The following is a 72,089-nucleotide window of genomic DNA, read 5'->3' on the forward strand; positions in this document are numbered from 1 at the left end:
AAAAGTATTCTATTACTCTCTTAAGTTACCTTCATGGAAGAGCACTATTAGCACGTTAGAAGTATTAATAGACATTACACTAAAATATCTGAAACAAAATAGTTTTTGGACCCATATTAATAAAACTTCAGCAACAACTACTTGGAAGTAAGAGATTCAGTGGCAAGTGGGTTGTGTTATACAGTTGGGGATGGCAGATCTATTAATATATGGGAGTACCCATGGGTAGCTACATTGCGAGGTTTTAAACCTTGTAAATCTGAGAACCCATGCAACACAACAAATATTAGTATGGTATGTGAATTGATAGATGGTGAACGTAGGTGGAGGAAGAATTTAATTCGATCATTATTTGATGATATTTCAGCACGGGATATACTCAAAATTCTAGTAGGAAGATCTCACTTGCAGGATAAAATTATATGGATCCATTCAGAGAAAGGGAAATTTACATCGAAATCACTATACCAGTGTTTAGCAAACAATCGTCCATCAGAATCGGATACAAATGAAGATCTTGAATTTGTCAAGTGGACCAGATTTTGGAAGAAATTGCATTTAGTGCCGAGAGTTCACTATTTTATTTGGCAATTGTTCCAAAATGCACTCCCGACGAAGGTCCAGGCACTCCGATTTATCCATGGTGTCTCAAAGTTATGTCCACTATGTGAAGTTGAGGAAGAAGACACTGAACATCTATTCAGAAAGTGCCAATTTATAAAACAGGTATGGTTCAAATTCCCTCTTGGTATGCGTCTTGATAATGATATTCCAATCAAGAAAATTTTAGCAGACTGGGTACAAAATCACATCGATGCTGAAGGTACAAAACTAGGAATATATATTATGTGGTTTATCTGGAAAGCAAGGAATAAGAAGGTTTTCGAAAACAATGCTCCGAGTATTGATCGGAATATTCTTGAAGCGAGATCAATGTATGACGCTTTTGAGGAACAAGAAACTATCCGAGACGATGCAAACAAACATTTCAAACCTCCTGGAAACCTCTGAATGGTGAGACAATGAAAATAAATGTTGATGGGTCATATGAAAATGGATCGGGATCCGTTGCTGCAGTTCAAAGAAATTACATGGGAGTATATCAGGTTGCGGACACAAAAACTATTGATTCAAATGGACCTCTTGAAGTTGAGGCAGAAGCAATCCTTTTTGGGATTCGATTGGCACTCACGACTCGTACAGACAGATTGATTATTGAGAGTGATTCACTCACAGTGATTAAAGCTTGTACATCAGATTTAGACCAAGTACCGTGGACGATCAAAAATTTGATATCACATGTACAAGAAGAAGCAATGAATACTCCGAATGTCAATTTCCAACACTGTCCAAGACAAGCCAATCAAGTGGCTCATAATCTTGTAGATTTTGCTTTCAATATTAGATTAAATAAGAGGTGGATATGAAATTTCCCTTATCCTAGTATTGTAACTGATTTTGAGTTAGTTAAACTCAATCTTGTAACCTCTGAAATTAATTAATAAATTTAGGCAAAAGCCCATTCATCAAAAAAACAGTTGCCTTCTAGAAGCCCGAATTGGGCTGGAATTGTACCCGTTATGGACACTTCAATTTTGTTACAGAAATGCAAATGAGGCGGCCCACTCGTTGGCCCACTCCATTCAACCTAGTTAATTCTACTGTTTTTGTTCTTGTGTTAGCCTTAGTGTTTTGCTTTGTTTACTTGTAACTTCGTGGTTGTTCTCAATCTTTATCAATGAAGTTTTCAGTTCCAAACAAAAAAGAAAAAAAAAACAGTTGCCTTCATGGTTGGTCTTCAAAAATTTTGGTCTCTACCGAACCGATCAAGATATTAGATAAGTAGAGTTTTCCAATTAATTTATATAGGCCAGCGCTTTGGGGAAAGCTAAATAGTTTCCGGGGTGTGAAATTTTAAAGGGAATATGTAGAATTTTAGAAATTTTCCGGGGAAATAAAAAAAAAACACTCCACCTCACCTCACTCTATCTCCACCTCACCTCACTCTCTCTCCACCTCACCTCTTTGTCTTCTCCGATCATAATAATTGTGCCATTAAAATTAACAACATCGAAGAAAAGCTTAAATTTTACCTGAACGATCTCCTCGGTCATCGATACACAGCTAGGAGTGTGGTCTGTTGGAAGAATCCTAATTTGAGTCTGGGTCTCAATCCTCATTTGCTCAATAATCTTCCCACCTTTCCCTAATAAACTACCCACATTTGCTTTAGACACAACAAGTCTAGCAGCAACTCTTCCTGCCACTCCAGTTCCATCAACATCATCCCCTGCATCATAATGAAACCCTATACCAGGTTCACTCTCTATTATCCTATCATGTATTAAAAGTAAAGCCTCTTGTGCCGGAGAGAGATCCGGCATCCGCCCATCAGGATCACGTCGTCTAGCATCAGATATCACAATGATCCGTTCCACATCATCAGCAACCAGTGGATGAACATTAATCCAAGCTCCAGTTTCTTGCCTGATTGCTTTGATTATTGTCCCTGATTTACCAATAACTCCACCTGCTTTAAGCATCATGGCAGAGAATTCTGTAGCTAGTTGTAGCAGTAGAAGTATCCTGATGTTTTGGTAATCTTCCTCCATTCCACCACGACGATTATTATTGTTAAAATGGTGATTATTGTTGTGGTGATGAAAACGTTTATTTCTAGGTTGATGTTGAGAACCATAATCTTGATCATAATAGTAAACCCTCTTCGACCTAGATCTATCCATTCTCTTTCCCTCACAGTATATCACTATTTTCTCAGTTTCTTTCTCTCTCTCTAAGTTGTTGAGGTCTCTATTTTAGAGAGAGAAAATCAAACCTTCAGTCCCGATTAACAAAACTTTAGGGTTTCTCTGAAATTGTACTGTCTACGGTATTAGTCCAAATCTCTTTCTTCGAAGGCAGCTAGAAATTTAGGGTTTGTTCAATGTTCTAATCCGTCATTCATAAACGATTTTGATTAGAATCGATTAGGTAAAGTGAGCTACTAGAAAGGTAAAACATCAATTTCGTGGAAACTTTTTAATGGCGAAACTTTTTGCTCGTCAAGCTTTTGAGGAAGAAATTTAGGGCTTCATTTCTCTATCCTCCACATTTCAGATTATTTCCCCTTTTTCGTTTCTCTCTTCAACAGACTGGAACTCCGGCGAAGGGAAACCCTTTCGCCGGAGTTTCTAGAGAGAGAGAGTGAAAATTTTTTTTTTAATGGTCGCCGGCCGGAAAATTTTCCGGCTGACGACCTAATCGGAGAAGATAGAGGTGAGGTGGAGAGAGAGTGAGGTGAGGTGGAGAGAGAGAGAGCTGAGGTGGAGAAGTATTTTGCTTTCCCCCTAAATGAAATTGTCAAACAAAATTGACCAATTTTTGACCAAGTCTTCACACCCCGGAAACTATTTAGCTTTCCCCAAAGGGTTGGCCTTTATATATTAGTCCAACCATTTTAAATGCATTTTGAACTATATGTTAGATATGATGGTGGGGAAATATTAATTGAGTTAGAAGTCTAGGTATAGTATCACACGGACACAATCATCCTCTGGAAGTATGTGAGTACCAATTTTAGTTAATTATGATCAACTATTTCTTTTTACCAATTATACATTGTTTTCGGCATTAAGAAATTATATATTGATTGAACATATGTCGGCAGTGTTACTTCAGAAAACCGAAAAATGCATTGAGACTCGATGAGTTCGATATTCTAAGGCCTGATCCATTATATGTATTTGAGTTATATTGTAAAATGGGCAAAGATAAGTAACAAGTGGTGAGTTTGGGTGATGTAGAGGAATTGACCGAGAAATACATGGATGAGATCGAAGCGGCCAAATATAAGGGTGACAGACTAAAACAAAATCGAAGCTACGGGTGTCGGAATTGGACGAAATTTTGAGGGATGGTGCGAAATTTTGAGGGATGGTGAGTTTGGGTGATATAGAGGAACAGACCTGGTCTGTTCATCACGACAGACCTCCGGTGAAGGGAAACCCCCTTCGCCGGAGTTTAGAGAGAGAGGTGAGAGGAAAAAAAAATTTTGAAGGTCGCCGGCCGGACTTATGCCGGAGAAGATGATGATGTGGCGTGATAGGTGACTTGGCAGATCTGTCTGTTCGTGTCTGTTCATCACGACAGACCTCCGGCGAAGGGAAACCCCCTTCGCCGGAGTTTAGAGAGAGAGAGGTGAGAGGACAAAAAAAATGAAGGTCGCCGGCCGGAAATTTGGCCGGCCGGCGACTTATGTCGGAAAAGATGATGATGTGGCGTGATAGATGACTTGGCAGAGAGAGAAAATGAGATGGAGGAGAGAGAGTAACGGAAAGTTAAAGATAACGAAAAAAGGGGGCCATACATGAATTATTGCTAAAGTAGGGGGCTAGGCAGGAAGCTAGTCACAAAGTTGGGGGCCATTTGAGAAATAACCCTAAAGTATATTACTACTACCAAGCAAGATATATTATCTTAAGAAAGAAGCAAGACATATAAATGATTAATATCCAAGTGGTTCCAAGATGTTGACGTAAACTCCAGAAACTCCTGGAGGGTTCAGGTTCGAATCCAAGAGAAGGTGGAATCTTTGGTTATTTCAATTGGGATTATTAGGGTATAAATAATGTAGTGTAATTGGGCTTTAGGCCATTATCTAGTTGGGTTATAGGCCAGGTTATGTTAGAGTTTGAGTGTGCTATAGGCCAGGTCATGTTAGAGTTTGAGTGGGCGGGTAGCAAGCTTATCACATCTTTGATGTATTGCCAATTGTAACGACAATGTAATCGGTTCTCAAAAAAAATGTTTATCAAGGAGAAAAGGGTGTGGGTCAAATTATGGCCTAAATAATAGGACTAATTTTTATTTGGGTTTTATAAAATGGTATTGAAGTGTATCTTGAAATAATTACATGTGACCACCACAGGAGATGCAAGTTTTTGCAAGGGCTACGATAATTAAACATTAGGGAAATGATAGAGTGCCCAGCTCGGACCAGTAAAATGCCCATATTTCCTCATTTAGAAACAAAAACAGTCCCCACCGTAGTCAAAACTTTGAAAAAAATTTGTCTTTTAGTGAATTTCACGTCATTAGAGCATTTTACTGGTTACCGAGCTGGGCACTCTAGCATTTCCCTAAACATTAACTAGTTAATTATTTCAAATTTTAATATAGATGATGTCTCCACCATGTATCTGTAACATTTTAATATTTTATTTCTTATATCCGTGTGCGATTAGTTAAAATAAAAAATGTATTACGATTAAGGTTAGAACTTGATGTAACGTAAGTAAAAATCTGTTTTTTTTTATATTTGTTTTTGTTTCGTACAAATACACAAATGTATTATTGATGTGTTGGTTGTTCAGTGAATGTGTATATACGTGTAAGAATAGTTTTGTTTTGTACGCAACACAAACCAAATTGTGTGAAGTTCAACAATAAAATGAATAGAGTTATATACGTTTTGTCTGATGCAATAAGATAACGATGTCATACAAAAATAATTTACTTGGTGAATCTCAAAAATTGGTACTACGAAAATGATTTTTTTGGTGAACTTCAAACTCTGTGTTTTTTTTTTTTTTTTACTTTTGCCATATTTTATGGTAATAGTGGATTTATTGTGTTAGTAAGTCCATATTTTAGAACTTCCACTGAAATATTGTTTTGTTAATCTCTTGACATGTTATGACTTTGTTTGAGACACCTTCTACCCTCCCGAAAAAGAAATTAGTAGTTGTTAAAAAAAAAAAATTGGTCAATTTTATCAAGCATACTTTCATTACAGGTGAATTCGATCCATCTCTCAACCAGACGACCATCGCCTTAATCCCCAAAATCAGGAACCCGAGTAAGGCCTCGGACTTCAGGCCTATCTCCCTATGCAACTCAGTTTATAAATTCATCACAAAAATTATTGCTAATAGACTGAGACCATATCTCGAGGATAATATAACTTGGACCCAAAACGCGTTCGTTCCTGGGCGTCAAATCATGGACAATATTATCATTACCCAGGAACTCCTTCACTCTATGAACTTGTCAAAATCGAAAAATGGGGCCTTCTCGCTGAAGATGGACATGGCCAAGGCCTATGATAGGGTCAATTGGGACTTTTTAGACAAAGTCCTTGTTGCCACCGGACTGCAGGGGACTATTCTCAATTTAATCAAGTGTTGCATCTCCTCCACTCGCTTCAAGGTAAAGGTAAATGGGAATTTAGTGGGCAACTTTTCGGCCTCAAGAGGCCTGAGACAAGGGTGCCCATTATCACCCTATCTCTTTATTCTCACCTCTCAATCACTCTCCCTCTTAATTTCTCATTACGAACATCAGAAAAAATTTACAGGATATAAGATCAATCAAGCCTGTCCGAGTATTACACATTTATTATTTGCGGACGACTTGATTGTCTTTGGTAATGCCAACACCACTAATCTAGATTACATTTTACAGTTCATGGCTCATTATGAAGCGTTCTCGGGGCAAAAGGTGAACTTCGAAAAGTCGTCTCTTTTCTTCAGCCAAGGAGTACCAGGAACAGTTCAACACCAGTACATCAACAAGCTCAAGGCTCCAATCATGACAGACCAGGCTAAATACTTGGGATCTCTCCTTCTTAAACCAGGTAACCGAATTAAAAGCCATGAGTGGTTAATTGAGAAATTCCAAAAATCTTTATCAGGCTGGAAACAAAAAATGATCTCTCAAGCGGGCAGAACTGTTCTAATAAAATCTGTTTTGGGGCCATATTGTACCTACCCTTTTAGCTACCAACTCATTCCTAGAGGGGTTATTAACAAATTAGAGCAAGCTGAACGAAACTTTTGGTGGGGTCATGCGGAAAATGATAAGAAAATCCATTTTATTCGTTGGGACATCATTAGTAGTCCGAAACATAAGGGGGGTCTAGGCATTAGGACGTTAACTCAGGTCAACGAGGCTCTTATAGCCAAAATGACCTGGAGACTTGTGACCAACCCAACGGCAGTTTGGGTTAAGCTATTAAAGGGCAAATATGTCATTTTCGATGATTTTTGGTCATCTCCCACCCCCCCAGCTCCTTCCCCTTTTTGGAGATCTATCCTCCATACTAGAGAGATCATGGAAAAAAATGTTTTATGGATCATCGGAGATGGTTCGTCGGTCAAAATTATTTTGGATCCTTGGATCCCATCTACTCATAACCATAGGCCCATTATGAAAAGAGATCTTCCATCTAACATCTTCTGGGTTGCAGATTTAATTGATCCACAAACTAACGATTGGAATATGCAGAGGATAAAGTATTACTTCGATGATTCTACTGTTCAGGATATCATAGCGATGAAAATCGCATCTAGATCAAATCAGGATAGGCTAATTTGGTGCCCGACAGAAAGTGGAAAATTCACACCGAAATCATATTATACAGAGATCAAGGAACCACCTAACCTAAGTGAAAAAGCTCTAAGCTTTCCATGGAAGCAGTTCTGGAAGATGAAGGAAATGAAACCAAACACACAAATATTCATATGGAAGCTCATTCACGACGGAATAGCTAATCTCAGTAACATAGGTAAAAGGGTGGAGTCGATACCTCAAGATTGTCGGTTGTGTGAGCTACAAGAACCTGAATCCTTAGACCATTTGTTTGGTTCCTGTCCAAAGTTCCAACAACTCTTAATTTTAGCAGGAGAAGATAATCATTCTCAAACACATATTAATCCGATAGATCGACTCAAGAGCATTCTAGAATCACAGAATCAAAGAGAAAACAGATGGTATAAAATCACAACTTTATTTTGGAATTGGTGGAAAACAAGAAACGAACTTATCTTTAGTAATAAGCTTCCGGATCTTCAAAGATGTTGGTGGCAGACATGCGAAGAGTTAAGGTACGCTTCTCTCACAGTGAACTCCTTTTCCTCTAATGATTCTTTGATTACAGATAGATGGTGTCCTCCACCGAGGGGAGTCATCAAAATCAATTTTGATGGCTCTTATAAGGAGAATAGAGCTGCATGCTCAGCAGTCGCAAGAGACGAGGAAGGAAACCAGATCGAAGTTCGAACAGACCAATTCCGACCGATCTCGCCATTGCACAGCGAATTGATAGGGTTTCGGACGGCGGTGGAAATAGCTGAGGAAAGGAGAGATTTAACTTATATAATCGAAGGAGACTCTAGGGTTTTGCTCGATTTGATCTCGGCCGTAGATCCTTCGATCCCCTGGCGATTAATGGATGAGATCAACGACTTAAGAATTCGCACGCGTCAGCTGAAGATTTCATTGGCCTACTGTCCACGTGAACTCAACTCATTGGCACATGTTCTAGCGACTGGCACTCAACCCCCCTGCATTGGCGTTCTTGCTAGTTAGTCCTTATGTTAACAGTTTTATTTTTCACCCTCATAGTGTTTGTGATGAGGGAGTACTATTTGTGACACATTTGGTTTATTTAAGTGTTTTTCCTCAAAAAAAAAAAAAAAAAAAAAAAAGCGCGGGTTAGAAAGCAGTTGGGACCGCGAGGAAGTGAGTTCGAGTCCATTTAAAAGCAATTTGAGTGTCTATTTATATATGTGTCTATACCTATATGTAGCGTCAGGTTCTCAGTTTGAGTCCCACTATGAGCAATTTGAAGCATTTTACTCTATATTTCAACTATCCTAAATTCCTATATAATTCAATTCAACTATCATAAATCCTATAAAATTCAACTCATCTACCATAAGCACGAGATGTTTTTATAAATGAGCAAATGATTATTGTGATTCGTTATGTGAATATCGAAGGGCGTATTAGCCAGAGATTTTTAGGGGTTGAGCATGTGACCGATACTTGTGCTATAAGTTTGAAAATGGCATTAGATTCATTTTTGTGCAGATATGATTTGTGTATTTCTCGCTTGCGAGGTCAAGTATACGACGGAGCTAGTAACAAGCAAGGAGAGTATAATGGTCTAAAACCTTTTATTTTAGAGCAAAATCCATGTGTTTATTGTGTCCACTGCTTTGCTAGAATTTTCATGTTCGGCTCTGTGATAGATGTCCTTGAAGTTATTGTTACACATTATGTTAAAGCGGATCAAAAGAGGGAAGCAATAGATTTCTTATCCAAGATGCAAACTTTTGAGTTTGTATTTTGTTTACATTTGATGAAACGTTTGTAAGGAATAACAAATGAATTGTCGCAAGTACTACAAAGAAAAAAACCAAGATATTGTGACTGTTATGGATTTTGTTGAATCATCAAAAGCTAGAATCCAGTATGTACAAGACCATGTGTGATCATCATTGGTTTGGAGTGTTTCTACTTTTTGAGAAACGTATAATATTGAAGTTGTAGATCTTAATGGTTCATACATAATTCAAGGAAGAAGCAAGAGGAATGCACAACAAATTACAAACTTTTGTCGCTATCAAGTGGAGATTTTCTATACCGTTATTGATATGCCACTTCAAGAATTAAATGTTCGTTTAAGAATACCGAGGTGCTCCATGCCATGTTTGAGTCCATTTGGAGGTTTTGTCCTTTTCGACAAAAGTAAGTTGATGCGTCTTGCTGAATTTTATTCATCAGATCTCTATAATCTTGAGACTATGCTACTTAGTTCTCAGCTTGATAATTATATTTACGATATGAGGCAGAATGATGATTTCTCAAATTTAGATGGGATTAGAGATCTTGCTAGAACAATGGTTGAAACTAGGAGATATAAAACATATTGTTTTAGTTTATTTGCTTATCACTTTAGCACTAACTTTACCGGTTGCAACTGCCTCCATTGAAAGAACTTTTTCAGCTATGAAGTTAGTTAAAATACACTTAAGAAACAAGATGAGTGAGCCGTGCTGAATGATAGTTTAATAGTCTTTATTGAAAAAGAAATTTTTAGTGAAATTGTAATGAGTCGATTATGTGAACATATTAAAATATGAACTCTCGTAGACAGGGACGGAACCAGAATTTTTGTGAGGAGGGGGCCAGAACATGCTAGTCATAACTAATTTGGGAAATTTTTATAATAAGTTCATGCAAAATTACCACAAAAAAATAACAATGAAGTGATGAAGATTAAACACAAATAAGGAAAATAACATAGATCTACTACCCATGATAGTTTTTTTTCTCTTTAATGTATCAAATCAATCGTCATTAATATTTTGATTTCTCTTCTAGCCATTTGAATGGTTATGCCTACTTAAAACTAAGTTTTTTTGACAAAACATTAAAATTTTCAATAAGATGTAAATTGCAAAGGAAGATAAATTTAATGGTTAAGCATTAGAATAATATATTGAAGTGGTGGAAATTTGGATAATTTAGAGGTGGGTAATGTGCCATGGAAGACTTGAGGTTGAGATAATTTATTAGGTCTTTTGGTGTGTGGGTAGGAATTGGTGTTATTGTGGCTTGGGTTGGATTTGGTTGGGTTAAGGGGACAAATAAACTAAGGCGAAACCTAGTAACATTTTACTAACACAACAGCTAGAAAAAGCAGTTCAACAAACAATAGCTAGAATAAGATTGAGGGTCAGGGGGGCCATGGCCACTCCTGGCCCTCACTTAGTTACGTCCCTGCTCGTAGAGGTCAATTGCGTTTGCGTTGATGTATTAATATAATTAATGAATATAAATATTTTGTTGATTATTTTATTTGCGAAAAAGAAATTATTTAAGTATATAAATTCGCACTCCTAAGTGAAAATCCTGAATCCGTCTCTATTTAAGACGTATTCTGTCAATCTCTTTTGTTCTTTTCTTTTTCAGTTGACAATCTATGAATCTCTTAAGTTGTCTTCCTGATTGGTCTTCAAAATTTTTGGTATCTACGGACCCGACCAAGATATTAGATAAGTCTACTTTCCAATTGATTTATATATTAGTCCAACAATTTTAAATGCATTTTGAACTGTATCACTGTATGGTAGATACGATGGTGGAGAAATATTTATTGAGTTAGAAGTCTACCCTTTCAACAAAAAAAAAAAAAGTTAGAAGTCTACGTATAATATCACAGTCACCCACTGGAAGTACGTGAGTACCAATTTTAGTTAATTATATACTAATAAGATAGATAACTTGACCATTCCTTTCAAATGCCCGGAGATCAAACCTAATTTGAAATAATGTCATATTTTGTTTTTGCTCAAAATTATAGTCAACTATTTCTTTGTAACAATTATATATTGCTTTCCGCGTTAAGAAATTATATATTTATTGAATATGTGTCGTCAGTGTTACTGAGAAAATCAATAAAAGCATTGAGACCTGACGAGTTCGGTCTTCCAAGGTTGATTCATTATATTTTCTCACAATATGTCACTTCAATAGCCATATCTAGTCTGCAGAATTGCTATGCTGGTCATGTATTTTCTGGTAAAAAATAAGAATCAAATAATATGCATCAACTTCTCTGACAACAGTACGAGGCAATGGTCGAAACGAAACCTCTGCACACAACATTATATTTTCATAATCTTTTCTTTATTTACAAGTACAAAATTTAATATTTAGTAAAAATTTGATTAGGGGTAAGAAGTTAGTTTTGGAATTTGACACCCAATCTTGTACATCTAAAACATTACGAAAAGAAAGGGCGGCCTACTCGAAAATATAGTGTGAGCGCATAGCCAGACTAACATGTCTTGTTGATTGGAGTCCTTACATAAAGTCTTTGTAGATATCATAAGTTGTTTTTGGGGATAAAGTTGTTCTAATAAGTAACAATAATGAAATTTATTTGAAAACAATACCATGGAAATTTTAATCTAGAATTTATTCATTTTTTTAAGCCAAAGTTATATTGAAACACCAAAAAGATTGAATAATGAATTAAGACAGACACATAAAAGAACCCCTCTAATCCTACTTTATTTCTCTTCATTGGTCCTCTAATAAAACCTTATTTAGTTTCATGCTTTTCTTAAAAAGAGAAAAACATGAAAAAAAAAAAAACCATTGATTTGATATAAAAATTGTCGATATCGGACTTAAGCTAACCACTCCCCTTCCATAACATCGGTTTCTCCAATATCCATGCTGCAAAAACCAAAACAAGAGAAATATAAAATTTCGATGTTTTTTTTTTTTTTTTTTTTTTTTGAGAATTCGACTACGGTTTACGTTAGTCGTTACAAGGCATTGATGCATCATAGAGATGTAATGAGCACGATAACCGCCTACTTTAAACTGAGACTGAAAGAGACCTGAATCCCGACAACGAAGAGGCCTAAAGCCCGACAAATTATTACATTATTCATAGTCTACATTACATAGGATAAATCTTGATGGCAACTGCTTCCACCGAGACTCGATCCCACGACCTCATGGTCTTAAGAGGGGTGTCCAATCGTTACACCAAAGGGTGGTGGACATTAAATTTCGATGTTGTAAAAAAGAACAAGGGGAAAAAGATTCACAAATGGGTTTTTATAACCAAATAACTATACTGGGCCTTCATTCCATTTATGGAGATATACCAGCCCAGTAAAAGTTTGAATGTGAGTTTTATAGCCCAGTAAAAGTTGGGTTGGGCCCTACAAGTAAAGTGGTTTATTCGTAATCATATCTGACTCAGATCTGATTGTTAAGACTCCAAATCTTGGGGATCCAGCCCCTTTCTGGGTTGGCATCATATACTGGGCTTACACTCTTTGGGCTTAATGGCTGAAGTGGGTTGTAATAAACTGGGCTTGGCTCATTAATCATTCTAAATGGTTAATAGGAGACTGAGTGGATGCCAAAATGTTGCCACCAAAACTTGTTAGGGTTTTAACAACTGATTGAAGTCTCTCAACACGTACGTTTGAGGTGGGCAGACGGCACCAAAAGCTGATAAACAATCCCCTCCCATATTCTTACACTTCGCTTAGAGCATCTCCAATGGGACACTCTTACAAACACTCTAAAAATCCTAGTTGTCAAGGGCTAATAGAGATTCTCTTTCCTAAATGTCAATATAGAGACACTCTAATTGTTGTTGGTCTCCAATGGACATCTCTAAAGTGTCTATACTTAATACACATGTCCTTCTTCAATTCAATAGATAAAAAGTAGTTGAAAAGCAAGATTTTCTATTGGTTGAAAATTAAAAGTAACACTTAGAGAGTCTCAAGTAGACACTCTCATTTTAGAGTTTCTCTCTCTAGACACTTTATAATAAATGTGTCCACCTCATATTAGAGTGTCTAATAAAGTGTTCCATTGGAGATGATTTTTTAACAAAAACTCCAAAAAATCTATGTGGCACTCTAAGTGTTAGAGATTGAGTGTCCCATTGGAGATGCTCTTACACTTACTAATTATTCTTATTTACTCTTCTATGACATGTACTGTTGCGTTTTTTTTTTTTTGGTAAAGATGATCTACATAAATAAATAAAAGACAAAAATGATGGTATGTCCTGTAGTCACTCGGTTGAATCCTGCCGGGATGACGTGGTCGGGCCAGTTTTAAATAGATCTGGACCGGCCACGACACCCGAGATTCAGCCCGGAGACTGGCCGGGCATACCATCACCCTTGAATAAAAAAAGGTGTAAGCTGAAACGTGATATTGAAGTTGATGTGAACCAAGTGTAAGAAAAATAAAGAATTATACTAACCAAGGTAAGGCAGGTTCTTGCAAGTAGTCCTCTGAATAATTATCATTCAAGTGTTGTTGCAAGAAGAAACTCTCATTGTTGTTATTATTATTATTTGTATTCATCCAAGATGGAAACTCCATTACTTCATCAAACAAATCATTAAATCCATCTTCTTCATTTGATGATGATGATGATCCATTCTTGTTATCTTCCTCAGGATTGATCTCCATTTTCTTCAAGAACTTGAACCACCTAGCCGACGTAACTAAATTCATTTTATCATTCCATTCCATCTCATGTTGTTCTCCTATCGAACGGATCTCCGCCATTTCATCATCGTCCACCATATGGTGTAATCCTTCATTCATCAACAAATGACTAGTATCCATCACATCGGATATCATCAAAGGTTCTTCCGGCGATGTCACGAGAGAATGAACTTCTTCGGTATTAGTTGGAAAAGTAGGAGAAGTAGAAGATGAAGATGGAGACGAATATGAGTAGATTGATGGTAATTGGTTGTTGGTGGTGGTGGTGGTGTTTTGGTGATAAAGAAAGGTGGTGTCTAAGTTGTTAAAATCATGGAAGTTGAGATTTAGACCTAATGGTTGGTGTGGAAGGGTGAAAGTGAGATTATCAATTATGGGTAGTGGTGGTGAAAGAGAAGGACAAAAATAAGGAACATTGGTGTTATTAGGTGGAGGAAGAGGGCAAGAGAAAGATGATGAGCAATGAAGATTTTCAAGGTAATTTGAGAAATTGGTAGTTGTGTTTGATGGGTAAATTCTAGGATTTCTCCTACATCTTGTTGTTCTTTCTTGTAGTTCTAGTTGTTCTAAAGATGGGTTTTGAAGAGATTCATGTGGTAGTGGTGGTGGTGGTGGAGATTGTGGTGGTGGTGGTGGTGGTTTTTGTTCATTGGCTTGTTTCATGGAAGCTCTATGAAATTTGAGGGCAGTGACAATTTCTCTTCTAGCTTCAGCCATATTTAGGAGTCTCTCTTGGTAGGGTCTACTTGTATGAAGTCTTCTTCTAACTTGTTTTTTATGTGGTGGTTGTTGAGGATTATGGGTAGTAGTAAGTTTTTGTTGAGTTTGATCATCACTAGAATTACTAATTTTAGTGAGGTTTTGTGGTGGTGGTGGTGGTGGTTGATTTTGATAATCATTAAGATCACCAATATCTTGTGATGAAGTTGAGATTTTAGGGTTTGTAAGTGGTGATGGATCTTTGGTTCTTGAAGAGGTTAATTGTTTAACAAGACTTCTAATGTAAGCACCAGAGAGTTGAGGTTCTTCTTTTAGCTTTTTAAGCTTCTCTATCTCCATTTTTGTTCCTTCTTTGTTGCTTCCTTGCTTTGAAGATCTACTCCTCATCTCTCTCTATCTCTACCTCTTTAAAATTGGATGATGAAAATGAGATGGAATGTCAAAGAGAATTGGTGATGGTGGTGGTGGGCAAGGGGGAGAATCATGGGGTGTTTGCTTTTTCAGGAAGCAAAGTACAAGAAACAACAGAGCTGCTCGAGGAGTATTTGAGGTGGGGGATCTCTCATCTCATGGTTGTTATAAATAGGTAAGAGAGACATTCTGGATTTTCTCTCGTTTAGGCAATAGCATAAAGTTTGGGTGAGATACTCCCTCCACGTGTGAGTGACACATGCAGGAGATGACACTTAGGCTCCGTTTGTTACGTGTGTGATAGTATTTGGGTGTGAAAATAATCTTTTCCCATGTGAAAGGAACGAAGTTTTTCTTATCAGAAATACGTTTTTAGCGTTCGGTGCGGGGTGAGAAATTTGAGGAGATTTAAAGTTGTATCGACTTTGACCTCTCATAAGCGAAGACAGAATAAAACGGCCATAGTAAATGAGCTAACTGTCTTCTAGACTGAAAATCCAACGCAAATTGCTATATCCATTATTCAAATAGGGGAAATGAGTCTGGATATAATGTTGATTCGAAAGGGGTCTAACTCTTACCAAACTCAACAATAATTTCTCCCACTTGATCTTGAAATTAGGTCAAATCGACTTGCTTCAAATTAATAGAAGTTGCAACATAGAATAGTTTTGCCCTTACAGATTGTAACTGAGTAGATTATGACTATATTAGTGATCCCAAATTTGTTCATGGTTGAATGGATTTTCTGGAAGATTTGCTTAGCTTAAGGTATCATGATTAAACAAATTTGATTATGGCTTAAGATTTCGGCCTCTCTTTCTAAAATAATTCGGATTAAGGTTTAAGTAATGGGAACAAATTGCAGTAGGAGCATCAACTTACTAGTTGTCTCTGGATTCTAGATCTACATACATGTTTGTTTGTGTCTTTCTTCGCAAGTAATTAATTAGTTAGGTGAATTCTTGTGCGTGTGAAGAGGAAGAAGAAATACGAGATGGAAAAGACAAACGTGATTGCTTAGAACGAAGACAAACATCTCACGGTATTTTATTATTATTAAATAAAATAGAGTTCATACAAGGAAGTTTAGAAATAAAATATTTAAAACGAGATAAAGATGGGAGGCCTAGACGCCAATATCAAACATCGTACGAAACATTACTCAGACTTTTTTTAACTAAATTAGAAACTAAAAAAACTGGACGTTCCGTGCGAAGGAAATAGAGATCATCATGAAGACTACCATGCCCGACCGTCTTCCTCATTAATCGGTCCTGAAAGACACAATGATCAGAGTCAAATAAGATGGTACATTGAAGAGATTTAGAAATTGGAAAGACTGAAATAAGATTAAATAAAAAAGATGGAATATGAAGCACATTTTTAAAAAGAAATTATTTGAAAAATAAATTTATCCTATATGGAGGACACATTAGACAATCTAACATAGAGCTTAGGTGGTGCGATTGAATAATTAGATTAACTAGTGAGAGTCGAACATATATGTTTGGCTGCCCCTGAATCGATAACCCAAAGAGGAAGCGGAGAGGAAGAAAACTTACCCGTAAGGTTGATGTGGGGGTGCCAGTATAAGGAGTGCATGCCGATAGCTTTTGTTGTTCCAAAAGTACCAAAGGTGGCTGATATTAGTCTGTTGTTAGGGATGTCTCTAAGGGGACGGTGGAGTTGTTCGGGCCAATAACCGAAACCGCAAGTTGATCTGCCCGAGGGCGGTTGCGGTTACGTGGGGCGGTTTGAGATGGGTAACCATGTAGTTGGTAGCAAGTGGAGATGTGGTGTCCATGAGTCTTAAAGTGGTCGCAATATATGGTTGGGGACGTTGGAACGTCGCTTCTCCAATCGGTCATAGCGATTGCCATCATTAGACTGTGAACGGACAGCTAGAGTATCATCTTTAGTAGTTGTAGTAGTGGAGTTGATCAAACTCTTTTGGACTTCTTCTTGTTTAACAAGAGAATGAATACAAAGGATGGAAGGAAAAGGTCCATCAACAATATTTGGCTTCCAATGGCCGAAAATCGGTCATGGAGACCTTGAAAAAATTTCATTGCTCTATCTTGATTAGTACGATCAAGCAGAGACCTACCATGTCCACAAATACATGGTTCAGTAATCATGAGAGAATTTAATTCATCCTGAAGAGCCTTGAGATTAGTAAAATACGTAGGTACGTCAAACCTTCCTACTCAAGGGATGAAATAGCTCGTTTGAGTTGAAATACCTTTGGAGCATTAGTTTGGTAGAAACGATCATGAAGATTTTTCCAAACATCAGATGCATCATCATCGTGGAGAATAAAAGACCGCAAAAAGGGATCAACAAAGTTGATAAGCTAACTCGAAACTAAGTCATTACATCGTCCCCATAGATGTAACTCATTAGGATTGGTGGGTTTTGAGATTGACACATCAACAAAACCTAGTTTATCTTTAGCTCGAAGAGCTATGATCATACCTCGAGACCATGAGGAGTAATTATCACCAATGAGAAGAGGCGTGATTAAATAGTGGTGGGGGAATCCGAATGATGAATATCGAATGAACCACTCGTGACAAGTCATAACTAGTTAAAAAATGGCTCTTATACCATGCGAAGAGGGATGAACCTCTTAATAAATAAAGAGAAGAGAGATGATGGAGACCGAGAGAGAAAGCGAGGGCGAGAGAAAAGTCGTGAGACAGAGAGAGAGGGAGAGAGCAAAGTCGTGCGACGTAGAGAGAGAGGGTTGTGAGAAATAATTGATATTAGATTAATTCTCTCTGTTACATTCTTGTAAGTTACATAGATGTCTACTTATAGGATACAAGGTGAATTAGGGTTTCCTAAATGAAGAGATACAGTTGCTAAACTAAAATAGTTGTTGAACAAAAATATACATTAAAGATCTTCATGGACCGGGTCCACTTGGTTGGCCGAGTTGAAGTTGGTCGGTGAGTCCAAATAGTATGTCACACCTTTGTTGTTCTCTTTTATTTGCTAGTTCAATTTGTGAGTGGTCCGAATCCTCTTTAATTTCAGAGGTAAAATTTATTTGGAGCAAACTGATATACTTTCTCTCTTTAGATTCAAGATTTGTACACACATGCGTTTCCCATTGTTTTTCTGAGTAAGTAATTAGTGGAGGAGAATTCTTAAATTTCTTATGTTGTTCTCTAATCTGTAAATTCAATTTGGAATGACGACAAAAACTTTTAGTGTGAAGAAAATTAGGAGGTATAATAATAAAATTGTTTCGGGAGAGAGAGAAAGAGAAAGAGCGATAGATACAGGAATAGAGAGAATGCACTTTGAGATTGCGAGTGGGGAAATGATTTTACCACTTTTTCTTGTGGGAAAATGATTTTACCACTTTTTCTTATGGTAAAATTTTTCTCGCTTTTTTCCTACTTATTTTTCCTAGAAGAAAGTGGTTTTCACACTTTTTGGTCGAACCAAATAACAAAAAATCAATTTTCGTAAGTAAATCGATTTTCCTACTTGATTTTCACATGTAGCAAATGTACCCTTAGTCACACGCTGCGTGAGTGTCTGAATCCTAACTATAAAAACAAGAACATGAACAAAAACCTGAGGAAGAGTTGTCAGCTTGTTCTGCTAACTTGAGTGTCCAAATCCTAATCGCTTTTCCCCAGATTTTAAGTTAGAAAATTTAAATTATATGTGGGGCCCATGGCACATTTCACCAAATATCTGATGATATATACAATGGCCATAGATTTTCGTTTACAAATAATTTTAGGCTAGTTATGTGTAACTTGAAATCTTAAATCGGCCCCTGGTGTATGTTTAGTAGGGGAAAAAACTTTCACGATTCTGATAGGCTGTGGCGAGGGGGCTCAAATACGTGACTATGACATTGTCGTGGTCGGCCGAAACTCGTCCGATAAATACCACTACCTAAATCTAGGGGTAGGAATCGGTCTAGACGAACAGTCCGCGGACAACTATCCATCTGGTTTGGGCGGAATGGACGCAACTCAGATTTGTCCGCTCGTACAATTGTACAAACCAAACGGTATTTTTTTGTGAAAATGCTCGTTCGTGCCTGATTTCTAGTCGGGCGTGTCGGATACCGAATATATATATATATATATAGTAATTTGGCAAAAAAACGATATAAATTACATGTTTCATTAACTTAGTGAACAATAACAACAAAATTAAATAAACTAAATAAAAGGTCAGTAATTTGAAAATCCTTTGATGATGACAAAAACACACTGTATCGATTTTAGAGTTGGGACTTCAGGTTTCTCAAAGTAAAAAGTCTAAGAAACAAATGATTCAACAAGATGATTTAACACTGCGAGCGAGAGAAGCTTCTCAGAGAAAAATTAGAAGGGATTGAAGCATCGTATCTAATTAAGGGCTAGGATTTCCCGGTTGAGAATGAGAATAGACAATAATAGAAGAGGAAGAAAAGGGGATTTGCAGGGTTATATACATCGTACACCGATCTAATCTAACATTGCCCTCTTAACCTAATTAAACATTTAATGGTTGATAATAATTCGAATTTATGAGTGGGAATTCTCGGACGGATAAACAAACACCCTAAATGATGGATTCGAGTTTGTATGTCGTAGAGCCCTAGCCTGTGTCCTTCTGCAAATAATTTCTTGCGAAGGTTTTGACCGACTCAGTCACCGAATGTCCAGAGACCTTCGAGACACGGGCGGACCTGAGCGGTTCTGGGCCGCGGGCCAAAATAGTTACCCTTACCCTAAATAATCATGATCAGGGAGTTGAACTAAACCTACAAGGGTAATTTGGTCGTTTTTGTCAAACAGATAACTTTGAATTTTCAAAGATATGGATAATTGTGGAAATAAAAGAACAAAGGGGGACAATATGGTCATAGAAGTATCATGAGAGCTCATCGTGGGACCATAATCCATTGAGAAAACGTCATCAAAGGAAAGGCTGACAGAAGAATCTCCATTACTATTGCAACCTCTTCTCTTTTCCCTTCTCCAAATCATATAATACTAGCTTTTTTTTTTTTTTTTTTGTTGAAAGAACATATAATACTAGCTAACCACTGGATAAGTGGAGAGAGCTTTATGTATATATTTTCTTCCCCATTTGGAAGAACTAGACGGAAAATCTCTATCTCAAAAAAAAAAAACAATTAGTAGGTGTTAGTTAACAAAATAGAATAAATTTAACGTAAAAAAAATAGAATGGAATTACACCTAAATAAAAAATCCTAATCTTTTTCGTTAGGAAAGGTAATATAGTTTGTATACATTCGATCACAATTAATTAGCGATGAATAGAAAAGACATAGGTAGTATAATAATTTTTTGTTATGACACATTCTTTGTTTATGTGGGACTATTTTCATATCTGTCCCCGCGTATTCTTTACGCATGTTCGTTCTTTCATCAGGTGATCTAGATCACCTACAAACAAAGGACTTAATCGCGTTTAACTCCAATACTATTGTGAACGGCTAACTTTTCAAATCAAATTAGTAATTAAATGAGGGGACATAAATATTACTACTTTTAACACGGAGTATCTTTGGTTTATGTGGAATTATTGTTTGGATTTTTGAGTGAGAGGCCCAAAAAATGGAGGGTAAATAAGCATTACCCCCAGCCCAAAAAAAAAATGAGAATCCAGTCCAAATTGTCAGGACAGCTCAAACTTTTCTGGTTTTTATTTTATTTATCCCTCTTTTACCCCTCCACGGGAAAGTTCTGTGTTTTCTGACAATCTGACGGACGACAGCGAAGCAATTAATTCCCCGTACATGACGTCATGTCAGAGAAACATTCAGATTTTTTGAAAATTAAAAAATGGCGTCATTTTTTGACGAAATTTTTAGCCAATTTTTTTGGATCCCTCCCATTATATTTTGTTTCAACTCCTTCTTTCTTCTTATTTATACATCCAAAAATCTTCTTCATCATTCTTATTTCGTTTTTCACATTTTATCTTCTTCATCTCTTTCAATCTCTAAAAACATAAATTTTCTTTTCTTTCTCTCTCTAAAAGTTTTATGTTCTTATTTTTGGATGTTCATCATTCTTATTTTGTTTCACATTTTATCTTCTTCATCTCCTTCAATCTCTAAAAACATCAATTTTCTGTTCTTTCTCTCTCTAAAAGTTTTATGTTCTCATATTTGGGTGTTCATCATTCTTATTTTGTTTCACATTTTATCTTCTTCATCTCTTTCAATCTCTAAAAACATCAAAGTTTTCTGTCTTTCTCTCTCTAAAAGTTTTATGTTCTTATTTTTCTTCTTCATCACTCTTATTTGTTTCACATTTTATCTTCTTCATCTCTAAAAACATCAAAGTACATAACCAAATGGCCAGTGCACAGAACCATTTCCGGTACAGAAGAAAATTCTCAGTTCAAAAGTGTCCAGTACTGAACCAAATGGCCAGTACATAGAACAATTCCCGGTGCACAAGAAAATTCCCAGCACAAAAATGTCTAGTACATAACCAAATGGCGAGTACACAAAACAATTCCCGGTACACAAGAAAATTCCCACTACAAAAATTTCTAGTACATAACCAAATGGCTTGTACACAGAATAATTCCCGGTACACAAGAAAATTCCCAGTACAAAAATGTGTAGTACATATCCAAAAAATAGCCAGTACACTAAATAATTCCCGGTACACAAAAAAATTTCCTTATACAAATCAATGAAATACTACCAAAAATGAAGAAATTTGTTGAGATTGGAAAGAGATAAGAAATAAATCTGGAAAAAAAGAACGAAATTTGTTGAGATTGGAGAGAGAAATATGTGTGGGAGAAAATAAAAAAAGAAATAAGAAATAAATCTGGAAAAACAAAAAGAAAATTGCAAGTTGGTAAATTTTGTAATGGCAATTCTGTAAATTCGTGGAAAGTACAAGGTTTGATGTCAGGTGCGTAAGACTATTTTTCAAAAAAATTCACATTTCCAGGGAATTTTTCGGTCGCAATTTTGTGAATTTATGGAAAGTACACAGTCTGATGGGAGGCGTGTCAGATTATTTGTCAGAAATTTTCGAGTTTCCCGGAAATTTTTCGATGGTCGTTTCGTAAATTTCAAAAAGAAGAAGGGTGTTTCGGAAATTCCACCCCCAGCCTGACTTGTTGGACCTGCCCCTCATTCTTTATCTGCAGTGGGCCTGATACATATTGTTGGGCTGATTTTGGGCCTTTTGCCCAACCCCCTCTTATTGTTTACACATAATATTTTAGACGTCTTTACTTACTGTGAATTAGTTTGGAAGTGGACTCTAGCAAGTGTCTTGAGTCATATAACAAAATGATATAGTTAAATACTGATGCATCTTTTACTCAAATTTGTTACAACTAAAAGGGATACTAGTAGAGCAAGAAATTCTGAAGAAAGCGAGGCAAAGACCATTCTTCTTAACATTTAATGGACACAAATATATCATAGTGGAAAGTGACAACATAACAATAATCAATCATTTCAAAGACGCAAGAAAAACAATCCAATGGCAATCCAAATCACACATGAGTAGCATAAGAAGATTACTTTCACAGTTCCGCAACATCAAATTCACATACATTCCAAGGAAGAACAATGTGCCGGCAGATAAATTGACAAAATGGACTAGAACCCAGAAATGTAATAGAACTATTTTACTTATTCCTACTTTTCTATCAGATTTCTATTAATAACACTTTGCTTTATTAATCTATAGTATTTACAAAAAAAAATGATATGTTCTAAAGAGTGTCGCAAGTGAAAAGATGTGAAAATAGTCATATACATATATATATATATATATATATATATATATATATATATATATATATATATATATACAAAGGGGATCACGACGAATCAGTGGATAATATTTAAACTTCCGTCATTAACTACCCATTTTAGTTATGTACTTAACTTGATAAAAAATTGTATGTTTCCCCTGATTAAAAAGACTGTCCATCTAGTATCTACCAAAAAAAATAAAAAAAAGTATTTACCAAAAATAAAATGGAGAAGGGAGGGGTTAAAGGCTCCCGGCCAAAGTGATGTACACACCCGGATTGCACAAGGAACATCTCACAATTTGTGCTTTGACTGGATGCCTACAACAGTTTGGCGGGGTGCTCTTAGCCACACCCAATGGAGAACATGATTTAACAAAACAGATAATTTGGACCTTTGTAAATACATTGCCACAACAGGTCAAAGCCACAATTCTAGTGCTTCATACCCCCCTTTACTTTCTCTCTCTATCTAAGAATAGACACACTCTCCCTATCTCTCTCTCTTTCATTTGGGTCAGATATGCTTGGCATTTTGACATCTCTGACAGTTTTTAATTTTCACTCAAATTGGAGTGGTGACAGAGGTATGGCTTCTGTCACTTTTTGTACAAATCAGAGGCAGAATCAGCAGGGAAAAATTAAGCCAATAGATGATATTCGGAAATTCTGTTTTATGTTTTACAATAATATATAATGCATTCCACATATGACATAAATGTCCCCAAATGAATTAAGACCGAGGTATAACTCGTGTCCGCCGATCACGAACAGTTTTATCAAATGCATAATAGGATCTCTTGAAGATGAGTTTGGGATTTAAACACTTTAAGCTAAGTTTGGGAGATGTACTCTTACCTACTGAAGAAGGTTATAAGATAAGTTTGAGAAATATAATCTAAATCTTCTTATATAAGTTTGAAAAGTGTTAGCAATGGAAGAAGAGAGTATGTTCTAAAAAGATACTGTCTTAAAATATTAGCACCTTGTTTCTACATTTTTTTTATCGAAATCATTCGAGCATCCATTGGTCAAATTGTGAGTTTACTTGCAATAAATCATTTCATTCAATTTTTGTTGAGATAAGTTTGATTCATGTTTGATAGTTTATATTTACGGTCGGGTCTATTAACCTTTTTTTTGTTGAAGTAGATGATAATATTAAGTCGGAAGAGTATTATTACAATACATTGTAGATATTATCTTGGGAATGTATTTCGAGAATTTATTGCTATTAGTTCTTCTAGACTATTTTGCTAGTTTGTCGGCTGGAGAGTTTTGAGCTCTCCCAATGTAAGCAAATCTGGTGTTGTGAAAGTTATGTAATAGCTTCTTAATATTTTGCATGTGATTCATCGATTGTCATTGAATAGAGTGCATTGAATTCTACAAGTATTAGATGAGACTGAGATTGTCACTTTCAATAATTATATGCCTGTATTGGTGGTCCACTGCCCAACGAATTCCATTTAGAATTTGTGCTTCACTTTTCTCACTAGTTCGAGCGCGCAACGTTTGAACTTTGGCTTCGATAAATTTTGTCTGATGATCATGAATGATGAGGCTAATCCCAATGCAAGCATTAGTCTCTGCAAAAGAAGCATCAAAATTGATTTTTAGAAAAAGAGAATTATGAGGTTGCCATTTAGATGGATTCTTATGTTTTCTTTTATTTTAATCGCCATTCATCCCAGGGAATCCCATAATTTGTTGTATGACTTGGTTAGGAGAGGTGGTGGTATGTTGAAAGCATTGATCACATCTGGCTTTCCTGATATACCATAGGATGGTAGCAAAGTGTATGTTTTTTGGTGTGCCAAGAGGAGATCCATTCAGAGATAGATGCAGTGTTAGACGATATTATGTTAAAATAAAACCAAATGTTCTTTGCAAAATGACAATGAAGTAACGCATGTTCAGACAATTCGATTTGCTCGCAATTAGGATACTTAAATTGATTTTCTATGTAACTACCAATTCTCTGACGAACAGGATGAGCCCATGTACAACATTTCCAAAGGAAAAGATGAATACAGGGAATGGTATTCATGGACCAAAGGAAAGACCAGTTAGGAGAGGACGTTGGCGGAGGATTATGTGTTAGGCTTAAGTGTTGATACATGGATTTCATTATGAATTTTTCGGATGGAGTTAAGGTCCATTTCATTTGATCAATCCCATTATCAGAAAGCGGAATCGCTTTAATAAGTTACAGCTGGTCCCGACAAAGTTGGCTTTGAGGATCAGGTTCTGCCATTGGTTGTTTTCGATGAGCTGGGAAACTGTCGTAAGGATGGAGCCATTATTATTATGTTGAGGAAGAGTGGTTCCTGGTATCCAGTGATCCGTCCAAATGTTAACATGAGATCCGGTGTGTACTTTCCAAGTAGTTAAGTTCGTGATGAGGTCATAGTATTTCATTATAAATTTCCACATCTAGGAGTGTGCTGGTTTGGCTGGGCCCGGTGTCGCCGAGTTCTTGAAATATTTGGCTTTAAGAAATTTAATCCATATCGAATTGGGTTCTGTTTTAAGCTCCAAACAAGCTTGCTGAGGAGAACGGTGTGTTGTCCAGGTGCGGGTCATGAATGCCTAGACCACCGCACTTCTCGGGAAGACATATTTGCGACCAGACTTTGGTGCATATGCCTTTGGATTTTCTCCACCAAAAGGACTTTTACAAAGTCGCTATGTGGTGGCATATGCCTTTAGGGTGGCAAAACACCGCATCTGGTATTGGGGAACGGCCGAAGCAACAAAGGAGATAACCATTGTGCCAGCTTGAGAGAGGAAGTTGTGATGCCATTTCGAAAGCTTACTCTAGATTTGATCGAGGAGATTCCTGAAGACTTTTTTTTAACCTCGATGAACAATTAGGCGCCTAAGTATTTTTTCGAGGGGAAGCATTCTTGACTTTAAGGTTTCTCATGAGCATACGTTTAAATTTGGGGTGAGAATTTTTAGAGAAAACGATATTGGATTTAGAGTAGTTGGTAATTTTGACTTGATGAGGAGCAAAAAGTCTGAAGAACGTTTTTAAGATGGTGAATATTGTCGAGGGAATTTTTGCCAAAGATGATGCACTCATCAGCGAACAACAGACGAGTAATATTGAGCTCAAGGTTAGCCTTGGGGAAGCCTATAAACTTCTCGCTGGATTGGGTGGAGAGTAGAAGACAACTAAGGCCTTCCATGGCCAAGGTAAACAGAAAAGGGGATAGAGGGTCGCCCTGTCAGATACCCCTGCTGAGATAAGAAGTAGGTCTCGGGTCGTCATTGACCAGGACCGCCATAGCAGACGTAAAATATTTTCAGCGACACATACGATAGTAAAGGTTCGAGGAACGAACAGTAAACTCAACAAACCCTAAAGAAGGACAAAGACCTAGACGATGATATGCAACCTCATTTACACCTCTTGCAACGTGTGATAAGAGTGGCTTAATTATTAATTTTATACAATACTAATCAAGAAGAGTCTACCACTCGATAGTCCTTGAGATTCTAGGCATTTGAATTGAAAATGAAAACTATCCCACTGGTAAAATTTTATGTGAACAATATATAGGTCAATACTCTGAGTGAGAAGGTAACCAAATAGCCAAGATGTACACAAAATGATTGAGAGAAAACCAAGTTGGGTTTTAAAATATTAGGAAATGAATGAATTTGGAGGTTAGGAAATGGGTGTGTCATGAAGTTACTTATGTTGACAAGTGACACAGTTTCTGTTTTATTTTGGGCCCACCTTGTCCTACAAAAGGGGTCCCACTAGGAGTTCCGTTGTTCACTAAAATGCATGCACCACAGTATATCTCACCCAAAATCTTTTTTTTTTTTTTTTTGATGATATCCAAAATCTTAACCATATCATCCTAAATTCAACCATATTGCCGTTTCAACAGAAAAAAAAAAAAAAAAAAACCATGTAGCACCTCATGATGCCGATAGGTATTGAAACATTCATGGATAAAACTAGAATATTAGAACTGTTTATTTGTGACCGTAATTCAACATGGATAAAACGAGGTCTCTGATCAAGAATGTAAAAGCATAGAGAAGTCTAAATATAACTTAGTCTCATCTTTCCAGCAAAATAAAAAATTTCTTTATCAGATTACTAAATTTTTCATGAGTTACGGTACTTTGGAACGCGTTTTGATACCGAATTTTGAAACTCTATGAGTCCTTTTTAAGAGGATCAATTTGGAAGCTCTGGACTGAAAACCAACAAATCTGTGTACCGCTCTTTCTTTATTTCTTAGATACGGTAAAATTTGAAGCTTAATCTCTGTTGTGGGTTTACATCATGTGACCACTCAACCAAAATGGACTTGACACAAGCAGATTTAACATCTTAATTTAGTATATCATTTTGAAAGTCAATCTTAGTTTCTGGGATTGAGATACACAACGTACCTCAATTACTTTTAGTATCACAAAATAGTACAATGTCAAGATATAAAAAAATCTTATTTCATACCCAATTTTACAACAGCTTGTACAAAATAATAAATATGATGCTAAGGAATATGGATGTTAGTCCCCATTTTAGCACTTCTGACCTCATTCTTCAAAATCGACAAATAATAAACCAACTCATGAAGAAAATTTTGAATTTAATAATTTGTAAAGGTGCATGCTCTGAAAATATTTATATAATTTACAAATGTATGAACGGAGAAAGGAAAATGATCTAGTAAGGGGAATCTTAGGTAGATACAAAAGAATTTGTTAACTTCGTCGTTGATTTAAAATTCTCTTCTAAATTTGTCTGAAATTTTCTTTGCTCTATCACTATATTGTAGGTGAAACGGTAAAAGTAAGAATATAGCACTAGTTAAGTATCTTGATTTGTGCGTAGCGAAGTATATCTTTAGAAACACAGAGATTTGATTCACATATAGATGTTATTACCACAAGCAAGTCCTAAACCCTCTATTTTACTGCAATAATGAAAACAAGCAGAAGGAATTTCACAACTTTGGAAGAGATAAGTTTACTCATTTACATCACATCAAATATGATAAATAGTAGTCCTACACAGAGAGAAATGAAGGGGAAAAAAACTGACCTGGTGAGGATAATATGAGAGAAGATTGATGGCCTTAAAAAAAGAAGAGAAAACAAAAACCCACCAATCCTTTCATGACCAGACCTCTGTTATGCTTCAACAAATAACATTTGCCCATGAAACCCTCACCCCTTTCTTACACTTCTCTCTCTATATTACTTTCTCTTCCTAGATTCCATTCACACATGCACAAATAGTGTAAATGTCTTCAACTTTTTATCTCTTTACAAGAAGAGAGGAAATGAGATGGATATGGTGTAAGTAAGAGAAAGATAAAAAAAGCTAATAAAATATATTCTACTGTTTTATTGTATCAGTCACTGAGACCTTTGCAGGTTGGGTGGGTGGGGGTGTTTGTGGCCTGTGGGGGACTACTTTTCTCCTTCTCTCTCTCTCTCTCTCTACAAATTGAAGAGATGGCAGATGGGGTTAATAAGTCATGCATGCATTCTTTCCACTTTCAATTCCTTCCTTCTAATAACTCTCATTAACTTGCATTCATTTTAGGTAACAATGGGGTGTGGGGGACTATAGACTTGGGTTAATGGTGGGTGGTTAACTTTTGAGTGGTCATATGGAACAACAAATTTTTCATACTTCTGCATGATAGGGTTTTTTCAAGAAGAGCATATGTTAAGAGGTCAATTTCATTTTTAATTTAGAGAGTACAAGGAGGGATAATAATTCAATTTTGACTTGTTAAAATTAGAAAATATTAGTTACTACAGGTCCAATGTGAAATGGAAATCCAGATTAGATCTTTATGACACTTTGACAATGAGGGATAATATGCGTCGGTAGCCAGAATTTGAAATGGTGATATAATAAGAGGTTGTTCGAAACAACTTGGAGAAGTTTCAGTAATAATTGCTGAGACTTGGCATTTTACATGGGAGTCGAATTTGCACATCAAATGGGTATTCAAAACTGTATCGTCGGAGGCGATTGCAAACAAATAGTTGACGCAATTAATGGAACGGGCGACACGATTCCTTGGGAAGCTCGATCGATTATACTTGACATTCATCATCGTATTTAATTATGATTTGATTCGATACATTTTCTGTTTTGTTATCGACAATGTAATACCATGGCTCATGACTTGGCACACAATGCATTCATGAATCATGCTACTGAATTTTTTGGGATCGATTTAACAATGTCAATGCGTACTGCTAACTCGCATTGGACTTTATGAATGAAGTAGATCTTCTTATTTCAAAAAAAAAAAATTCTTCTTCTTCTCTCTCCCTCCCTCCCTCTCTTCCTTCTCTATATAGTTTTTCGGTTAGTTCTTAATTCTTATTACAATCATACCGAGTTCTATGCTTTTCATGGTTACATTCACTAAACATGTTTATTCTTTTTTATTTTATCTTTGATTTATCTATGTCATACGATGTAGATCGTGATGTTTTTTTTCTTCTCTACAGGACTATATGAGTACAATACACAATCATACATCATATATCAATTGACATACATATAGCATAAAATTGGGATATGCTCTTGACAACCATAAAATTGTCATTAAAGCAACCATAAACGTAATAAAATTACCTTAAAACTCATTATTTATAGCTCCTTATAACAAATTCAATAAAATAGCCACCAAATTCACAATTGATGAACTAATGCTGATACTTGGGAAAAGTTTAGATAACACAATTTTAAAATTTGACAGAGGGTATATAAGTCAGTCGAAAATAATCCGAAATTTGGGATTATTAAGAATGAGAATGGGTATTGAAGTCATTTGCTTATTAGCCGTTAAATTCTCAAACAGTTCTTTTTCTTTTAGGATATAGTGGGACCGCCTGCAAAATATATATGACATAATTGATGTGACCCATCGTAATCAACGGTTACCTACTTGATCTTTTCCTCTCTGTAGATGCTGACATACATGACACGTGGATGTAGCAGTATCTATCCAATCACAAGAGAGTTTCCACGTGGGATTCAGCTAATGGGAAAATGAGTTGGCCAAGAAAAATCTTCTATCTCTTTTTTACCCACTGTCGAAGTCAATTTATTGGAGAATTAATTTTTGACCGATATTATTATTTATGTTCCAATTATGCCCTTCATTTATTCTTGAAGTTACTTACCGTCCTTATTTATTAGATTTGGACCATTTGGTTACCTAATACGTTTCTCTCTCTAGCCCTCCACCGTCCATCAACACCACCACTGCAGATAAGAGAATGTGAATGGTCACTTTCCGTTATAATGGAATGGTGGTGATTAACCCCATTTGTGCTAACAAACGTAAAATACAACAAAAGCTCGTCATGGGGCCCATGGGTGAGCCTGTTGGCTGACCACATAGCTCGATTTCTTTTCAAACAAATGGAGGTTAGTGCAAATTAAATAGTTACCGCTTTTTGTGAGTAAGATAAGTTACGGTTAATTTGAATTTTAGCTTTGTTACATTAGATTTTAGTTTGATAGTTTTTCATGTGGAATGCAGAAGATTTTAATTTTCAAGGAAAGAAACCATTGTACTTTTGGAAATTTGATGGGTTGATGACAGAAGAAATATCGTGCATTGATATAAGTTTTGGTATGATTGTGAATTTATGATTGGGCTATAGGAGTAGAAACAAGTTGCAACCAGTAGAAAGCAAAGAAGGCCAAATCCCATAGGTGAGATATGACTTAATAATGGACATGGATGACTGCATTCTTGTAAATAGTAGAGTGAGTAGGGTGACCACTAGGGGGGTAGGGATACTTTTTATGTATCAAAATTTCTTTTTCTTTTTTTTTTGATGAAGAAAATCAAAAATATTTATTAAAAATCAAATTAAGAACATGCTAGATGTAGCTATTTTTTGTAAACCTAATTGTTGTAACAGGAAAAGACACAAGAACTATCATCGACAATTCCTCTATCTGGAAAAATAGTTGAAGCTGAAGGATCCGTCAATTCTTGAATAAACTTGTTAATTGCAACTACAAAAGTATATTATAACGCATTGTTTGTTAAGACCAAGAAAAATTAGACGCTCTTGAACACTATGTACCAAGAAAAATAAAAAAATCCCTCTATCAGGAAAAATAGCTGAAGCTGAAGGATCCGTCAATTCTCGAATAAACTCTTTTTTTTTTTATGAGAGAATTCTTGAATAAACTTGTTAATTGCAACTACAAAAGTATATTATAACGCATTGTTTGTTAAGACCAAGAAAAATTAGACGCCCCTCACAAAAAAGAAAAGAAAAATCAGACGCTCTTGGATCATTCTTATTGATAGTTGTTAGTAAACGGCTCTCATATTTCTTCTGTGAAGATCAAATACTATTTCGTAGTGGCTGATTCTAAAGCCTATTTTCTAGGGGCGTATTTTAAATTCGTGATGGGGAGAATCATACATGCCAAAACAATCACTGTCACAATCAATTTCCAAACGAAATGAAGGAGGCGACGGGGAGGAAAGGTGAATGATTGGGTAAGTGATGGAGGTGGGGGGTATGGTAATATAAATGCATGCACATGAAGGGGTGGTAGGTGTACGTGAGACGTACTTGACACAATTTAACATCAAGTAGCCTTCCTACACAGTACCCAACCGCTGCAACTATATCAATGGTCCCCTTCATTCCTTACCCCCACCACATGCTGATATTACCACCGAGCTCATTAAATTTTTTTAAGGCCCCTTTAAAATAGCTATTAGCACCTTCCACATACTATGGCTATAGAATTTCCAAAAGTTCACCTAATGATTGGACTAATCCATAGGACTTGGAGCATCTCCATGGATACATTCAAGTTCTAAAACTAAGACTAAAACTTAGTGTCATACAGAATTATTCATTCAAAACCATCTCCCATGAAAAACTTAACTTGAATATTTAAAATGATACAACAACATTTATTATAAAGAATTAAAGATCTTCAAGAGGAAATTTTAGGAACATCTCCAATGCAAATTTAAGAAATACTTCAAAATTCTAGACGTCAAGTGTAAAAAGTAGATTTTTAGATTGTTTTTTTCCTACTTTACCATTTAGAGATACTTTATTAGAATGGTTTCTGAGACCAATGAGACACTCAAGAAAAACACTAAAATTTTCAATCTGACGATAAACTTAGTGTACCTCTTGAGGATCTGTATAACAATGACACGGCTATAACAATGATGCCACATCATTTTAGAGATTCCAGTTGAGATTTAGTGGATTATGAGATCTCCAATTATATATCATAGAGTTAATTCTGTGTTGGTTCCCAATTTATGACCTACTCACCATTTTCGCCTCCCTAAGTGTCTGGCAGTTCGATTTGGCCTCTACAGACGAAAAAAATTTCAACTTTTTCCGGAACTATCCTTGGGGGGCCAAAATGGAATTAATTCAAAAAAAATTTGAAATCATAAACGCCACCTCATCTTTTTATTTCTCAACCACTTCACCTCATCTTCGGCGGAAAGTCGTCGACAGACCAAATTTTGGTCGGCAGCCTAACCCAAATTTTTTCTTCATTTTCTTCCTTTCTCTCCCTTGTTCTTCTTCTTCCTTTCTCTCCCTTGTTCTTCTTCTTCCTTTCTCTATCTTCTTCTTCTTCGTTTTTTCCTTTCTCTCTTCTCTCTCTGAACACTTAATGTTATTTCGTATTTTATTATCATTTTATCCATTTTTGAAAACCACACTCCATCTCAAGAAAGTCAAATCGAAAGACTAGGTCTGGTTCACCATATCTGAACCAGACATTCAAAGATCCGACGCATCAGACCTTCGGTGAAGGGTCCCCTTCACCAGAGTGTTTAGGGAAAAAAGGGAAGAAGAAGAGAGAGAAAGGGAGAAGATGAAAAAAAATTGGGTTAGGTAGCCGGCAAGAATTTTCTTGGCTGGCGACTTTCCGCCGAAGGAGATGTGGGTAGGAGGAGATGAGATGGAGGAGAGAAGAGGTGAAGTGGATAAGAAATAAAGAGATGAGGTGGCGATTATGTTATTAAAATTTTTGGAATTAATTCCATTGTGCCCCCAAAGAGTAGTTCCGATAAAAGTTGAAAATCTTTTTAACCTTCGGGACAAAATCGAACTGTCTGACACTTATGGAGGCTAAAACCATGAGTTGTTCATAAATTGGGGGCCAAACCAGAATTAACCCTATATTGTACTCCCCAGTCCCAAAATGAATGACCTATTTTGAAAACCCAACTTATTAAGGGAACATCATTAATTGTTGTTTGACTTTAAAAAATAACATGGTTTTTCCAATTGTATCCTCATTAACTTTTTTTTATTTTCAATGAAAAAGTTGAACTTACCTTTAAATAAAGTTGTCATTAAATTTATAGTAATGGGTATTATTGGAAATAGCGAAAAGTTCATTTCTTTATTTTTAGAAATAGGACTCTAAAATGGGACAACCAAAAATAGAAATTAGGTAATTCATTTTGGGATGGCGAGAGTATAACTATAAAAAACACAAACTCTTTCTTTGTCTGTGTTTGTTTTGTTATAGGATGGTGTGGACCAGCCTTCCGGACTGCTAGTGATACTGTCCTCTTTGGCACACCTGGACCTCACGGTTTTAAAAGGCCTCACTAAGGAAGGGTGCTTAACCTCTTAAGAGGAGCACCACACTCCTGTCTCCCACCAATGCAGGATTGCTTTACAAACACACCCTCCCAAGACCACATCATAGTAGATTAAATCGTGCTGATAACGTGTATTCTGATTTTTCTTATTTTCATTTTCGGGTTTAATCTAATCTTCACATGTATTACATGAAGGCGTTAGCCTAAAATAACTCTACTGTGTTCGTAAGACGCGGTGGACACCTAATATTTATATAAACCAGCAAATGAAACCCTTTTCGTATCAAACGAGTGGAAAAAGTTTCGAGCAAAGTCTCATAAATGATTTCAATTGAAGGGTTAAAACACTCAAGGGTCTTCAAACCCTTGATCGTGTTTAAAACTCTCGAGGATTGACTCATAAACCCTCCACGACTCTTGCTCTCACTCTCTACCCATCTATTTGGTCTTTCTTCTCTTAATCATGACGAAGGAAATGTTTCACTTTGAAAACCTTCTTCATCGATGGAAAATAATTTCGCTTTAAACTCTAAAACCTCAAGAGTTTGAAACTCTCAAAGAGGGTTTCCTTGAAACCTCCCCCTTCATCTGAGACGAAGGGGATTCTGACAAAGGAGAACCTTTCTCTTTGTAAGAGTAGTGAGAGGAAAAAGTGAAAATTGTAATGGACATTCAAGATTTTTCCCAATTAAAATCTTGAATTCCCCATAACCAAAACATTGTTATCCAAAACCACATCCTAAATTTATCGTTTAATTTTTTTGATGCTAGACTAGTGCTAGGGGCATCTGAATTAAGAATTTTGTGTTTGGGGCATCAAAAATTTAAAGAAGTTAGTAATTGGGACATCACACATTTTTGGACTAATAAAAAATTCAAAACCGGCGATAAAGGGTTTCAGAACTCTCGAGGGTTTTAAAGCTTCGAGCGAAACTATTTATGAGATTTTCACTTCAAATTTTTTCCACTCGTTTGATATGAAGAGAATTTCTGATGGAGACCATCTACCTAATGGGCCATTCTGGCATACACGGCCAAGCCAAGTGAGGTTATTTGACAAGTTTTTACAGAGTCCAAGTTTTAAGAAGTTTCCTTACTTTTAGAAGTCTATTTAGGTTAATAGTTATTAAGAAGAGTCTAGACGTTATTTATATTCTAGTTCAAGTATATCTAGAATATCTAAACCCTATAAAAGGGAGTTGAGTCTATCTTGATTCTAGATCTTGGAATATTATCAATTAGTTTATTATTAATCAAGTTTATTGCTTTATCGTTATTTTATCGGTTTATTTAGTTATTTTATCATAGTTTTAATGGTGGATTCCATTACTTTAAAGCTTCTGCAACAATCTACATCAGCCAGTATTCAAAACTTGAAGAATCTGGGAACAAATGAATTTTTTTGTGGATGTCTTTTCTAGAATGTTGGAAAAAATTTTCACGTTTATGTCAGGATCCTATTCGAGATTCAAATCAATTTTATGTTGATCGAGAAGATGAAGGAAAAATTAATAGAGTTTTTAAAGTTCCACTCTTCGACAATCAATGTCATATAGATTTCTGGATTCAACACATAGAGGATTTTTTCAGAAATCAAGATGTTCATGCCAAAAATATGGTTTTTCTCGTTGAACAACACTTATCTAATAGAGTATGCGAAAAATTTAACGAGATGCAATGGAGACTTATTGATCAAGGAAAAGAATTCATAGATGATTGGGCTCAAATGAAAATTATTTTGAGGTATGTATTTCTTCCTACAAATGAATATTTATCTTATTTCGAAGCAAAAATTGAATCGAGTAGACTATTATCTAAATTCTATCGACCCCCGTAATCGATACAGTCAAAAGTGAAGTTCTTGCAAAGAACAAAATTGTTACAATGATGGATAAAGAAGAAAGTAACCTAAACCCTAGTCATGATTTGAAATCTACTGATGTATCTATTGATACAAATGAAGAATCTTAACAAAAACTTGATTATTATTTTGATTCTTTTACAAATACAAAAGCTACTGATCTTGCTCAACCATTAGTTGAAGGTCAAATTCTTTTTGAGGTTCGTATTGTTAGAGATCATGATTTGAAAGAAAAAATTTGTTTATAGAATGAGAGATTAGGGTTCAATACTATGATTATGGGTACTGAAAAGGCTTTTGAGTAGGATCCAGGTGGTGGTCCAAGTTTGTTATTGATGAATTTGATGGTACGGAGAACGAATTGGAAAGTCTTTTCAAGCCAATTTCTGGGTCTCAAATTTCTGAGAGCTATCCGACTTTTATTTGGGAACCGGGTGACTCGTTTTGTCTTATTCTACCGTCTTTTAATCGGTTTCATTCTTCACTTACTGGTCAGCACCTTGAGAAGATTATTTATATTTATTATTGAAAGAAAAGTGGTTTCAAGCATAATGGATTTGAAGATATCTATGGGTGATTTTTCTATTCAAAGAAATATGGTATTTTTGGTCTTCTTCTTCTCATTACAAGATGATGGGAGATGTCGTAACTTATTAGCCTTTTATTCACTATTATTGCTTTTGAGATACTCTTGCATCATTGGTTTCAGATTTTACTTGGCGATTTGGGCCATATCTGTCATCTTCGGATTTTCGGCATCTTTCGTGCCAAATGGGAGTTAAGGATTGTCTTGTTAATATCGTATGTGGTAACATCAACCTTAACGGAAGGTTCTGGGCGAACCTTCTAGAAAGAAGAGGAGATGATGGAGACCGTCTACTTCATGGGCTAGTCAGGCATACACGACCAAACCCAAGTGAGGTTATTTGACAAGTTTTTACAAAGTTCAGGTTTTAGGAAGTTTCCTTATTTTTAGAAGTCTATTTAGGTTAATAGTTATCAAGAAGAGTTTAGATGTTATTTATTTCCTAGTTCAAGTATATCTAAAATATCTAAGAGCATCTCTAATGCAAGACTCAAGAAAAACTCTAAAAATCCGATGTGTCAAGTGTGAAATATAGATCTCTAAATGGTCTCTTTCCTATTTTTCCATTTAGAGATACTCTATTGCAAAACCTTCTCCAATGCAACACTCAAGAGAAACTCTAAAAACCTATATTTTGATTTAAAACTAATTGATTTGCTTATGTGGCACTTAGAGATCCTCAAGATGACACTCTAAATTTAGAGTGTCCTCTTAAGGATCTCTAAAATAAATCTTGACACATCACTTTAGAGATTCATGTTGAGTTTTGCATTGGAGATGGATTTTAAAGAAAAGCTCTAAAAAATCTCATGTATTTAGAGTTTGAGTGTTGCATTGGAGATGCTCTAAACCCTATAAAAGGGAGTTGAGTCTATCTTTATTCTAGATCTTGGAATATTATCAATTGTGTTTATTATTAATCAAGTTTATTGTTTTATTGTTATTTTATCAGTTTATTTAGTTATTTTATCATAGTTTTACTAGTGATTCCATTACTTTAACGTTTCTGCAACCATCTACATCAATTTTAGTCACATGTTGATGTAAATAAATTTTTCATTTTTATTTTGAATATTTATGAAAGCAAAACTATTGTTCGAATATTTAAATTTAAGAAATTAGTATTTAAGACAAAAAAAAGTAGAAAATTAGTGATTGGGGCATGTTTCGATTTTTAGTAGAATTTGCTAACGTTGAAGTTTAGTAGACATCATTATTTTTGGATGGTAAAATTGTCCAAACTCAAAAAAGAACATCGGCACGCCCCAAACTCATCACCTAGTAGTTATGTTTGCCCCTTTCGCAGAATAACTCTTTCTTTTAACTTTTTCTTCTCGCTTGACTCTGTTTTTGTAACCGCTCTGCTTAACCTTAGAGAGAGAAACAGATCGAGATCTAGTACCCGGCGAAGGGAGTCCCTTCGCCGGAATTTCCTCTTCTATGTAGTTCTTTTCTCTTTTTTTGTTGACTAGTATTTCTTTTCTCTCCAAACTTAGCATTATAGAGTAGTATGAGAGGAGGAGATGGAGATGGTGGTTAGGGTGTCGGCTGACTATGGGATCAATAGATGATTGTTGTTTTGTTTTTTTTTCTCAAGTTCTTCCATTTTTGGTGATGCTTTCATTTAAGAGAAGTAATCAAGAAAGGGAAGTTTTATAAGGCCTCCCCAATTTTGTTAAAAGGCCTCCCCATGAACCATTTTACTTGCTAAATTATCACTGAGGGGATGCCTTTTAACAAAAATGAGGGGGCCCTATAAAATCTCCCATCAAGAAATGGTTTTTGAAGGTCTTCATCCAAATTCTGTCAAATGGGTCAAAAAGAGGGAACCCCAATTTTGAATTCCAATCAACAAATTAGAATGGATTCTGTTATATATGGGTAATGGTGGTAAGGATTTGGTGAAAGATTGGGTGGTGATTATGAATTAGGGTCATATTTGGATGTATCACCGAATCTGATAGTGAACTTTTTAGTCAGGAGAAGTTTAGATGGGAGAATGGTAGAGACCCATTTCTGAAGAATGAAATGAGAGAAGATGATGAGTGGTCTGATTCTGTTTTATACTCTGATTTATGTCTACTCAGGCGAGATGCAAATCTTCACCATTCACGCCTCAAAATTACAACTTCTACAACTAGTCAAAGCATGTAGCGGTAATATCTTTCAATATTGTCTACTCCTCAAATTTAGACATCATAGAATTTAGATAGGATTCTAAGATCGATCCAGTTAGTGATGCGGAGCAAGGGAGAATAGAGAATTATTAGTTTTCTTTATACTTAGTACAATAAAGGTTATGTTTCTTTGTTGGTCTTTAGGGCCTGTTTTGTTGGTCTTTAGGGCCTTTTTGTTATTTTCGTTGTTTATTCAGGACCGAGTGTTTTGATCATGGACCACCATTGGGAGTTTCTTCATCAACTTACAACTCTCTCTACCGATGTACCGGAATCAGAGGCGCAAACAAGAGTTTTGTACGCTGACGGTTGACGGCGAGAAGAGAAGAAGGTGAAAGAACATCAGTTATAAAACTACCCTCAGATGGTCAGTAGCGACTGCACCAGAAGCAGCCCACCAGTTAGATCAGACAACTCTAGTGGCACCCCAAGTGGGCATAACTTGTCTTGTTCGTCCGATTATGGTTGTGTCTTTGTTGTTTAAACTTCATGTTGTAATTCTCATTAGCCTATTGGCCTTTATATGAAGTTTGATTTCCAAAAAAAAAAAAAAAAAAACTCTTTCTTTTAACGTTTCTAGCTGTGAGTAATAAGTATAAATAGGAAAGAAAACCGAGCCCCCATTACAGAAAAACCATATCACTCTTAATAAATTTAGTAGCTATGCTTCAAAGTCCTCACATAGAAGAGTAAAAAATAAGAATAAAAACCTACATTCTTAAAATTAATGACTTTTACACCAATGGGTAATACATACATTACGAAATTGAACACTAAAACACAACGGAAAAAAACTGAATAAATCACATTGGGACATAAACATGTGACGAGTTCGTGTGCTCACATAAGAAGAAACCATACCAGCTTATATATTCCGTGAGATCCCTAGATGATGATGCTGCACTGTGATTATACCTCTAACTTCAAAATTATGTTTGGTTTTCCAAGGATTTAATTCAGACACTAATTCTTTGATTCTTTTAGTTCTCGCTTCGGCCTGGGTTTTTGTAATTGGTATCACCTGGGTTTAGATTCACTTCCCTTGCTTCGGAAAGTGGAGAGAGAGAAGAATGATGAACGAGGGGCTGCAAAAAGAGTTCAGAATAATTCAGTTGACTCAACTTCTGAACGCATTCTATGTCTGAGATACTCATCGTACCAATAGGAGTCCGATATTGTAGGTCTGCTAATAATGTGGTTGATGGAAACAACACGATGTGATTGGTGAGAATTTGTAGTCTAGAGTAGTCAAAACAATGGAGGTTTTGATCACATCGAGTGTTGTCATTGTTAGAGTAGTCCCACATGGACCAAGGGAACTCTCACAAGGACTAATCATATAAAGGGCCGCTTCACTCATTGTCAGTTGGTTTTGAGTTGGGTGTCCACAAAATTAACAGTCATCACGAACTTATGGAGAAGGATTATAGGTTACCGACCTTTAAGAGAGCTTCCAGATAAATGATCGTCCCTCAATTTGAAATGTGCTGGAGCTGCTGGGATTGACGTACGCAGAGCTTCTTGAACTGCAAGAAACAAGATCCTTTTAGTAACTAGAGAATCTCAATGCACGTCTGCCTGGCCTTAGCGATGATAAATGGAAGGAATGTCAGTGGAGGACAAAATAGAGACTGAATGCTAATACCACTGGCAGAAGTTGATGGTAAGGCCACAAAGTAAATGTTCCAACAGATTGCAGAATACAACCCACTAGAATGTCATAAATCAAAATTAGACATAAAACATTCTCATTCACCATAATAGTGAATTAGTGATAATACTAAATGTGAACTGTCACCTTGAACATACAGACACAATTTCAAGAGGATATTGCGTTTGTGGATATCCAAGTCAAACCCAATGGACGATGAGAAGAGAGACCCAAAAATATTTTTGGTCATGAGGTTTCATTTTGGTAATGAGGTTTCATTTTGTTCATGAGGGACTATGCTCACACGCCTCTAATGTTTGGCGTTCTTTGACCTTTGTTGGCTGATGTGAAGCATGTGTAATTGTTGGGCCCAACTCTCGTCCCAAAATAAGTTTGTGGGCGTCCAACTTAACCATTAGGGATGAGTGGAGTGATTCTGGATATTATACAACTGGTCACGAGACTTCCCTTTCTCCATGCCAGACTACTCTCGCTGGAATTATTACTTTTCCCTGAACTCTCTAAGCAGCTTTAGTTATATAACATAATTACGAATTACCAAGAGAATGAGAAAGAGCATTTCATCCAAATTAAGTTTTTGTAAATAGAGAGTGTGTTACCTTGTTCATTGAATAAATCACCATCATTCAAGGCATCCTGTGATAAGCCCATTCTTGACTTTCTGAGATCATCCGATGATCTATTTGTAAAATCTCGACCATCATCAGTGTCATCATCTCCCTCAGAAGTAGTCGCAGAAATCCAATCGACCAGACTTTCGGTCCCTCGACTTTTCCTCCCAAATTTCAGTAGGCGCTTAAACCCTTTCGCAACATCCCTGCGAGATTGATGATTAGAAGAATTAGCTAAAAGGATTGGTTTTTGAGCACTTCCCCATTTCTTTCTCATGCGAGCTGCATCAGCTTCCATTTGAGCGAGAGAGTGAGAGTTCCATGAAGCAGGGCTCCCCATAGGAGAGTCTATAGATGCATCAATATCTGATGTTTCGTGCATGTAAGAAAATGGATGATGCATGTGTGAGTTCCACGATATTGGGCTTTCTCCTGGCGATTCCGGCACAAGCCCAATAGAAGTGTGGAACTTTGAAGGAACAACTCCAGCCACTTCAACTACTGAATCACAATCCCCTTGAGAAACTGATCTTAGGTCCTCCTCATTTCCCATCTCTTGATCACCAGATATTTCTGAGTCCTTTATCATTCCTGGTTTTTCATTATCCGAATCACTTGGATAATTTACAGATTTATGAGCTTCATCCATCATCTCGCCTTCAAATTCTCCTTCTTCTTCTTCCTCTTTAACTATGTGCATAGAATCTTCCATCTGATCTCCCAAGTCATCAAACTCTTGTTCTGTTTTCAAGCTCTCAGTTACCACTGAAGCTTTCATCTTAGCAATACCAGCTCCAGAACCAGGACCAATACCATTACCCTTCTTAAGGAATGGCTTGGACTCACCATTCCTCGGGACTCTGTTATAGATGCTCTTTTCAACTTTCTCTTTGCCAAATTTTGATTGTGTAAAAACAATACTATCAGAGTTGAGATGTGACATGTCCTTGAACTCAGCAGGAACTGCAAAGCTTTTTCTCATTGACTGACAGCGTTGTGGTTTATCTTCTTTGACAAGCTGTGAATCTTCAATTGTGCTCTTACTACGAGTATAATTTCTAGTCTGCGTAGTTGTTTTGCTAATTCCTGGGGAAGGTTTTGTATTTTCCTTTCTTAAGTCAGAGAAGTTCGGAACAGACTGCACAAGTGGATTTTCTGATTGTGCCCGTCTCCTTCCAGAACTGAAGTTCGAAGTTTTAGTGGATGAGCGTGGAATTGGTGCTGCTGAGATCCGAGAGCCAGAGGAAGACTTGTTTTTTGGTAAATGTTTCTTAGATTGGACAGTTTTGGAGGAACCATCGGCTGAAAATGTCTCACTGAAAGATCCGTCGTGTTCGGAAAACTCGGATAAATTTTCATCCACCTCGAGAGAGAAATCTATTGCCTGCTGCCCAAAAAGGAAAACTCAATGAGGTTAGCTATTAGCTCCAAAATTATTGATGAAGTCATACAAGTTTAATTAAAAATGTGAATACCTGATCTCTGCTCTTCATGACAGAGCGAACATTAAAAGATCTCAGCTTCTCCGCACGCTGACGAGCATGAAGAGGTGAATCCCTTCTTGCTGCTGACTCGGCAAATTTAGATTCCATTTCAGCTCTTCTTTGTTCAAGGCTATCTTGCATTGCCTTAATCTTGGCTTCCTTTTGAGCCCTCCCCGAACTCCAGTCTTCCCTCAGTTTTGCATTTCGTTTCTGCGTATATTTGTCATAGGATTTTCCTCTTGAATCCTCTGAAAAAGCAATTTCAGATAGTTGCTTGGAAGCACTATCTACCATCCTTGTTAATGAATTAATATCGGATTTTCCAATGCTACCCGAACCACTAATCGACTCTCTTGTGGCTTTAGCCGGCTTTTTAATAGGAGTAACTTCGTCTAGTTTACTGTATACGGTACTTGCCACTTGCTCCATCTTTGTTTCAGCTGGCTTGTTTCTTTGAGAGGTGCTCAACTGTTCTCCAGGCACACGAAGTTTGTGAGCTGCAAATAGTTTTTCCAACTCGTCTGCCTTCATCTGAAGCTCATCATTTCGTTCTTGATTTCCTTTAGACGTTCTAGCCTTCTGAACTTGATCTATTTCAGAAGTCAAGACAGAGTCAAAAATGTCATTGCCTTCTGTGACCTTTCTCACGGGTAGAACTTGGTCACTGTTTCCATGAGTGGAGTTGTTATTCCCTGTCTTACCACGGAACCTTCTATTCTGTTCGGGCGCAGAACTCTGTCTCTGCAACTTCACCTCTTGGAGACCAGAATCTTCGCCTCTAGCAGCAAAATCTTCAAATTGCATCTTCCTTGCTTCCTCAAATTTTCCCTCAAAACACCATGGATTTTGCTTATCTGATTGATCAACTTCAAAATCTCTAATCTGTGACACAGACACTAACTGGTTCTTTGCTCCAAGACCACCTTTCGGCTTTCCGAGTGATTCATTAGAATGAAGCTCAGATACAGATGACTTCTTTGAACTTGATCCGACGTTCGTTATACTATGTGAAAGTGCAGAAGTCTTCTCATCCCTAATTCTAACATCGCCTGATCTGCTCCGAGAAGCTCTTTCTGGCGCTTGATGAGGCTCATTTGCTGGTCCAGCATCATCCACAATCCCCACAGAAGTATTGAAACGGGTCTGCAAAGTAGTTCCACTATTTAGGCCAGCATCCTCTGGATGGGACAGCATATCTCTGAACTCAGACTGAGCAGCTGCTTGATCTTTCAATCCAGCAAGCCCTGCTCCACTTGAAGAAGATCTGTGAAGGGTTTGCGAAACAGCTTTATTTTTCAACTCAGGCTGCTCCATTGCACGCGGGAAAGATCCTAGCCGGGACTGAGAGGCGAGTCGATCCTTAGAATCAACACCAGCACCCACACCTGCTAAGAAAATCAGTGGGGACACAGAAGGGCTTTCATCTATCTCTACGACCTCCTCTGCTCTGCCCGAAAAAGGTTTTAACTTGGGTTCAGAAGGTGATGGATCACTCAGTTTAGCAGCTCCCGACAAAGAGCACTTCAACCCAATATCCTCTCCACTTCCCAGAACATGATTCCTAGAAATACCCTGATCTCTCAATCCAGAATCCTCTGCTGAAACTGCAGAACCCCTAACTGCAGACGGAGAAGATGTTGGTACATCTTGTGATCCCCCAATGTCTTTCCCCTGATACACACTATAAGATATTTGGGTTTGAGGATCAGGAACAGGACTAGAAGTGGAGTCTAAGCTCTCTGTTTCTTTCTTTTCGTAACTCGTGTCTATGCTCATGTCACTGGCTCCACTCCATCTCCTCAAGACAGCCTTCTCTACGGGTTGCCCAGCTGATGAAACATCAGAGGACAACCTACGAAGTTCTGCAGATTTTGGAACCACAACCTTACTGCCACTGCTTCGGGTCTGCTCCTTCTGCTTGTTCTCAAACATGTTGATTCTATCCTGCACACTGAGCCGCCTCACATGCTTACTTGTCTGAGGTAAGTCAGTCACTGGGACTTCCTTTTCAAGGTTGAAGTCACTTTCTCTCTCCTCATCCCTCTCGCTACTTGATTCCCTTAAGGAAGTTTGTGTAGGAAAGGTGGAAATGCTCTTAGACTGTTGATCCGAGGATGATCCTGACTTCTCAAAATGTAGAGTAGCATCTTGTGCATTACTTGTTTGTGGCGTACGAACATGTTTGGATTGATCTACAGAACGGTTGGATCTGTTAGAGCCTACACGTGCATTTTCTTCAGTTGTGTCATCAATGGACATATCAGAACCAGAGGATGATCGAGTGGCTCGATCATCCCCACCAGTCAACCATGGGTTTATCAGGTCCGGCCGTCTCTGATTGACAGAAACGAACTTGGTGCAAGCTTCACTGAAAAATAATAGCAACTCTATGTTATTAAAACTCTTAATTAAAAAAATAAAACTTCTGGTGATACTACAACTACTAGCATATCGTAGCATTATCAGTTGTACTATTAGGAGTTTTACCAATATAGATAAACTGGTCATGGTGTTGCCACTAGGAGTTTCTCTATTCTATACATGCTTGTAATGAAAGCTTACTTAGTTATATACATCAGCTGTGTATTAGGTTGACAGAATCAGTTCATGACTGGCTAAAGGAGAAGGTCCCTACCATTTGTTTTTGTTCTTCCTATCTGCATATAAAGAAGGTAAATATACACCTTTCATGATTTAAATAAGAGACTACAAGAAAATAGCATATACTCTCCACTATATTGCGGCTAGTAGAACCAACTCTCTCTTAGAAGCAGTTATTAGCTTCTAGAAAAGTATAATAACATACCAAATGGCTAAAGATAGTAATTAGTTGAGTAACAATTATGGAGGCAGAAATATTCAGCTCTTACTTTAGGCGATGAGCACCAAATTGATCGGCAAAAAGTTGAAGTTCTGAAACGGTATCAGGGGTGAATCCAGCAGCTGCTGCTCGTGCGCAAGCTGTAGTTAGGTCTTGCCTGACAGCACCAAGTCTCACATCAATGGCCCTTAGAAGCTCCTTTCTGGTTACACAAAATCACGAGATGGGGAAAGGGATATGATCCAATCAAACATAGCAAAACAAATAAAGTTGTAACTTCATATCACATGTTAGAAGATGATTCCCTTAAGAAAATAAGAAAGATCGTAATCCACTCCTCAAAAGCAACCTCAATGATCCATTGAGAAACTGAACTGTCTGGTTCAGTTACTACAATTGAAAATCTTCAGTTTACTAACTTCTAGAAGTTCCAAATGTGTTCTCAGAAGTTGTAAAATTCTTGCTCATAGGCATTAAAATTTGACCCAGAAAAGAAAGGATAGAAAACTCATTTGAGCCTTGACCAGGTCTAACACATACATCAGCTTCTAGCTCCATACAATATGACTGTAATCTAGTAGTTAAGTGTGCAGATGACCTAAAAGGAACTAATCTACATTAGCAATACACAATAATGTCCTTTCACACTATCATATTTCAGAAATTTCCTTCCAAATCTATTCACATAATAATACCACAACAGATTCGCCCCCTACTTCAGATGTTTCATGCCAACATAGTCATACATCACATTCTTAAGAAGTCAAAAATGGATCATGTCCTTCGCTAGAAGTTTATCTTCCTGACAATCGTTATTTATCAATATTTGCACTACCGACTTAACACATCACAAATTTAATACTCAAGCACGGTGTAGTAGCTTACTTTGTGGCATCTGCTGCAGCTGCAGCTCCAGTCTCTTCTCCACCTGGATTACATCACAGATGTAGAATTGATTAGTTAAGCTTATAAAAAAACGCACTAGGTAGTTTTCTCCATCACTAGAAAATGTACATGGAGATGGAACAAATATTCAAATCACATAGACAGTACGAGATCAGCTAAAGCAATTTGGAAACCTTCAATGCTTAGACAGTTGGAGGCCATAACTAGATTTTATTTATTCGAGTAATGAGTTAGGAAATACAAACAACAACAGAATTTCATTATTTCCTCTATCACAATCACAGTAGAAATATAAACTTTCCAAATCAAACATAAACATTATTGAAAATTATTTCTAGAGTAAACCTTTTTGCCTATACAATAAAAAATGGTCAGGTCACACATAGTTGGCATGATTTTGCATTCTTACTCGGAGGAAGAAATAGTTTAAAGACAAATTCCCCAGGCGTGGTGCCTTCAATTCGTTTATCTTTTCTAATCAGTAATAATTCCTAACTAAAACTTCTCCGACCTTAGAGGAACTAATCCTCAACTGAGTATCAGTGGTTGTTCTCTCCAGAGTAGACACTCAAAGAATTTCTCTATATGACAACTAACTGAAAAGACCTATTGACATAATCTTTGTACACTCCTCAACCAAGTATGTCCAAGCTACGCGATGAAAGCACTATAGATACCTAAACTGTATGACTTAATGCCAACCCAACCTAAAACAATTCTGAATAAATCGATAAAAATTAAAACTGGAAATAAGATAGGAAAAAAATAGGTAAAAGAGCTTAGATAATCGAACATACCAGATGCACTTGAACGCTGATTTTCCGCTCCCTGAATTAAATAGCATAATTATTTAGTCAATGGCTCAGTGATAATAGAGGTTCCACTTCAATTGTCATACTCAATACACATAAACCAAAGAAACTGAGGCTAATACCTGCAAATAAATTCTCCGTGCAGCTTCTAACTGTGACATTTCTGCATCAAATGTATTGACCAACTCTAAAACCTCGGGTGTACTTACAAACCGAACAAACCTACAAACAGAAACTCCGATTTTCAAATGAAATAGATGAGCTCAAAAACAACAGCACTATTTCCATGGCATTACAGGAAGAAAAATGATTTTAGTAACTGACCTTTCAAGGGTTCCTTTTGTGAACCACATTCCCTCATCTTTTTGTTTCTCAATTTCTAGCTTAATCGACTGAAGTGCCTGTCTAGCTTGTTCATCTGCAACTGTCAAATGTGTCAAGAATGGCTTTAGCAACCCTGAGGCGAGCTTCTCTGTCCTTCCATAGCTCGAAACAAATAATTCACATCTGTGTAAATTCAAAAGCAAAAGATGATGAGAAGAGGTAGCAAGTACTACCAAAAATTACATAAAAAAACATATTAGGTAGAATTTTTACCGTGATCGCCTCGGTGAAAGCTGAAAAACAGCATAATCAAGAGGTGTATCGGATCTCATATTCCAAAAACTTCAGTAATTCAATACTTCCCTTTTCTAAACTCTTTCCGACAAGCACATTGAGGCATCACCCACTCAAAGTCAAAACCCCAATTCCTCGAAACCTGAAGTGATTAAATTCATGAAAATCTCACCAAATAAGAACTAATAGATAGATCTTTAACGATACACAAACCCTTAATCCAATTATCAAAATGGGAGTACTTCCCATTGCACTGACATTTTATAGAAAATCACAGGATTAGAATGCTAAATTAATTAAATAAACTCCCAAACTCTAATAAGTAGATTGTACTAAACGCATCAAGTTCTAATGAAGCAGATCTAATTCATCTTCAAGAATCAAGAAGACTACTTTTTTCAACCAGAACAAAACCCTTATCAAAACTCTACTGATCCAACCGACACTAAGCCAAATGCGTTTCAGCTTAGCCATTAGAACACATACTCCACACACAAAATGCAGTGAGATTCTCCACATTCTAACCTAAAACTAACAATTTTAGCTCAATATGAAGAACTGAAACAGTTGAATCAAGAACTCAAAATCCCTAATACGGAGTAAATAAACATAGATTTGATTAGAGAAAAAAAAACAGATCTTTTGATATTATTTAGGAAACTTACTAGTAGAAAATTTCAATTCTGGATCAGATCTTCAATCTTTTGTGCTTTTTGGATTCTTTCTTCCCTAACTTTCTCTCTCTCTCTCTCTCTTGGCTTCTTGGTTTTCTGATTTTATGAGGCCATTTGTTGTGTTTTCTTTACTTTGTTAAAAACTTAAAAGCTCTCTTCTCTCTCTCTCTTTCTTTCTCTCTCTACTTTTTCTTCTCTTATTTACAGTTTATACAAAGTAAATTCTCTCTACCTTGGAGTCATAGTTGTAGATGGTCTTTGCTATACTCCAACTCACACTATTTCTCTCTCTAGAAATATCTCACTTTCTCTCTCTAAAAATATACACAGTAGAGAGAGAGTCCAACTCCAAGGAGGGGGGTAGATGATTGTTTCAAAAAAAATGAAAGACTTTTCCTATTGATGCCAAGAATGGGAAGATTTGGGTGGTTTAAAATGATTAAATGGTTGCTTTCCATATTTTTTATTTCCACCCAAACTAAATAGTAATGTAAAAAGAGTGTAAACATTTGAATTTTTTTTTTTTTTTTTTTTTGGAAAATAAACATTTGAAGTTAATTGAGTGGGTATTTCATTACTATGTTTCTTTTGCTTGCTTGAAGATAATGTTTTGTGGGTCCAAATAGCATTCAGTAAAAGAGAAATTTGCTACACCAAGCATGCATATGGGGCCCTAACTCACTTTTAGTTTTCCATCAATCTAAAATCACCAAAACAAAAGAAAAATCTAAAAAATAAAATAAATAAGCCTATTCTTAGTGGTATTGTCTATTGTTAATCCCAATTATTTACGGAGATGAACCTCACTTATAGGTTTTCAATAGATCTATTTTTAATTTCATATTTTTGTTATGCAATATTACATTAACGTTAATGCAAAAGAGAAATAGTACATTAACTTGATGTCCAATCAATTGGTCGGGATTCTGACAAGAAGATGAATACTATTAGTATGTTTTTCATGTCTATTATATATCAAAGATTTGTGAATGCAGGTCATGAACTAAATAAGAACCTCTAGAGTGAGAATACATTAAAACTAATTTTTTAATCACTTTTGTGTAGGTCATACCTTTGATTTACTACAGCTATCAGAAAATAATAATAATAATAATGTATGATGAAGTGGAGTATCGTACAATTTCCAGTCAATTAAGATATGTAAATGAGATCATGTCGTTCCCATTTTGTTAATGGAAAATCCAGTCAATTAAGATATGTAAATGAGATCATGTCGTTCCCATTTTGTTAATGGAAAATTATTAAGTTAATAATTAAGTAGGAGTATAATAAGAGTAGTTTAAATCATACTTAATAAAGTAGTCCAAGGTGACATGATGCCAGAGTTGGAATTTGTTAGTTTATAATAGACAAAGCACCTTCCTAGAATTCTCACACTCAAAAGAGAATGTCAGTTTCAATTTGTAAGATGATGAATCAAATCTTCCTTTTATTAAATTTCCCAATTGTGAAAATGGGAGAGAAGATAGAATATTGATAAATATTATGAACACGATGATTTCTTGGGTCACATATAGGATTCTCCACAAAAAATAATCCTGCACCTCCGGAAACACTACAATGAACACAAAAATAATATGGAAATTTTCATATGTTATAAAATCTTCGATATCCTAGATTTCGATAATTAAACTCTAATATCTGTAATGTTCAACTATATTTTCATTAAAAACAAATATAAGTATGTCAAACATCTTTACTTAGCAGTCGTGTTTCGAATATATTAACTCTTGTGACTCACCGAGAGAATATCGATGGCGAAATGTTTTATGATTGAGTGAGTTTTATTGTGAGTATATAATTTATTTTGTAGAATTGAGTTTCATGAAATGTTTATTCATCAATTTTACAAAAAGAAAAAAGATGAAGAAAATAATTTTCGGAAGGAAAATAAACATGGACTACTTTATCTTGGGCTTGATTTTGTTCTGTCTGGAGATGAGTTTTAGTTCAAAGGGCTAACTATAAAGCCCACAAAAGATTTTGCTTAGGGTGATGAAGAAGTGCCTAGAGAGAAAGAAGTGAGGAAAAGATTCAAAAATGAGATGATTGTATTGACCCACAAACATTTTTTTTATACAAACTGTAATGCATTTTGCTAATAGAGTACTACAAATATGTTCACTACAATTAGAACTAATTAAAAGCTATAGAAAAGAAACACACAAAAATTTGATCTCTTTCAAAATGTGAAACGAACTCCAGTGTGTCTGAGATATGTCATTCGTCCGACCTTTGTGATGAGATATGATACTAGTTGAGCCACCAGAAAACACCGCCTTCCTTACGTTTGAGTCAATGTCCCATTATTTGCTTCTTTGAGCACCATTGCCTCCCCTCTATGGTTCGACATCTTGTGGTTGTTGAGTTGTAGGCAATGCAACACCTTGTAACATCATAACCAACAAAAGCCATTCCAGCGAGTTTAATGATCGAATTTAAAGAAAAATTAAAATACATCTTACTTACTCAATCAGGGCAAGGAGAATCCTGCAATATAGTCTTGCTGGATGAGGCTTTAGTTTTTTGCATCTGGCAAATCAACCAATTAGCATTATCAATGACCGTAGAAGTTGAAGGCTCGTGACCTATGAACACCTTATAGCTTCATGTTTTTCAACAATACCACAAACCAATATGCCAATAGAGAGAAATCTATCAACGATTAGAGTCAACTCGAGTCAAGCAACTCTCGGCTACACCACACTTACACCCGGTGGAACTAGTCAATTAACTAATTGGCCATAATATCTTGATGTATCTTTTACTTAATCTTATGTAAATCTTATGTAACCAAACCTATATATACCTTTGTAACAACATTGGATTTGATAATATAGAATTGAGTTTGAATCTCAACTTTCCGTCTCTTCTCATATCCGGTTTTCTCTCTCTCTTTCTATCTCACAGAGACTCAACCGAGTCTCTCCCTCATCTCTTCTTATTACTTCTTATGGTATTAGAGCAAATCACGATTTTTTTTAAGCTATGAGTTCATCCGACATCTCGGGCACCACTGTCACCCCTCACCAAACCGCCACCACCATGTTTGATGTTCATCATTCCGACTCTCCAACAACCATTTTGATCACTCCTTTGCTTTCCGGCGACAATTATCCTTCATGGTCTCGTGCCATGAAGATGGCTCTTCGCGCCAAAAGCAAGTTCGTCTTTGTTAACAATGTGGTGTAGAAGGGGTGCCTGCAGACTGTTTCGGCTGGGCCAGAAGATTGCAAATGTGGTTGTACTGTTCGGGTGTAAAAGAAGTCGCTAAAGGCGCCGCATTAGGGTTACCGACAGGCTGAACCGAGGCAGCAGTGGCTTGATTTCGGTGACGATCAGGGAAGCCATGAAGCTTGTAACAGGTGGAGATGAAATGACCATGGACACGGCAGTGATCACAGAATGGACGTTGCCTCTTGGTTCGTTGTTTCTCGAATCGTTCGGGACGATCCGAATGATGAAAAGAACCACGGTTTGCATTGTTAACAGCAAGGACAGCAGCTTCGGGATTCATGGAGGAATCGTTACTTAAGTTCTGTTGCACTTCCTCTTGCTTAACCAAGCTGTGAATACGAAGGAGGGAAGGGAATGGATCCATAATAAGAATCTGACTTCTAATCGCAGAGAAACGATCGTGTAAACCTTGGAGAAACTCCATTGAACGATCTTGATTGTAGCGTTCGAAGATTGACTTACCATGTCCACACATACATGGTTCGATAGCAATAAGCGAGTTAAGTTCGTCTTGAATGGATTTCAAACGCGTGAAGTAAGCCGATACGTCAGAACCTTCTTGTTTCAAACAAGAAATGGCACGCTTGAGTTGGAAGATTTTGGGAGCGTTTGTGTGATGGAAACGTTCATGAAGATTTCTCCATATTTCTGCAGCGCTTTCATCATACAAAATTGATTGACGAATGTCCGGTTCAACGGAGTTCAGAAGCCAACTAGTGACTAAGTCATTGCATCGTTCACATGATTCCAATTCGGTGGGAGAAGATGGACGAGGAATAGTTCCATCAACAAAGACGAACTTGCTTTTGGCGCGAAGAGCCATCTTCATGGCACGAGACCATGAAGGATAATTGTCGCCGGAAAGCAAACGAGTGATCAAAATGGTTGATGGAGAGTCGGAATGATGAACATCAAACATGGTGGTGGCGGTTTGGTGAGGGGTGACAGTGGTGCCCGAGATGTCGGATGAACTCATAGCTTAAAAAAAATCGTGATTTGCTCTAATACCATAAGTAAGTGCAACACCGTTTGCATTGTCCACAGGAAAAGCGGAAGGACGGGAAGCAGTGAGACCAGAATCTTCGAGAATATCAAGTGAATAACGACGTTGACACAAAAATATGCCATGAGTGGAACGGGAAACCTCGATACCAAGGAAGTACTGTAGTCGGCCGAGATCTTTGAGAGAGAAGGTGGTATCGAGAAAAGATTTCAACTTTGAAATAGCTGTATGATCGTTACCTGTGATGATTATATCATCAACATAAACTAGAACATAAACTACAGTGGAACCGAATTGGAATCATGGGAACGATGCAATGACTTAGTCACTAGTTGGCTTCTGAATTCCATCTTCTCCCATTGTCCCTGTTTCCTCTACAGGCACACCGGTCACTGTTCCTGTTTCCTCTACAGGCACACCGGTCACTATTCCTGTTTCCTCTACAGGCACACCGGTAATTGACCCATCGGCATCACCTACCAAACCCCCTGATTCTTCAGGCACCACGACCACCACTTCTTCTACGGGCACCTCAGCTCCCCTGGTCCCTGACGACCACTCAACTCCTCCTTCCGTCTCTACAGGCACCTCTCCTGCCTCCAACAGTGAGATAACCGTCCCATTACATCACTCTCGTCCAGCCCGGTTACGTCGTGTTCCAACACGCCTTCATGACTATCACTGTAATGCTTTACCAACGCCGGATTCTTCCTCTTCTATCACTTATCCGTTAATTAATCAAATTTCTTATGACAACTTTTCACATGATCACAAAATATTTCTCACTTCCGTTCTCTCTCAAACGGAACCTCGCTCATTTTCCCAAGCAATGACCTCTTCTCATTGGCGAGAAGCAATGTCTAAGGAAATAGCTGCCTTGGAATCTAATCATACTTGGTCTCTTGTTGATCTTCCTCCTGGAAAGAGACCCATTGGATGTAAATGGGTCTATAAAATCAAACATCGCTCCGATGGTTCCATCGAAAGATATAAGGCACGTCTTGTGGCCAAAGGTTACACCCAGATTGAGGGATTAGATTACACGGACACCTTCGCGCCGGTTGCAAAATTGGTTACAGTCCGTGTATTATTGTCCATTGCCGCCGTCAAGGGTTGGTCCCTCCACCAACTTGACGTCAATAATGCCTTTCTCCAAGGTGATCTCGACGAAGAGGTTTTCATGAAACCACCACCCGGTTTTTCTAGTAAGGGGGAGCAACGTGTTTGTAAACTAAACAAGTCCCTTTATGGTTTAAAGCAGGCATCGCGCCAATGGTTTGCCAAATTCTCCTCTGCTTTGCTATCTCATGGTTTTTCTCAGTCTTTTGCAGATTATTCCTTATTCACCTATTCCAAAGGTTCCACTGTAGTTTATGTTCTAGTTTATGTTGATGATATAATCATCACAGGTAACGATACTACAGCTATTTCAAAGTTGAAATCTTTTCTCGATACCACCTTCTCTCTCAAAGATCTCGGCCGACTACAGTACTTCCTTGGTATCGAGGTTTCCCGTTCCACTCATGGCATATTTTTGTGTCAACGTCGTTATTCACTTGATATTCTCGAAGATTCTGGTCTCACTGCTTCCCGTCCTTCCGCTTTTCCTATGGACCAGAAACTTCGCCTCAATTCTACTGATGGTGATTTACTTCCTGATCCCACTATATATAGACGTCTCATTGGTCGTCTGATTTACCTCACAGTCACTCGACCCGACATTACTTATGCTGTCAACACTCTCAGTCAATTTATGCAATCTCCACGTAATACACATCTCGATGCCGCTCACAAGGTATTACGTTATCTCAAAGGTTCTTTTGGTAAAGGAATTTTTTATCATCTACGAGTTCTCTACATGTTTCGGGTTTCAGTGATTCCGACTGGGCTGGTTGCCCCACTACCCGACGCTCCACCACTGGTTACATCACTTTTCTTGGCGATAGTCCCCTCTCTTGGAAATCCAAGAAACAATCTACGGTCGCTAGATCCTCTGCGGAGGCCGAATATCGTGCCTTGGCATCTCTCACTTGCGAATTACAATGGATCAAGTTTCTCCTTCAAGACCTCGGTATTTCTCATCCTGCTCCAATGATCGTCTATTGCGACAACAAGGCTGCTCTACATATTGCAGACAACCCGGTCTTTCACGAAAGAACGAAACACATCGAAATTGATTGTCATCTGGTTCGTGAGAAGATCAAAAACAAACTAATTACGACACGATATACACCAACAACGGAGCAACTGGCGGATGTCTTTACAAAACCGCTGGGATCTGACACTTTTCAACGATTAATTGGCAAGTTGGGCTTATCTTCGATCTCCGCTCCAACTTGAGGGGGAGTATCAACGATTAGAGTCAACTCGAGTCAAGCAACTCTCGGCTACACCACACTTACACCCGGTGGAACTAGTCAATTAACTAATTGGCCATAATATCTTGATGTATCTTTTACTTAATCTTATGTAAAAGATACATCAAGATATTATGGCCAATTAGTTAATTGACTAGTTCCACCGGGTGTAAGTGTGGTGTAGCCGAGATGTCGGATGAACTCATAGCTTAAAAAAAATCGTGATTTGCTCTAATACCATAAGAAGTGCAACAGCTTGGTTAAGCAAGAGGAAGTGCAACAGAACTTAAGTAACGATTCCTCCATGAATCCCGAAGCTGCTGTCCTTGCTGTTAACAATGCAAACCGTGGTTCTTTTCATCATTCGGATCGTCCCGAACGATTCGAGAAACAACGAACCAAGAGGCAACGTCCATTCTGTGATCACTGCCGTGTCCATGGTCATTTCATCTCCACCTGTTACAAGCTTCATGGCTTCCCTGATCGTCACCGAAATCAAGCCACTGCTGCCTCGGTTCAGCCTGTCGGTAACCCTAATGCGGCGCCTTTAGCGACTTCTTTTACACCCGAACAGTACAACCACATTTGCAATCTTCTGGCCCAGCCGAAACAGTCTGCAGGCACCCCTTCTACACCACCTCCTTCGACTCCAACAGCAACAGTCAAGCTCGGCCAGGATGCTAGTGTGAACCTCACGGGTATGTCTACTACCTCTTCGCCTTGGGTCATTGACTCGGGCGCTTCTAAACACATTTGTTCCGATTTGTCTTTGTTTTCTACTTATAACCGAGCACCTCCGGATTATTTTGTTCGACTTCCGGATGATACACGGATACAAGTTCTTAATATTGGTAGTATCTACTTCACTAATAATTTTTATCTTCACAATGTTCTCCACATTCCTTCCTTTAAATTTCATTTAATTTCCGTATCGGAAATTTCTCGTTCACTTGCTTGTGACGTTACATTCAATTCTTTTTCATGTACCTTTCAGGACCCAGTGACGGGCAAGAGGATTGGACATGGTGATCCCAAGGATGGTCTATATTTTCTTCACACGGAACCCAAAATTTTATTTTCCGCTTTTCGTACTTGTAATTCCGTCTCGGATTTATGGCATTGTCGTTTAGGTCACCCTAGCTTATCTCGTTTAAAATTCTTGTCTAGCAAATTTCCTTATGTTTCTTTGAATTTGAATAATAAAATTCCGTGTGATATTTGTCCGTTATCTAAACAGACTCGTTTGCCATTTCCTATTAGTACTAGTACTTCTTCAAAACCTTTCGAATTAGTTCATGCAGATTTATGGGGACCGTTCTCTGTTCCCTCCTTTTCCGGCAATCGTTATTTTCTTACGCTTGTCGATGATTTCTCGCGATGTACGTGGGTTTTTCTTTTGTCTCACAAATCAAATACTAAGAAATATCTTTCTAATTTTCTTAATTATGTCCGTACACAATTTAGTACTGACATTTCTTCTCTTCATTCGGGGAATGGTAGCGTAATATTTCCGAAAATCCAAACACTTCGTTCCGATAATGGAACCGAATTTTTAAATAATGATGTTCAAAATTGGCTACACACTAATGGTATTTTACATCAAAGATCTTGTCCCTACACACCCCAACAAAATGGGGTGGTAGAACGTAAACACAGACACATATTAGAGGTGGCTAGATCTCTTAGATTACAAGCACATCTACCCCTCGAATTTTGGGCTGAATGCGTACTAACTGCAGTATACATAATTAATAAATTACCTTCACCTTTACTTCATGGGTTATCACCACATGAAAAATTACTCGGTTCCCCCCCATCTCTAACTCATCTAAGAGTGTTTGGTTGTCTCTGCTATGCTCGTCATCCGTCCCCGAAAACAAAAATGGATCCACGTTCCATTCCCGGCATATTCATTGGATACCCACACGGCCAGAAAGGCTATAAGATTTTTTGTTTTTCCTCCAAGAAAATCATCGTCTCTCGCGACGTTATCTTTCGAGAAGATCGTTTTCCCATGAGTACCCTTCTTCCGCCTTCTACAAATTCCTCTCGTTCTTTCATCAATATTCATGATGACGGCTCTTTTCATTCTCCTCATGGCTCGACGTCAACTCCAACTTCGGTTCCACACTTACACAGTCCGGTTCCATCTTCTCCCATTGTCCCTGTTTCCTCTACAGGCACACCGGTCACTGTTCCTGTTTCCTCTACAGGCACACCGGTCACTATTCCTGTTTCCTCTACAGGCACACCGGTAATTGACCCATCGGCATCACCTACCAAACCCCCTGATTCTTCAGGCACCACGACCACCACTTCTTCTACGGGCACCTCAGCTCCCCTGGTCCCTGACGACCACTCAACTCCTCCTTCCGTCTCTACAGGCACCTCTCCTGCCTCCAACAGTGAGATAACCGTCCCATTACATCACTCTCGTCCAGCCCGGTTACGTCGTGTTCCAACACGCCTTCATGACTATCACTGTAATGCTTTACCAACGCCGGATTCTTCCTCTTCTATCACTTATCCGTTAATTAATCAAATTTCTTATGACAACTTTTCACATGATCACAAAATATTTCTCACTTCCGTTCTCTCTCAAACGGAACCTCGCTCATTTTCCCAAGCAATGACCTCTTCTCATTGGCGAGAAGCAATGTCTAAGGAAATAGCTGCCTTGGAATCTAATCATACTTGGTCTCTTGTTGATCTTCCTCCTGGAAAGAGACCCATTGGATGTAAATGGGTCTATAAAATCAAACATCGCTCCGATGGTTCCATCGAAAGATATAAGGCACGTCTTGTGGCCAAAGGTTACACCCAGATTGAGGGATTAGATTACACGGACACCTTCGCGCCGGTTGCAAAATTGGTTACAGTCCGTGTATTATTGTCCATTGCCGCCGTCAAGGGTTGGTCCCTCCACCAACTTGACGTCAATAATGCCTTTCTCCAAGGTGATCTCGACGAAGAGGTTTTCATGAAACCACCACCCGGTTTTTCTAGTAAGGGGGAGCAACGTGTTTGTAAACTAAACAAGTCCCTTTATGGTTTAAAGCAGGCATCGCGCCAATGGTTTGCCAAATTCTCCTCTGCTTTGCTATCTCATGGTTTTTCTCAGTCTTTTGCAGATTATTCCTTATTCACCTATTCCAAAGGTTCCACTGTAGTTTATGTTCTAGTTTATGTTGATGATATAATCATCACAGGTAACGATACTACAGCTATTTCAAAGTTGAAATCTTTTCTCGATACCACCTTCTCTCTCAAAGATCTCGGCCGACTACAGTACTTCCTTGGTATCGAAGTTTCCCGTTCCACTCATGGCATATTTTTGTGTCAACGTCGTTATTCACTTGATATTCTCGAAGATTCTGGTCTCACTGCTTCCCGTCCTTCCGCTTTTCCTATGGACCAGAAACTTCGCCTCAATTCTACTGATGGTGATTTACTTCCTGATCCCACTATATATAGACGTCTCATTGGTCGTCTGATTTACCTCACAGTCACTCGACCCGACATTACTTATGCTGTCAACACTCTCAGTCAATTTATGCAATCTCCACGTAATACACATCTCGACGCCGCTCACAAGGTATTACGTTATCTCAAAGGTTCTTTTGGTAAAGGAATTTTTTTATCATCTACGAGTTCTCTACATGTTTCGGGTTTCAGTGATTCCGACTGGGCTGGTTGCCCCACTACCCGACGCTCCACCACTGGTTACATCACTTTTCTTGGCGATAGTCCCCTCTCTTGGAAATCCAAGAAACAATCTACGGTCGCTAGATCCTCTGCGGAGGCCGAATATCGTGCCTTGGCATCTCTCACTTGCGAATTACAATGGATCAAGTTTCTCCTTCAAGACCTCGGTATTTCTCATCCTGCTCCAATGATCGTCTATTGCGACAACAAGGCTGCTCTACATATTGCAGACAACCCGGTCTTTCACGAAAGAACGAAACACATCGAAATTGATTGTCATCTGGTTCGTGAGAAGATCAAAAACAAACTAATTACGACACGATATACACCAACAACGGAGCAACTGGCGGATGTCTTTACAAAACCGCTGGGATCTGACACTTTTCAACGATTAATTGGCAAGTTGGGCTTATCTTCGATCTCCGCTCCAACTTGAGGGGGAGTATCAACGATTAGAGTCAACTCGAGTCAAGCAACTCTCGGCTACACCACACTTACACCCGGTGGAACTAGTCAATTAACTAATTGGCCATAATATCTTGATGTATCTTTTACTTAATCTTATGTAAAAGATACATCAAGATATTATGGCCAATTAGTTAATTGACTAGTTCCACCGGGTGTAAGTGTGGTGTAGCCGAGATGTCGGATGAACTCATAGCTTAAAAAAAATCGTGATTTGCTCTAATACCATAAGAAGTGCAACAGCTTGGTTAAGCAAGAGGAAGTGCAACAGAACTTAAGTAACGATTCCTCCATGAATCCCGAAGCTGCTGTCCTTGCTGTTAACAATGCAAACCGTGGTTCTTTTCATCATTCGGATCGTCCCGAACGATTCGAGAAACAACGAACCAAGAGGCAACGTCCATTCTGTGATCACTGCCGTGTCCATGGTCATTTCATCTCCACCTGTTACAAGCTTCATGGCTTCCCTGATCGTCACCGAAATCAAGCCACTGCTGCCTCGGTTCAGCCTGTCGGTAACCCTAATGCGGCGCCTTTAGCGACTTCTTTTACACCCGAACAGTACAACCACATTTGCAATCTTCTGGCCCAGCCGAAACAGTCTGCAGGCACCCCTTCTACACCACCTCCTTCGACTCCAACAGCAACAGTCAAGCTCGGCCAGGATGCTAGTGTGAACCTCACGGGTATGTCTACTACCTCTTCGCCTTGGGTCATTGACTCGGGCGCTTCTAAACACATTTGTTCCGATTTGTCTTTGTTTTCTACTTATAACCGAGCACCTCCGGATTATTTTGTTCGACTTCCGGATGATACACGGATACAAGTTCTTAATATTGGTAGTATCTACTTCACTAATAATTTTTATCTTCACAATGTTCTCCACATTCCTTCCTTTAAATTTCATTTAATTTCCGTATCGGAAATTTCTCGTTCACTTGCTTGTGACGTTACATTCAATTCTTTTTCATGTACCTTTCAGGACCCAGTGACGGGCAAGAGGATTGGACATGGTGATCCCAAGGATGGTCTATATTTTCTTCACACGGAACCCAAAATTTTATTTTCCGCTTTTCGTACTTGTAATTCCGTCTCGGATTTATGGCATTGTCGTTTAGGTCACCCTAGCTTATCTCGTTTAAAATTCTTGTCTAGCAAATTTCCTTATGTTTCTTTGAATTTGAATAATAAAATTCCGTGTGATATTTGTCCGTTATCTAAACAGACTCGTTTGCCATTTCCTATTAGTACTAGTACTTCTTCAAAACCTTTCGAATTAGTTCATGCAGATTTATGGGGACCGTTCTCTGTTCCCTCCTTTTCCGGCAATCGTTATTTTCTTACGCTTGTCGATGATTTCTCGCGATGTACGTGGGTTTTTCTTTTGTCTCACAAATCAAATACTAAGAAATATCTTTCTAATTTTCTTAATTATGTCCGTACACAATTTAGTACTGACATTTCTTCTCTTCATTCGGGGAATGGTAGCGTAATATTTCCGAAAATCCAAACACTTCGTTCCGATAATGGAACCGAATTTTTAAATAATGATGTTCAAAATTGGCTACACACTAATGGTATTTTACATCAAAGATCTTGTCCCTACACACCCCAACAAAATGGGGTGGTAGAACGTAAACACAGACACATATTAGAGGTGGCTAGATCTCTTAGATTACAAGCACATCTATCCCTCGAATTTTGGGCTGAATGCGTACTAACTGCAGTATACATAATTAATAAATTACCTTCACCTTTACTTCATGGGTTATCACCACATGAAAAATTACTCGGTTCCCCCCATCTCTAACTCATCTAAGAGTGTTTGGTTGTCTCTGCTATGCTCGTCATCCGTCCCCGAAAACAAAAATGGATCCACGTTCCATTCCCGGCATATTCATTGGATACCCACACGGCCAGAAAGGCTATAAGATTTTTTGTTTTTCCTCCAAGAAAATCATCGTCTCTCGCGACGTTATCTTTCGAGAAGATCGTTTTCCCATGAGTACCCTTCTTCCGCCTTCTACAAATTCCTCTCGTTCTTTCATCAATATTCATGATGACGGCTCTTTTCATTCTCCTCATGGCTCGACGTCAACTCCAACTTCGGTTCCACACTTACACAGTCCGGTTCCATCTTCTCCCATTGTCCCTGTTTCCTCTACAGGCACACCGGTCACTGTTCCTGTTTCCTCTACAGGCACACCGGTCACTATTCCTGTTTCCTCTACAGGCACACCGGTAATTGACCCATCGGCATCACCTACCAAACCCCCTGATTCTTGAGGCACCACGACCACCACTTCTTCTACGGGCACCTCAGCTCCCCTGGTCCCTGACGACCACTCAACTCCTCCTTCCGTCTCTACAGGCACCTCTCCTGCCTCCAACAGTGAGATAACCGTCCCATTACATCACTCTCGTCCAGCCCGGTTACGTCGTGTTCCAACACGCCTTCATGACTATCACTGTAATGCTTTACCAACGCCGGATTCTTCCTCTTCTATCACTTATCCGTTAATTAATCAAATTTCTTATGACAACTTTTCACATGATCACAAAATATTTCTCACTTCCGTTCTCTCTCAAACGGAACCTCGCTCATTTTCCCAAGCAATGACCTCTTCTCATTGGCGAGAAGCAATGTCTAAGGAAATAGCTGCCTTGGAATCTAATCATACTTGGTCTCTTGTTGATCTTCCTCCTGGAAAGAGACCCATTGGATGTAAATGGGTCTATAAAATCAAACATCGCTCCGATGGTTCCATCGAAAGATATAAGGCACGTCTTGTGGCCAAAGGTTACACCCAGATTGAGGGATTAGATTACACGGACACCTTCGCGCCGGTTGCAAAATTGGTTACAGTCCGTGTATTATTGTCCATTGCCGCCGTCAAGGGTTGGTCCCTCCACCAACTTGACGTCAATAATGCCTTTCTCCAAGGTGATCTCGACGAAGAGGTTTTCATGAAACCACCACCCGGTTTTTCTAGTAAGGGGGAGCAACGTGTTTGTAAACTAAACAAGTCCCTTTATGGTTTAAAGCAGGCATCGCGCCAATGGTTTGCCAAATTCTCCTCTGCTTTGCTATCTCATGGTTTTTCTCAGTCTTTTGCAGATTATTCCTTATTCACCTATTCCAAAGGTTCCACTGTAGTTTATGTTCTAGTTTATGTTGATGATATAATCATCACAGGTAACGATACTACAGCTATTTCAAAGTTGAAATCTTTTCTCGATACCACCTTCTCTCTCAAAGATCTCGGCCGACTACAGTACTTCCTTGGTATCGAGGTTTCCCGTTCCACTCATGGCATATTTTTGTGTCAACGTCGTTATTCACTTGATATTCTCGAAGATTCTGGTCTCACTGCTTCCCGTCCTTCCGCTTTTCCTATGGACCAGAAACTTCGCCTCAATTCTACTGATGGTGATTTACTTCCTGATCCCACTATATATAGACGTCTCATTGGTCGTCTGATTTACCTCACAGTCACTCGACCCGACATTACTTATGCTGTCAACACTCTCAGTCAATTTATGCAATCTCCACGTAATACACATCTCGACGCCGCTCACAAGGTATTACGTTATCTCAAAGGTTCTTTTGGTAAAGGAATTTTTTTTATCATCTACGAGTTCTCTACATGTTTCGGGTTTCAGTGATTCCGACTGGGCTGGTTGCCCCACTACCCGACGCTCCACCACTGGTTACATCACTTTTCTTGGCGATAGTCCCCTCTCTTGGAAATCCAAGAAACAATCTACGGTCGCTAGATCCTCTGCGGAGGCCGAATATCGTGCCTTGGCATCTCTCACTTGCGAATTACAATGGATCAAGTTTCTCCTTCAAGACCTCGGTATTTCTCATCCTGCTCCAATGATCGTCTATTGCGACAACAAGGCTGCTCTACATATTGCAGACAACCCGGTCTTTCACGAAAGAACGAAACACATCGAAATTGATTGTCATCTGGTTCGTGAGAAGATCAAAAACAAACTAATTACGACACGATATACACCAACAACGGAGCAACTGGCGGATGTCTTTACAAAACCGCTGGGATCTGACACTTTTCAACGATTAATTGGCAAGTTGGGCTTATCTTCGATCTCCGCTCCAACTTGAGGGGGAGTATCAACGATTAGAGTCAACTCGAGTCAAGCAACTCTCGGCTACACCACACTTACACCCGGTGGAACTAGTCAATTAACTAATTGGCCATAATATCTTGATGTATCTTTTACTTAATCTTATGTAAATCTTATGTAACCAAACCTATATATACCTTTGTAACAACATTGGATTTGATAATATAGAATTGAGTTTGAATCTCAACTTTCCCTCTCTTCTCATATCCGGTTTTCTCTCTCTCTTTCTATCTCACAGAGACTCAACCGAGTCTCTCCCTCATCTCTTCTTATTACTTCTTAAAATCATGTTCCTGTGATTCCTAATGTTCTTCACCCGATCAATTACAATATGTGTAGCAATTATCTCCAAACCCAATCCAACACTCAAATTGTATTATTTTCATGACAAGAGGCACTCGGAAAGCACATTTGTATAGTTTGAAGGTGATATTCACAAAGAGAACATTGACAAGAAGGAAGGGAAACAAAAAGGTATTATCCTAGTAGTCAACTTCCAAAGAAACATCTTTTAACTCCTGGGATGATATCTAACTTCTTTAAAAATTTTCACTTAAGTAAGGTTTATAAAGAGAGATTGTACAATAAATTTTATTTATTTATGAAAGAGTCCATTTATGTTTTTTTTTTAAGAAAGAGTCCATTGATGTTGATATTCAGATTGAAAAAGGGGTATAGTCATTATATGGGTGTAACTAGCATTATCAAACAACTAATGCAAAATGCTTTGATTGGAGGTTTTACTTTTTTTTTTTGAGACTACAAAAACAAAACAACAACACTAAGACAGAAACGCATTGTAAAGATCTTGAAAGGAGTGTCAATTACGCCTGGAGAGGTTCCTCTTGCCCCAATGTGCCAGTTTATCTGCTAGCTCATTATTGCTCTGTGATGTGTATGAGAAAATAATACCATCAAAATTGTTCTTGAGAGTATTGATTTTATCCATAAGCTTCTCAGATTGCCAGCTGATTGCATTGATGTTATAGTGGAGAAAACTAATTAAGTTTTGGTTGTCACTTTCAATGTGGGGGTATTGTATTTGTAGATCTGAGACCCATTGCATGGCTAGTAATATGGCTAGACATTCACATTCTTCGGAGTTTTGACCTCTGATAGTATCTGCTAAAGTTGCTATAAACTCTGCTTTTTCATCATGGATAATGCATCATATCCCCGCTGGATCTGTCAGAGGTGGGAAGGATGCGTCCACATTAATCTTAAGGAACGGCGCATCAGGAGGGATCCAGTTGTTCAACCTGTTGTTTTCCACATTGGTTTTTTTTTTATTTCAAACTAGTGATGGTTCCTTTGGTTTTGCATTGGAGATTGTTGGGTTTTTTAGAGAATGACCCCATTTATTTAGCTATATTAGGGGGACACCCTAAAAACATTTTCGTTTAGGCATTAACCCCCAAAGTTCATTTTTCGTTCAAATAGCTGTGAAGTAGTGGTCGTGCGAATCACATGCTCGATCTCTGACCAAAATACCCCCGTCCTAATTTTTAGTATATGACCCCCATTTATTTAGCCATAATAGAACTACACCCCAACCAAAATACTTTGTCTATTCGAATAGTTTATCCCGAGTCAATACCTTCCCATCTCACGATCGGTTGAATCACCCTAGTTACATGTCGAACCACTAACTCCGAGGTTCGCCCATACACTGGGTCATGCTCACCCCTAGTCAGAGGCTAGAGCTAGATCCAATCCACGAGTGACTCCGGTTGGTTCACGCTTGTTACGTTCTGTCTCATAAGTCTGAGGTTCGACTATAAATTGGGTCATACTCTCCCCGAGCTTGGTGTCCATTTCTTAGACATGTGTTCCGAAGGAAAGATGAAATCTTAGAAGATTTTGCTAGAGAAGAATTGAAATCTAGAATAGAAGTAGAAGAAATTGAAGAAGAAGGAGAAGCAATCAAAGAAAAAGAAATCGAGGAAGAAATTCATCCACGTCAAATCGATTTTCAGATTGTCCTTCAACAACTAAGCAAGATTCAGAGAAAAAAACAGAACCCAAGTGGACAATGAAGAAGAACAAACTTAGAACGGAGGTATTTCGGTTAGTAGGCGAGCATGTGATTCGCACGACCATTACTTCACGGCTATTTGAACGGAAAATGAGTTTTGGGGTTAACGCCTAAACGAAAATGTTTTTAGGGGTGTCCCCCTAATATAGCTAAATAAATGGGGGTCATTCTCTAAAAAAACCGAGATTGTTTTATCGAGGAAAAGAATTTGTCGCATCTCGCTTTCCAAATAAACCATAAGATTTTAGCATTTAGAGTTACCATTTCTATTTCCAAGTCGTTCCATTGAAGAATCCAATCTTGAAGGTTGCTGATATTCTCTGAAATAATATTGAAATGAAACCATATATGACTAGCGTAACTACAGTTCAGTAATACATGAGTGATAATTTCGTTGTTATCACAGTAAACACATTTCCAAAGAAAAAGTTTAATTCTTAAGATCGTACAACATTTCCAAAGAAAAAGTTTAATTCTTGAGATCGTAGGAATCGTCCAAATAAAGTGTCATGGCATTGTTTCATACTCATAGTGGTTGGTTCGTAAGTAGTAATACGTAGATCGAATAGTGAACTTACCTGAATTGGTTAATGTCCATCTCATCGAGTCCTCTCGTTGCGCCTGAAGATTAATACTAATGATAGCAGTACATATATCACGGTTAAAATATCTAGTTATAACATTCAAATTCCAGTCGCTATTAGTTATTAGTTGAGCTACAGTATTAAGGGGCAGTTTCTCTTGTTGAGGAGGGGAGGTTTGTGATTCAGGATCCAGAAATCGTTCCAAATATTTATGTTAGTGCCCCGATTAACGTCCCAGAAAATCAGACTATCGACCCGCTTAAAGTGTTTGACTAAAGACTTCCAGAGTCAGGAATGGTGAGATTTTGCAGAATAGGGTTTATCCTCCTTGGGAAAATATTTGGCTTTAAGAATTTTAGTCCAAGGAGTGTCCGGGTTTTTTGGTTTATGACCCCTACTTATTTAGATATATTAAGACTACACCCCTAAAAATATTTTCGCTTAGGTGTTAACCCCCAAAGCCCATTTTCCTGTCAGATAGCCGTTATGTAAGGAGCTTGCGAGTCACATGCTCGATCTCAGACCAAAATACCCCCGTCCTCGTTCCACGGTTAGAAACATTTTTAGTATATGACCCCCATTTATTTAGCTATATTAGAACTATACCCCCGACCAAAATACCACTTGGAGCTTCACAACCACTTATTTCTGAAGTATCTTCTTCCTCTCAGCCATCAACTTCACAACCTACAGTAGATAATGTAGATTGTCTAACCTACTTTGGGAGGAAACTAACGTGATGAAGGGGCTTGATCTAATCCCCCCTTTTTTTAGCTAGTGGAACATCATTCTCAGATTGCCCTTCACCCCCTTCAACAGTCATAACGCATCCTCTATAAAACCTAAACCCAGGACATGTCATTCACCTTCACTTGGAATATCTTGGGAAGCAAAAACAAGTGTTAGTCGACCTATTCCTGCCATGACATATAATACCCATTGGATGGCCTAAACACCTGACCAATAGGTCTAGTTGGTTTCCTCCCAAAGTAGGTTAGACAACCTTCCCTATGTACTGCAGGTTGTGAAGCTGATGGCTGAGAGGAAGAAGATACGTGAGAAATAGGTGGTTGTGAGGCTCCAAGTGCTAATTTGGTTGGGGGTGTAGTCCTAATATAGCTATATAAATGGGGGTCATATACTAAAAATTTTTCTAACCGTGGGATTAGGACAAGGGTAATTTGGTCCGAGATCGAGCATGTGACACGCACGCCCCTGCCTCACATAACGGCTATTTGACGAGAAAATGAACTTTGGGGGTTAAACCAAAATGTTTTTAGGGTGTGGTCCTAATATAACTAAATAAATGGGGGTCATATACTAAGAAAAACCCTTTATAAATTGATGGACTGATACAATATATCAGTATTTTCATAAAATTATAACACCTACAATCCAAGTATCAATCCATATGGTTATGTTTGAAGGAGTTGAAGGAGATGTCCTTCGACCAAGGTGACAATGCAAACAATTTGTCGGATAGGACAATTGATGTGGAAGATCATCAAGTCCGATTGATTTAAGGATCGTAGAGTTGTAGCTAGAGACCAACTACGATCGTCGAATTACGAAGTAATTCGCGGCTAACTTCGATCGGATCCTACAACGGGTTACACATAAGAGTGTCAAATTGATCTAGGATATGACTAGTGGGAGTGAGATATAATCATGGGAGTGTCCCATAAACATATCTCATAGGCCTAAAAAGGAATTAGGCAAAGATAGTACAAAAAGGCCAAAAACAGGGTTTTTGGGCCTTAGCCGATTCGGGCACTTCTAGGGCTCGGATTGGGCTGATTTTTGGAGGGACGTTTCCTTATGTTATGAACATTAAATCTGCCAATTTTGGCTGGGTTTGGACGTCATCTCCTTAGGGAATTGAGAAAATACCAATAGTTGCTATTTTCGACTATTTCCCTAAATCTTATTCTAAAGGGTGTTTTGGGAAACCTAAAACGAGGTGGATTCTTATTAGGGTTCTATATAAACACTCTTAGGGCAGAGAATAAGGTGTGGAATTTCTCTCTAAGCTTTCTTACTCTACCACATCAAGTAGAGAGGAGAAAGTGAGCTAATTCCCATTAACTATCTATCTAGTCAAAGAAGAAGGTGTTCTTCTATCCAACCACCATTGGTGTGCTAGCTATACAACAAGGTGGGAGATCAAATTGATTGCTCATGTCCCAAGTAGAGGAGCTACACTTGAAGCTCTTGGTCTTCTTCAATCAATTCAACTAGTTCGAGGGAAAAGCGATTAAGGTAATCTACTATCTCCATTAGATTAATTACTAGTTTTGCATGTGATCCTGGGGATACTAGTGTAGACATTAGATGTCTTATTTCCGCTATAAACACTAGTATAAGGGTGTAAATCCCTACAATGTTATATACCCACTTCCCCTAAGTTAGATTAATAACACTACTTTCACTAAGTTAGGGTAATGACTATCCATAAGAAGAGGTTTTTTTAGGAGAGAGAAGTTCTTGATGACGTCATCAATAGGCGATTTTTTCTTCCTCTTCTTTCAACCGAAACCCTAGGCTCAATCCAACACTAAGATGCATCTTCATCCTTCTCATAGCTGATATACCTTCGTAAACCATGACAAATTAGTTATTCAAGTCATTATCTACTTCTAATTTTACCCAAGTACATCAAAGAGATCTTAATAGGTCAAGTAAAACTACATAGACAACCAGATCTTGTTGAAGCAAACCTAAATCAAACCAAGAGCATGCAGAAAGTAGAAACCCCTCAAATCAGCTATAGATGTCTTCTTAACCTAGCTTGGATCTGATTACCCCTTCACTCAAATCACTAGAAACCTCTTTCGAAATCACTAGAACCCTAAATCTAAGGTTTTTTCTTGAGAAACAGAAGTACACTGCCGAGGTTTGGGATAGATCGTATCGCGAAAATCTTGATTCCTAGAGAAAGTTGAGTCAATAGGAACCAAATCGTCAAAGGAGGAAAGCGAATGCAACCCTAAATATGACTGCAGATCTCAACAGCCAGGGAAGTCATCCACTCTAACTTGATCTTTAGATTTAATTTTCTACCATCACTTGTTAGTTTATCCTTCTTATTTCTGGGTAGTCTTGATAGTTTTTTTGCTCAGCTCCTTAGTAGCCTGGTCTTAGTGATGAAGACAGATATAAGTATATGGCTTATTTTTCTTTGTCTTCATCATTATCCACCTCATGCCTAGTATCTTAAGATAGAAGTTCTTTTACTGTTTATAGTTGTTGGATAGACTTGGCGAATATTCTAGCTGGTTAGTACACTTTTTGCACTACCAAGCTTATTTGGATAGCTCTAAGGTATAGGCCTGTGGTAGTCTCCCTTGACTTATCTAGTTTCTTTTTCACTTATTTAAGCACATACTCATTCCCCTATCTCTTCAGGGATAATACCTCTTCTCTGAACCTATAGTTATTTTGTTTTATTAGCATGCATGTTTAGTCTTAGTTAGACCTAACAGTAATCATAGCCATACTTGGTTGATAGTTAATCTATTAGTTAGCTTTGAGTGGGTTGTCGTTAGACTTCTTTTAGTGTTAGTCTATTTGGTCTGAGCTAGGCCTCTTGTGGTGGCAATAGATTTGGGTTCGGTCAGCTTCGGAGATCTAGGTTTTGAGGTGGCTAGTAAGTTTCTGTGGTTGGCGCCTATAGGTGGTCGGGCCTAGGGGCGCCTCTTTTGGTGCTTTCCTATCAGCTTCTGTGGGCTGGGTCCTTGACCTCGGTTTCCACCCTATTTTGTGGGCATTGGGTTAGCTGCCTCTAGTCTTCTGGTTTTCCCTATAGCTTTTCGGCCTGTTTTGGGCCTCTGGTTGTTCTTGGCAGAGTTCTTGACGGGTGGTCTTATCCACTCCGGTCTCATTAGATATCTATGGTAGATGTGGGTTGGCTGCCTCTAGCTTGCTGGTTCTCTCTGCGCTTTCAGGTCTCTTCTGGGCCTCTGGTGGTGGTTGCTATCCTAGTGTTAGGTCGGCTCCCGAGGTGGTAGATTATTTGGGGCCTGCCTTTATTCTTTTGTAGTTCGTCCCCCCCTTTTCTATCTGAGGATGGAGCTCTCTATCTTAGCTTGGAATGTCCGTGGGTGTGGGAATTTTGCTAATCGTAAACACCTCAGCAGGCTTATTAAAGAGAACAACCCTGATTTTCTTTTTCTATCTGAAACCAAATGTATCAACACTAACCTTGACAAACTTCTGAATCTTACCAGTATCTACAAGAAACATGTGATAGACCCGATTAATAAAGCCGACGGGCTCGCTCTCTATTTGTCCCCCCAATTTGATATTAAGGTTATCTACACTGACAATAATATGATTCATGTGCAGGGTACACACAGAGACAAGGAAAACATCTTCAATATCACGGGCTTTTATGGAAGCCCGAACAGTAAGGATAAAATGAAACCGTGGGAAATATTGGCCCAACAAGCCCCTGATTCCCACACCCCCTGGCTTGTCATAGGAGACTTAAACTGCATTTTTGACCAGTCTGAAAAAGTAGGAGGCAAAGAGGTATCGCAGACTTCTATTAGCCAAAGTAAACATACTATTAATGAGATGGGTCTTCAGGATATAGGATATGTGGGCTACCCTTTCACCTGGTCTAACAAACAATTTAGTGGTAACCTCATCCAAGAGAGACTGGATCGCGCCTTAGTGAATTACAACTGGCTTATCACTTATCCCCACTCTAAGCTCACCCATCTTCCTACTCTAGTTTCTGATCACAACCCTATCTTTCTCTCCACCAAACCAAACTCCTCTCTTGGGCGTAAACCTTTTAAATTCATTCGTACTTGGATGTCCCGCCCAAATTGTGCACAATTCATAAAAACTAACTGGAGTTCTATCCCCACCCAGATCCAAACTTAACTCCCTGACTATTAAACTCTCTAAGTGGAATAAAGATGTCTTTGGCCACATTGACAATAGTATTAAAAGCCTCACCCAACAGCTTCAATCCATTAAAAATGTTGACAGGTTCAAAGCTACCTTCACACAGACTGAAACTCTTCTCCTTCAACAAGAAAGCCTATGGAAAGAAAAATCGAGAATAGCCAACATCAACTTAGGTGATCGAAACACTCAATACTTCCATGCGAAAGCCACCACGAGAAATCGTAAAAATCAAATCCATTCCATAAAGTTGGCCGACAATTCGTGGACCAATGATGAAGCTGAATATCCAATGTCTTTGTTACTCACCTCCAGAATATTTCGTCTTCAGTTGGCTCCACCCTTTCTAGAAATCTCATTGAGTGTTTCAACCCGCAGATATCTCAATTCCAAAATGATGCTCTTACTGCCATTCCGGAATTAGATGAAATCCGTAAGGGCACTTTCTCTCTGAAACCTGGTGCTGCTCCTGGGCCGGATGGATATCCTCCTTTCTTCTATCAAGCCAACTGGGATACAGTCAAGGATGATCTCCTCCATATGGTTTTCCTCTTATTTAGAGAGGCCACTCTCCCTACGATGTCTAACCATACTCGCATCTGCCTAATCCCTAAAACTAAAACTCCCCAAAGCCCTGCTGACTATAGACCGATTAGCCTCCTTAACACAACCTACAAAATCATCACCAAAATCCTAGCAGGGGGATTCGTCAGGGTGACCTGCTTTCGCCTTTCCTCTTCGCTATTGCCATGGAAGGCCTTAGCCGTCTCCTTGATAAGCAGAACAGCCACACCCCCTTCATCGGCTTCCCGATCTCTAATTCGGATCTCACTATCAAACATCTGCTCTTTGTTGATGACTGCATTATCTTTGGTCAAAATTCTCTTGACAACATCCACAATCTCAAGAATATTCTTAAAGAATTCAGTGATGCGTCGGGTCAGATGATAAACTACTCTAAATCCAACATCTTCTTCTCTAAAAACTCGCACCCGAAATTCAAGCGTATGATTATTCGAGAACTTAAGGTTCATCAATCCTCGGCGGGCGATAAGTACCTCGGCACTAATCTGTTCATTGACAAAAATAAAAAATCTATCTTTCAATCCCTTCTCACCCAAATTAAAAACAAACTAGCCAAATGACAATCCAATCTTCTTTCCCAAGCTGGTCGCTCGGTAGTCATTTCAACTATCGCAGCGGCCGTTCCCCGATACCAAATGCAGTGCTTTGCCATCCCTAAAGGCATATGTAACAGCATTGAGTCCATCCAAAGGACTTTCTGGTGGGGAAAATCCAAAACTTTCTACACTATCAATTGGTCTACTATTTGCAAACCCAAGAAACTAGGTGGTCTTGGGTTACGCCTCCCTCTTCTTGATGATCATGCCTTTCTCGACAAGATAATCTGGCTCATTATCAATAATCTTAATGCCATATGGGTTCGCGTGCTCAAAAGTAAGTACTTTCCCAAGTCCCATAAGCCTACTCCCCCCAAAGCCACTCATTCTTGGCCCTGGAAATCTATTACTAAGCAATATTCACAAATGGAAGGTCTTATTTTCTGGGACATCAATACAGGAGTTAACATAAACATTTGGCAGGATTTTTGGATCCCGAACCACCCCCCTCCCATAACTAACCAAACTGGGTCTAACCTTAAATGGGTTTCACAACTTATTACTAATAACAGTTGGAATTTTCAGATTTTACAGCAGTGCTTTAATAATGAGATATGCAGATCTATCCTGAGCATCAACCTCCAAAATAATCAAGAAGATAAACCGATGTGGACGTTAACTAAATCAGGTACTTTTTCCATAAAATCTATGTATAACTATTTAAGAACAGGAAGCACGGACATTATGCAGGATCAAACCGACTGGCTCTTTATCTGGAACATGAATACTATCCCGCGAGTGAAACTATTTCTATGGAAATGCTGTACCGATAGCTTACCTGTAAAAGCTAAAATTGGCAAGTTCATTGGAGACCAATTCTCTTGTATTAACTG

At 38.0% G+C, this 72,089-nt stretch overlaps 5 protein-coding genes, 1 long non-coding RNA gene and 1 pseudogene across 8 annotated transcripts; 2 read left to right on the forward strand and 5 right to left on the reverse strand.

The window, feature by feature from the left end:
• The first annotated feature begins 291 nt into the window (after nucleotides 1-291).
• LOC147539330 (uncharacterized) lies at nucleotides 292-1,011 on the forward strand. The gene has a single exon (XM_086643104.1). The coding sequence runs from the start codon at nucleotides 292-294 to the stop codon at nucleotides 1,009-1,011; it is 720 nt and encodes a 239-aa protein (XP_086499230.1).
• Nucleotides 1,012-1,985: 974 nt separating this feature from the next.
• On the reverse strand, nucleotides 1,986-3,497 carry LOC147539331 (RNA-binding KH domain-containing protein RCF3 pseudogene; annotated as a pseudogene). The gene has a single exon (XR_015225899.1). The product of XR_015225899.1 is annotated as an RNA-binding KH domain-containing protein RCF3 pseudogene (transcript).
• Nucleotides 3,498-6,465: 2,968 nt separating this feature from the next.
• LOC147539332 (uncharacterized) lies at nucleotides 6,466-8,367 on the forward strand. The gene is made up of 2 exons (XM_086643105.1): nucleotides 6,466-6,634; nucleotides 7,247-8,367. Exons 1-2 carry the CDS (start codon nucleotides 6,466-6,468, stop codon nucleotides 8,365-8,367), a joined length of 1,290 nt encoding a protein of 429 aa, XP_086499231.1.
• A 3,381-nt stretch (nucleotides 8,368-11,748) lies between these two features.
• On the reverse strand, nucleotides 11,749-15,078 carry LOC147539333 (uncharacterized). Its single transcript, XM_086642495.1, has 2 exons — nucleotides 13,595-15,078; nucleotides 11,749-12,030 (listed from the first exon to the last, which is right to left on the reverse strand). The coding sequence occupies exons 1-2, from the start codon at nucleotides 14,950-14,952 to the stop codon at nucleotides 11,982-11,984; spliced, it is 1,407 nt and encodes a 468-aa protein (XP_086498621.1). The 5' UTR covers nucleotides 14,953-15,078; the 3' UTR covers nucleotides 11,749-11,981.
• A 914-nt stretch (nucleotides 15,079-15,992) lies between these two features.
• LOC147539334 (uncharacterized) lies at nucleotides 15,993-28,226 on the reverse strand. The gene is made up of 2 exons (XR_015226377.1): nucleotides 27,830-28,226; nucleotides 15,993-16,253 (listed from the first exon to the last, which is right to left on the reverse strand). It is a non-coding gene; the product is annotated as an uncharacterized LOC147539334 (long non-coding RNA).
• Nucleotides 28,227-38,627: 10,401 nt separating this feature from the next.
• Nucleotides 38,628-48,142, reverse strand: LOC147539335 (GPI-anchored adhesin-like protein). Of its 2 annotated transcripts, none has more exons than XM_086642179.1 (11): nucleotides 47,594-48,142; nucleotides 46,908-47,070; nucleotides 46,635-46,817; nucleotides 46,433-46,532; nucleotides 46,296-46,326; nucleotides 45,478-45,520; nucleotides 44,642-44,794; nucleotides 41,763-44,139; nucleotides 40,276-41,674; nucleotides 39,444-39,530; nucleotides 38,628-39,089 (listed from the first exon to the last, which is right to left on the reverse strand). In XM_086642179.1, exons 2-11 carry the CDS (start codon nucleotides 46,964-46,966, stop codon nucleotides 39,022-39,024), a joined length of 4,500 nt encoding a protein of 1,499 aa, XP_086498305.1. In that variant the 5' UTR covers nucleotides 46,967-47,070; nucleotides 47,594-48,142; the 3' UTR covers nucleotides 38,628-39,021. The 2 variants fall into 2 exon arrangements, with proteins under 2 accessions (XP_086498305.1, XP_086498306.1); XM_086642180.1 differs by having other exon boundaries at nucleotides 40,276-41,671; nucleotides 47,594-48,051.
• Nucleotides 48,143-50,798: 2,656 nt separating this feature from the next.
• On the reverse strand, nucleotides 50,799-51,836 carry LOC147539336 (uncharacterized). The gene has a single exon (XM_086643107.1). The coding sequence runs from the start codon at nucleotides 51,834-51,836 to the stop codon at nucleotides 50,799-50,801; it is 1,038 nt and encodes a 345-aa protein (XP_086499233.1).
• Between the last annotated feature and the right edge of the window lie 20,253 nt (nucleotides 51,837-72,089).

This window comes from Eschscholzia californica, unplaced genomic scaffold, assembly GCF_041429995.1.
Source record: "Eschscholzia californica isolate CP2 unplaced genomic scaffold, dmEscCali1.0.p SCAF_5, whole genome shotgun sequence".
NCBI classification, from domain to species: Eukaryota; Viridiplantae; Streptophyta; class Magnoliopsida; order Ranunculales; family Papaveraceae; genus Eschscholzia; species Eschscholzia californica.

Bases quoted from the DNA above. Each gene is read 5' to 3' on its own strand.
- LOC147539330 (XM_086643104.1), top strand. From the start codon at position 292: ATGGTATGTGAATTGATAGATGGTGAACGTAGGTGGAGGAAGAATTTA.
- LOC147539332 (XM_086643105.1), top strand. From the start codon at position 6,466: ATGGCTCATTATGAAGCGTTCTCGGGGCAAAAGGTGAACTTCGAAAAG. The intron at 6,635-7,246 runs GTAACCGAATTA...TCTGGGTTGCAG, and splicing joins ATCTCTCCTTCTTAAACCAG to ATTTAATTGATCCACAAACT.
- LOC147539333 (XM_086642495.1), bottom strand. From the start codon at position 14,952: ATGAGGAGTAGATCTTCAAAGCAAGGAAGCAACAAAGAAGGAACAAAA. The intron at 12,031-13,594 runs GTTAGTATAATT...TGGTTTTTGCAG, and splicing joins CAAGAACCTGCCTTACCTTG to CATGGATATTGGAGAAACCG.
- LOC147539335 (XM_086642179.1), bottom strand. From the start codon at position 46,966: ATGAGATCCGATACACCTCTTGATTATGCTGTTTTTCAGCTTTCACCG. The intron at 45,521-46,295 runs GTATGTTCGATT...GATGTAATCCAG, and splicing joins TCAGCGTTCAAGTGCATCTG to GTGGAGAAGAGACTGGAGCT. The intron at 41,675-41,762 runs GTATTCACATTT...CTTTTTGGGCAG, and splicing joins TCATGAAGAGCAGAGATCAG to CAGGCAATAGATTTCTCTCT.
- LOC147539336 (XM_086643107.1), bottom strand. From the start codon at position 51,836: ATGAGTTCATCCGACATCTCGGGCACCACTGTCACCCCTCACCAAACC.